General features: G+C 46.9%; 2 protein-coding genes and 1 long non-coding RNA gene across 4 annotated transcripts; 2 read left to right on the plus strand and 1 right to left on the minus strand.

Moving 5' to 3' along the window:
* The first annotated feature begins 17,156 nt into the window (after positions 1-17,156).
* Positions 17,157-30,359, plus strand: UNC93B1 (unc-93 homolog B1, TLR signaling regulator). Its single transcript, XM_082214834.1, has 12 exons — positions 17,157-17,239; positions 17,773-17,873; positions 19,731-19,872; positions 22,372-22,525; positions 22,935-23,096; positions 23,926-24,055; positions 24,240-24,333; positions 24,869-24,993; positions 26,131-26,313; positions 26,408-26,681; positions 27,861-27,979; positions 28,242-30,359. Exons 1-12 carry the CDS (start codon positions 17,230-17,232, stop codon positions 28,560-28,562), a joined length of 1,815 nt encoding a protein of 604 aa, XP_082070960.1. The 5' UTR covers positions 17,157-17,229; the 3' UTR covers positions 28,563-30,359.
* Positions 27,617-28,702, minus strand: LOC309527930. The gene is made up of 2 exons (XR_014217436.1): positions 28,581-28,702; positions 27,617-28,074 (listed from the first exon to the last, which is right to left on the minus strand). It is a non-coding gene; the product is annotated as an uncharacterized lncRNA (long non-coding RNA).
* A 10,830-nt stretch (positions 30,360-41,189) lies between the features above and the next one.
* Positions 41,190-60,706, plus strand: MAX (MYC associated factor X). Of its 2 annotated transcripts, none has more exons than XM_082214923.1 (4): positions 41,190-41,440; positions 52,166-52,272; positions 57,626-57,756; positions 59,440-60,706. In XM_082214923.1, the coding sequence occupies exons 1-4, from the start codon at positions 41,405-41,407 to the stop codon at positions 59,625-59,627; spliced, it is 462 nt and encodes a 153-aa protein (XP_082071049.1). In that variant the 5' UTR covers positions 41,190-41,404; the 3' UTR covers positions 59,628-60,706. The 2 variants fall into 2 exon arrangements, with proteins under 2 accessions (XP_082071049.1, XP_082071050.1); XM_082214924.1 differs by having other exon boundaries at positions 41,195-41,440; positions 52,166-52,273; positions 57,633-57,756.
* Positions 60,707-60,948: the final 242 nt, after the last annotated feature.

Consider the following 60,948-nt stretch of genomic DNA (forward strand, 5'->3'; position numbering starts at 1 on the left):
AAAATGCAGGTGCTGCTAACACAGTGGTTTGACTTAACCCCAGGAGGCGCACTTCATTGTCTCTCAAAACAGATGGATGCCAACAAGATGGCTGAAACGCAGAACAACTATTTTCTGTAACAGTGGCAGGCATACATTCTGCAAATATATTTTTAAAAGCACATGGGGCACAGAATGGGCTCGGAAATTGTTGCAGACATTTGCAAATCTGTCTAGACTTCAGTGGAAGCCCCAGTTGTGGAAAATTCAAGCATTTCCCTACTGTTAACATGTACAAATGAGTGACAAGTTTCTTTTTCTATGAATACCACAGCATTGATAATTTTAGAGATGACTTGTGTAACACCTCTTTTTGGATGGGTGGGAAGGATCTATACTACCCTTAGTTAGAGCAACTAGATAAATGTGCTGTGTTGTTTTAGCTTCTGCTATATTACTTTTGCTTTTATTGTGTTGCTTTGGTTTTGATTCTTTGTTTTAATATTGTGTGGCTATTTTTGTGGATGCTACCATGAAATCCGTGTGTGGATGAAGGTGTGGTCTAAAACATTTAAGATATACATACCTATATTAAAAAAAGGAGCAGCAGCTGACTCATGAGGTCTCACCCCAATTTTGGTTTAGGTAATTGCTGAGGCCATGGTGAGAGCCAATGGCCCCACACAGCATCTCTTAAAGGATTGTTCATGACCATATAGATGCTATCGAGCATGACTCAGTACATAACCTGAGAAACTAAGTCACCTGAAAGAAAGAAGCTACTGGTGTTTGGCTTAGCATAAACTTGGGTTTAGCCTCTACCCATGGATTAAAATCATTAATCCATTAATCATTGGCCAGCTTTGAATTGTTCAAAGTGTTTTCTGACTCTTATCGCTTCCAACCTCACAACAACAAGGCCATTATTATTATTATTGTTTTGCACCCTGTACATCATAGGTGGCCAGTGTGGGTGCACATGTGCCCACAGATGCCTTCCCTGAAACCCACAGGGACAATCTGTTGGCTGAAATTAGGCTTGGATAAACCCTCCTGTGGCCAAAGGAATATATATATATACCGTATTTTTTGCACCATAACACTCACTTTTTTCCTCCTAGAAAGTAAGGGGAAATGTCTGTGTGTGTTATGGAGGAAATGCCTATGGGTGGCATGCCTACAGATTTTCCTCCTCTAAAAACTATGTGCGTGTTATGGTCGGGTGCGTGTTATAGAGCGAAAAATAACAGGAGCAATTTCAGATTGGGAGGAAACATCTGGGGTGGGGATGCACATGACATTTTCTCTGGTTTGAGGTGGGTGACCCCTGCTGTATGTGAAACTCATTGGCATCAATCTTTGTTCTTGCTCCCCCCTGCTTTTGTAATCCAGTGCAGTGTGGGAAGAAACTGACATCTGTGAGAGCTTGCATGTGGGAAGAGGCACTTCCCTTTCCCTAGAGGGTGTTTTTTTCTGTCAAAATCAGACACTCCAACTAAGGGCCATCTGCTTATCCGGCATTCCTCCTGATTTTGTGTCACAAAGCTTATGGTTAGGCTATGTCCCGTCTTCATTGAGCTTTTGTTTTGATTTCTTTGTGGGGAGATAATATGACAATGAACATTCATTCTGAATTCATCCTTATTCGCTTGAGCATTGGTTCTGTTTTTATTTTGTTTGCTTGATACATCTTCCCACTATTCATTCACCCCATATTTTTCACCCCAACTGCAAAAAGTCTTCTTTTTCCACCCAGAAAAGATTTGCTGTGCTAAGGTGAAATAGTGTTTTAATTCACTTCTATTGCACCAGTGGCGTAGCTAGCTGCTCAGGCACCCAGGGGCGGGGCAAGCTGTCCATGGGGGGGGGGAGCTGGGCAGCTGAGAGGGAGGCAGTGGGCTGACAACAACCCCACACTGCCCAAAAAGGCAGTGCGGTGGCTGCAGGCACCCGAACCACTGTGTCACTCCCAGGAGAGACGTATGGCTTAGGTGCCCTTCAGGCCCTGCGGTAAGTGCCTCCCCCCCGGGTGAGTGGTGCCCAGTGTGCCCCCTGCCCAGCTACACTGCTTAATTGCAGAAACCTAAATGTGCACTCTGCATTTGAATCAACCCACAGAATGGTGACAGACTGGAGGCACTGTCAGTAGGAAAAGAAATATGCTCTCTTCCTCGTTTCTTCACAAGATACTAGACCAGCATTGAAACCTGTTTCTGGTGACCAGGCTGGCATCAAAATATTTGGAGGCAAAAAATGGGGGGAGGGACAAAATAGATGTGGCTGCTCCGTCAGAACCTAAGTGGAGGAGATTTAGAGCATTTGTATTCTTGTTTGACAGGGACGCGGGTGGCGCTGTGGGCTAAAGCCTCAGCGCCTAGGGCTTGCCGATCGGAAGGTCGGCGGTTCGAATCCCCGCAGCGGGGTGCGCTCCCGCTGCTTGGTCCCAGCGCCTGCCAACCTAGCAGTTCGAAAGCACCCCCGGGGGCAAGTAGATAAATAGGTACCGCTTACCAGCGGGAAGGTAAACGGCGTTCCGTGTGCGGCTCTGGCTCGCCAGAGCAGCGTTGTCACGCTGGCCACGTGACCCGGAAGTGTCTGCGGACAGCGCTGGCCCCCGGCCTATAGATGTGAGATGGGCGCACAAACCCCAGAGTCTGGCAAGACTGGCCCGTTCGGGCAGGGGTACCTTTACCTTTACCTTATTCTTGTTTGACAGCTGGAATTCCAGACATGGCCCCCTTGATAATGGAAGAATCTCTGCCCCCTCAGTAAGGATAGGGGAGAAATTCAGCTCAGATTGCATTTAAAGTCAAATCTATCAAATTCAAAATAGTATGGGAACTGAAACACAGGCACCTTTCGAAATTTAACTTTATCTGAATTTATAAAAATGCATATTTTATGAGAGTTTGCATAAAAATAATTTTATCATGAACATTGCTTGCAAGAATGCATTATGCTAGGGGAAATTGCTTACCAACCTGCACACATGATGTCAAAACTGCATATAAAAATCTATTTATTAGGATAATTTCACACTAAAATTATGATGAATTTTCATGAGGGTTTTTTTAAAAAAATGCAGAAACTTCAGAAATGTGAAGAACTGGATTTAAGATTGGGTGGGGGGACCCTGAAAGAATTTAAATTTACATATCCTTCACCCTTACCCTCGGTAGTGATTCCTGTATCCAGGGCTAAACTGTGGCAAGGTCTGGCTTGAATTAAATTTGCCTTGGTTGCAATAATGTAACTGTGTAGACTACATGAGGATATTTGGTTAGGTAGGGGTGATCAATGAATGAGCTCTCTCTTTCTGTGTGTGTGTGTGTGTGTGTGTGCACGCACATACACACACACACACACAAACACAGGCTTTTTTGTGCTTTGGTGAAATGAAGATGCAAATAAATATCCAGGGAGTTGGGTCCCACAGGGGCCAGGGAGTGAGAAGGAAGTTCTGGGTGCTGGAAAGCAGAGAAACTCAATAAGATCCTGTGCAGTTTAACATACCACATTCCTTTGCTAAAATTTGTCAGCTGGCTACACCACATTCTCTGAGCAGATGATGCACTACTCATGTGATGATTAATGCAAGTTATTCTGATGCTCTCCTTTGTCCTAGTTCTGAATAATTAAGTCTTTATATTTAATGCTTAGTCCTTATTCTCGCTGTGGACGTCTTACCGACGTCATGGAGCTTGCTACAGTTTAAGTGACATATGGGCCCTTGACCATCATTCTATTCTGAGGCAAATATCCCAAGTTCAGTTATCAGAGTGCTCTTGAAGATCCTTTAAAAAGCTCTGCTATGTTTGCTTTTCCATTCCATTTGGCACCTCTTTCATATATTTTCTATTTGTTATAATAATGAAAAGTAAATAATGATTCATTGTCCTTTCAGAACACTCAGAATCTGCTGCCTGGGGCAGCAAACTCACTTGATCTAAATGGTAGGGTCCCCTTTTCCTCCACGCTCCTCATTTTTCTCAACTTTTCCTTGCACACAGACCACCACCACCCCCGAATTTTATTCCACCTCTCTCCTATTCAGCAGCCCCCCTCTGCACAAACACACCATGCTGATATATCCTACTGTATCTTAAAGTTGAATAGAATCTTAAGGAGCAAGCCTGTCAACTTATTCAGTTAGAGAATGTTAAATTCAGTTGAGGGATGTTGTACGTACTTGAGTGTTCACTTGTTAAAGTATATTTTCTGAAGTACTACACTGAGTCTGGACCTTCATGTTGAAGACAACATATGGTACCAGGAGTGAAATACATGATTGTGGGATGGTACTATAGAATATTTGGGGTCTTGGCATGTTTTACCTCTCGCACATAAGGCAACTGAGGAATGGGAGAGGCAGAAGTTTAAAACATGCCAATTGTTTCCTTTCAGTATCACTCCCTTCTTGTTGTAATCAAATAACAGCAGAAGTTTGAGTAAAGCAGGGATGGAGGAGCACGGAAATGAAAACTGTGGTTTTTAAAAATGACAGAGCTTTGAAAAAAGCAGGGATGGAGGAACACCGAGTTGTTGTTGTTGTTGTTAAAAAACAAACAAACCAGTTTTAACAGGGAGAAATAGCAGAGGTGGATACAGTGCAGAAGCTAACATCAAAAAGCTAAAATCACACAGCCTTTCCAAACTCCCGTCTTACTGTACACAAATCTTGTTTTAAACTGCCACTCCCCACTTCAGTGTTTCCCACTGCTCACTCTGCACAAACCTGTTCTATTGTTTAAAATAACATTTTCCTGCGTTCCTCCATCCCCTGCTTTTTTATGTGCTTGTTATTTATTTTCAAATATAAAAATACAGATTTTAGAACCAAAGGTACAGCTATGCAGTCCCTTTAACCACAGTACAGTATGCACATATTTACTTGGAAAAGATGCCTTGGGGTGGGGGGCAATGCTAAATTCAAATCTGAGCTCTAATAGTTTGATGTTTCAGTTTCTGTGATGTCTGATCCTGGAATAAAATATGTTGAAATTTACTTCCATGCTTCTTAGTTCTTGTTATCGTATTCCCTTTGAACTCTTGTAGTTCACAGGATCTTCATTATTTCAAAACTAACATTCTGTAGATGACACATGCATCATGTGTTGATAAGTATTCCATGATATCACAGCTATTCAGCCCATGACAGGGGCCTTACAGGAGAGCTGAAACAGCTAAGTTTCAGCCATTAACCACTGTTGTTGTCACCACCATTGTTATCGTAGAACTGAGTAAAAATTGCCATCATACGAATTTCTGTTGGTTTGTAGCTTTTCAGCAGTCCTTCCACCTGGTGCCTAACCTATCCTAAAAAACTTTCACATTCAGTAGCAGTGGAAATGTAAACAGCTTCTGTTTCAAATAGCTGAGTAAGTGCTGGCTGCCAATTATAATAAACATTAAGATGTAGTAGTCATAGACTGAAGCATGTTAATCTACACCCACCTGAAGACATTACCATAATTCTGCACTTACAGGGCACTATTATCGGGTTGCTAATTCCGGCAATTGTATGAGTCATGACCAGAGAAGTTCTATTAGCACCTTTAAAATTCCTACCATTCCACCACCTGGAAAACTTTGAAGAGGTCAGTCTGAAGACTGAGCCATCAACAGACCACTTCAGCTACCAAGTCTGGGGTTTTCAGACTAACCATAAAAAGTAAATAAATAAGATGTATTTTTTTAATCCCCCCCCCCCAGTTTAAATTGAATTTAAATTAAATTTATGCAATCTCTTTTTCCCTGTCTTTTTGCTAACATGGAATAAACTTCCTATCCTTTCCCAATGCATGTAACCTTTCTGGTGATGAATGTACTTATCATTATTACCTTATGCTTTCTGTATGTTCTAATACTTTCTTACAACTATTTGTACCTTTTTGCTTGTTTTAGACAAGCGTCATTCAAACGCTGCCATAGATATTGTACCACTGTTACTATTCTGTAGATATCTCTTATACATATCCCATTTTTTAATAAATGATTGCCTAGTATTACCTCTTAAAGGTAAAGGTAAAGGTACCCCTGCCCGTACGGGCCAGTTGTGACCGACTCTGGGGTTGTGCACCCATCTCACTTAAGAGGCCGGGGGCCAGCGCTGTCCGAAGACACTTCCGGGTCACGTGGCCAGCGTGATGAAGCTGCTCTGGCGAGCCAGCACCAGCGCAGCACACGGAAACGCCGTTTACCTTCCCGCTATAAAGCGGTACCTATTTATCTAGTTGCACTTAAGGGTGCTTTCAAACTGCTAGGTGGGCAGGAGCTGGGACCGAATGACGGGAGCTTGCCCCGCCGCGGGGATTCGAACCGCCGACCATACGATTGGCAAGTCCTAGGCGCTGAGGTTTTACCCACAGCGCCACCCGCGCCCCTAGTATTACCTCTTAGTCTTAGTCAATTGCGCCATTTCCACATATTCCAGGAATTTGCACTTGCCAATACAAGATGTATTTTTTTATTCATTCAATTTCTATAATAGCCTTCATCCAAGGATTGTAGGGTGGTTTACAATATAAAAACACAAAAATACACAACATAGTAACAAACAAAATAGCAACACCCACCCAGCCCAGTTTCAAAGGTCATAAATTGTTCAATTAGCCAAAGGCCTGGGTGAAGAACAATGTTTTTGGAGGGCACCTAAAGATATGTAACAAGGGCATCAGGTGAGCCTCCATGGGGAGAGCATTCCACAGACAGGGAGCTACCACAGAAAAGGCCTTTTATTGTGTTGCCACCCTCTGAACCTCTCATGGAGGAGGCACAAAAAGAAGGGCCTTAGATGATGATCACAGGGGCTGGGCTGGGTCATATGGGGAGAAGCGGCCCTTTAGATATCGCAGTTGTGGGCCATTCAGGGCTTTATAGGTCAAAACCAGCACTTTGAATTGGGGCCATAAACTAATTGGCAGGCAGTGCAGTCAGGCCAGATCTGCTGGGCTTGATGTATTTCAGGATCAGGATGTAATCTGGCTCAGTAAGAGATCAGCTGGATCATAACTATACTCATCCTGGCAGTTCTAGGATTGTTTCCTTATTACTACAGTTATATACCATTTAATACAGTTTCTAAGCAGTTTACAAAATAACAATTACATAAGAAACAATGAAACTGATAAAATGCAATACAATGCAATAACCCCCTCTAAATAGCAGCACATTTTGAAACATTATTAAAGTCAGGGCTTAATTTCCTCTTCAGCCTCCCACTTGCCAAAGTGGTACATCCTCATTTAAAGCCCATCGCTGAGGCTTTGGTCGAAGAAAATAACATGAACTATACTGTAGATGCGAATCCTTTCCAAACTTATTTTTGTTATGCCTGAAAATTATTGCAAGGCTTGATAATGAGCTCCAACAAAACCTCTTTGTTCCAAAGGAAGCTTTGACACAAATCTCTGATAAATGCCACCCACCATTGCTGATTTATCCATTTAATAAATAAAATTGCAGGCTACATTCTTTAAGAAACTTCAATGGAACAATAAACACTTTGCAATACTTCAGAGTACGATTGTTGTTGTTGTTTAGTCGTTTAGTCGTGTCTGGCTCTTCATGACCCAATGAACCAGAGCACGCCAGGCACTCCTGTCTTCTCAGAGTACAATATACATGCTCAAACAAACACAGTAGAGGTAGATGAAGATCAAAAGGAGGCTACGTAATCTGTCCCAAGGTAAAGGTAAAGGACCCCTGGATCCTTTCAAGGTCAAAGTCAAAGGTGACTATGAGATTGCAGCACTCATCTCCAGTGGCGTAGCGTGGGGGGTGCAGGAGGGGCCGGCCGCACCGGGCGCAACATCTGGGGGTTAGGGTTAGGGGGCGCAAATCCACGGGTTAGGGAGCGCAAATTACTTGTCCTGCCCCGGGTGCTGACAACCCACGCTACGCCACTGCTCATCTCGCTTTCAGGCCAAAGGAGCCAGCATTTGTCCACAGACAGCTTTCCAAGTCATGTGGCCAGCATGACTAAACCGCTTCTGGTTCAATGGGATGCCGTGACTGAAGTCAGAATGCATGGAAACGCCGTTTACCTTCCCACCGGAGCGGTACCTATTTATCTATTTGCACTGGTGTGCTTTCAAACTGCTAGGTTGGCAGAAGCTGGGACAGAGCAACAGGAGCTCACCACCATCATGTGGATTCAAAATGCTGACCTTCTGATTGGCAAGCCACAGAGGCTGAGTGGTTAGACCATAGTGCCAGCCGCATCCCTATAGAGCTTGTTGGCGAACCTGCTAGTCACAGGAGCTATGACAAAGCACTAAGCACACCAGCGTTCTCTCTTTTCAGGGAACTGTGTGAGTGAGAAATTCAGTTTAGTTCGCATTTAAAAGTGAGCCTCTCCAATTTGCACTATCATAAATAATACTGGAACTGAAATACGGCCATTTTACAAAATTCACAATGCTTCTAATTTTACAGTGCAGTTCTCCAACCACATTACTTGTACAATAATGTGTGTGTGTGTGTGTGTGTGTGTGTGTGTGTGTGTATGAATGTGTGTGTGTGTATATACACACACACACACCTGTATCTTTCCATGTATAAGACTAGGGTTTTTTTACCAAAAAATTATGTTTAAAATTGGGGCTCATCTCATACACAGGTAGTGCTGAGGGGTGCTTTTTTAATTTGGAGTCCCCAAAAATAGGGGGTGTCTTATACATGGGGCCATCTGATACACGGAAAAATATGGTGTGTCTGTATATATGTATATTTGTGTGTGTGTGTGTGTGTGTTTGCAAGAGTAAAAGATGAATAAAAAACATATAATAATAGCATACAAAAATGCATTCTTTATGAGGAAATTGCTTTGCAAAATATGTGTGTATAGGGCAAAGGTGCATACAAAAATGTTGCATACAAAAATACTAAGAGAAGCTCACACTCATGAATTTTCATTAGAGCTTAAAAAGAAATGTGAATCATGGAGTACTGATTGGTTAAAAAGAGAAAATTCATATTGAAAAGTGCTGTTTAAATGGTATTTGTTTTCAAAAGACACCTGGAAGGTGGGGAGGATGGTTCCTTCTGAACCTCCACTGGTAGGGAGTTCCACAGGGCAAGGGATTGCCACATTAAAGGGGACAATGGATTTGTACTCTGCTGTAGGAATGGGGAACCCTTTCCAGGCCAAGGGCTTCACGCCCTTTGGGCAGCTGTCGAGGGACCACATGCCAGGGGTGGGCAGTGCAGAGACAAAAGGGGGCGGAGCAATGCATCCCAATGATATAGTAGGCTAGTTTCTACACACACACACCTCTCCTCCATTCAGGGAAGCAAGAGGCATGGTTAGAGTTCACAGACAAATTGCAGCCAGGCAAAAACATTCAAGGAAGACTGTTGGGAGGTCCAAGGAGAGAGGTGTGGCTAAGGAGGGGGCATTACCTGGGGATAATCCCAAGGGGGAGAGACTTGGAGGGTTACATTTGACCCCCAGGCCTGAGGTTTCCTAACCTGAGTCTACTAAATGTCAGCGAGCAAATATTTCCAATCCTACAACTTTATTTGTCAGTGAATGCCATGCATATTGTTGAGTTTATGGGGGAGGAAGTAGGATGTATGAAAGATCCTTCTTGCCCTTGAACCCAGCAAGTGTTTAAATATAAACCATTAATGGGAAAAGGGACAAAAGGACTGTGTGAGAAGACAAATGACTGGGGGCCCTCCCTCAACTCTGAGATACATAGAAGGAGAAAGCCTGAGTTTAGAGTTGAAAGTGGCAGTAATAAGACCTGGAGGTAAAGCAGCAAACTGGTGAGTCAGTCAGAACAACTTTTGAGAGCAATGTTTGATTTTGTTTGAATCCGTGGGAGAAACAAGATCCTTTTGGAGAGTGAATGCTGTGAACCTCTGCATCACAGAAGGCTCAGGTTGCAGATATGCGTGAATAAACCATATATCCTAAAGACACCACAGTCTCCACTGTCCTTCATTCCAAGAGGAAATACAAACTGAACCCTGGCTAAGCGCCTGAAACCCCTTGAATTTCACACTGTTCAGAGATTAGGGAGGCACACAACAAGTGCATATTTTGCACATTACCTTAGAACCCACATCTCTCTGGAGCAGGTCCTAACACCTTAATTGCTAAAGCGTAATCATAAAGCTTAGCCATATGTTTACAATGTGCCGGTGTTTAAGTGATGACGAACGACAAAGGATCCTATAAACTGCCGCTTTAAGGCAGGTACAGGAAATTCACAAACAGCCGCACAGAAGAAATGAACCAAGAACACCCACCGGTAGTGACCTGGCAATCCTCACATTCATGCAAGTGTTATCCAGTTTGTTTTTATGACGTGGAAGTCAAACGTGCGGACTTTTGCAGCAGGTGGCCCTCCCTCTGCTATATTGCCAATGCGATTTTTAATGCCAAGACAATTGTTCATCCTTTTTGCAACGTACTTAGGAGAGCTTCGGGGTGTAGGGACATAGGCGTATTTATGGAAGCAAAAATGTTTTGATCATCAGATTTTTTCTCTTTAATCTGCTCTATTCCCCAGGCTTCAATATAAGATAATCCTCTGAAGAGCCTTCAGACAAGTTCTGAGGCAATCAGAAGTGAAACTCTCCTGAAAGCACAAAATGTTCTTCCTACTCTACAGCTGCCTTTAAGCCGTAAATGTAGCCTGTAAAGGTTCAGAAATATAGATTGGACACTTACTCTGGAGCAGAGCCTGTAATTGTTTCCACATTTTCGGGGAGCCCTGAGTGAGACCACATCTTGTCACTGTGGTCTTTGCTGATCTGCCTGCATCTTCCTCTGGGCCCAGTCCAAATCCCCTGCCAGAGGAAAGGGACAAGGGGCATAGAGGTTACTGCTCCTTCCCCACACTGCTTACCTGCTCAGGTAGACCAGGTGAATTAGGCAACAGCATGGAGGAGAAGCAGCAGACCAGGAGACTCCCAGGATTGGCAGTGGGGTCTCTACTGGGATACAGGTTTTGGCAGGTGCCTCAGGTAAACCCTTATGCTAGATTTAGGTGGAGGGGGAGATATACAGTAGTACCTCGGGTTACAGACGCTTCAGGTTACAGACTCCGCTAACCCAGAAATAGTACCTCGGGTTAAGAACTATGCTTCAGGATGAGAACAGAAATCGTGCGGCGGCAGCAGGAGGCCCCATTAGCTAAAGTGGTACCTCAGGTTAAGAACAGTTTCAGGTTAAGAACGGACCTCCAGAACGAATTGAGTTCTTAACCCGAGGTACCACTGTACTGCGCTAGAAGCTAGGACTCATCACATGTCCTTTCTAAGAGCATGCATAAACAAGGCTAAAATTTATGTGGCACACCTACTCCCTCTAGTGGCTGATTTATATATGAATTTCTGCACCTGTGGAATCTCAAGCATGCTGTTACCAAAGCTAGGGGTGGAGGAAGCACAACAGTTGTGAAATGCTAAGTTCATTTTAATTATTTTAATTTAGGAGAAGCAAATTATATTAGCCTATAGCCTGATCAATGGTTTCCGGTAATATTTTTGGGTGATTATTTTCCTGCATCTTGTTGCACCAATATATAATAGAGTTGCTCCACTTGTCAATTAATGAATTGTCTGCCTATCTCCCTTATCTTACAATGATGCACTAGGTTTAAACAGGAAGTTAAGCCTAAAGAAGCCTACTTCTAAACAATTATGCAAAATTAGGATTCCTTTTTAATCAAGGATTAAATTTTAAGTTTTGCACTGGGGGAGCCACTTCCATGTGTCCTGCTCTATACTGTTCTGGTTACATATGAAAGCAGAGACATAGTTCCATAAGTAGGCACTTAATGAAGACCTGGGTGGGTGAGCTGGCAAAATCCCAGCTGAATTGCAAATTGCAAATTGCAAAAAATCCCAGCTGAATTGCAAATAAAACAGAGGTACCGTGAATAGGCAGTTCCTTCATCAAGGAATTGGAGAAACAGCCCATTTTGGATGGGGTGGCATTCCCTTGATGGAGCAGATTTGCAGCTTGGAGGTACTCCTTTATCCACAGTTGTCACTGGAGGCTCAGTGCCTTTTTCCAGCTATGTCTGGTTCACCAACTAGTCATTCCTGGACTGGGATAGCCTGCTGTCAATAACTCAAGTTCTAGTGATCTAGTGGTTGGATTTTTGCAATATGCTTGTCTATGTGGGACTGCCCTTGAAAATGGTCAGAGGCTTCAACTAGGGCAGAATGCAGGTGCCAGGTTATTAACAGGGGCAGTGGGATGGAATGGTACAACACTTTTTCTCAAAGCTTTGGATTGGCTACTGGGGATTCGTGATGCTTTACAAACCTTGGATCCTAAATACCTGCAGAATACCTCCTCCAAAAACCAGCGAATTTGATCTCAAGATCAGCAGGGAAGATAGAAACTCTGCTCACGGTCCCATCAGGATTTGAGGTGAGAGGATGCATAGAAGGTTCTTCTCCATGGTTTCCCCTTGGAGCAGAGGTTTTCAACCTTTTTGAGTCCACGGCACCCTTGACCAGCTACAGTCTTTCTGCGGCACCCCTGTGGGGCTCAGGAACCTAGTTATGTCACCCCTTACCTGCGGAGCTGGGAGCCTCTCACCCTTTTTCGAACACCCTCCCTTGTGGAATGTTCCCTCAGCCTTCTCTCCCGTCTCCTTGGGAGTTACAGGGGCAGCTGCTGCTGCTGCCTCTGGTCTCTGAGCTGCAACCCCCACTTCCCTAAAGAGAGGTGCCTCCTCACACTGCCCCACAGGGGCCTGGGAAGCACCCCCCAGCCAGAGGCACCATTTGCCTAAGGAGCTTGTAGCCAGGGCTGCTGCAACAAACAGCTGTGCAAGCCTTTGGGAGGCAGAGATGCAAGGAGGGAAGGAAAGAGGGGCAGAGGCCAGTGTTGCCCACAGCACCACTGACTATCATTCAAGGCACCCCAGGGTGCCACGGTGTGTCTGTCTTTCACATTGTTGGGTTTCAAACACCAACCATAATAATGCTTATTTGTCCAGGGTTTCACAAGTTGATAGCTAAGAGGTGCACTCATCATCTGCAATATGCACACTATGAATTGCTGTTTTAAATGATCTGCAACTTGTTTATGTTTGTGTGCTTAGCACTATTATATTCTATTGTATTTAGTTCATATGTTTGGTGTACATCACCCTGGTATCTTTCAGAGGAAGTGCAACTTACAAATAAAAAAAAATGTGTTGAAATAAAATGTGCACAAAAGCCTTTTATCACATTGCCTACAAAGTATACAGAACTGAAAACGAAAGTTTGAGAATGACTGTGCTTAAAAGCAGAAGTTAAAAGGGAACTTGGGGAGTGTGCAGCACACACGGGAGAAATGGAACTTGGAGGAAATGAAACCTAAATGATCCATTTCCACCTACTCACCCTTGCAGGTGGCTGAAGAGTCCGCAAAAAGCTGAGCTCCACTTGTGCAGAAGTGTCATTATTCACTCTTGTGAACTCACTCAGGATCCCTGTGAGATACATGCATCAGATAGCCGTTCTCTTTCCCTTGTTAAAAAAATCACATTTCATTCATATTATCCTGGGATTTATGATAGCTGAATGTAGGGGCAAATGGAATGCAGAAGAAATTTTAGCTGAATCCTTTGTGTCTAAGAAGAATCCTCTGTCTGTACTGTCTTTACTGGGGTGGGGAACACGCAGTGGGCTGGACGCTTAGGTCCCCTAACCCCCACGGGCCACTTTTGACAGATGGGCAGGGATGCCCATTTATCAACCACCTGACATCCCCATGATGTTTCCCTTTGCCTGTGTGACTTGAAATCAAACCACCCTCACAAAGGCACAGGGTTTTGCAAGCACTTATCATCTGATTGTTGGCAGGACTTTGCCAATACCAACAATCAGATGATCAGTAGTGCCTGGACACCTCCCTTTTCAGCAAGGAGCCATGTCTTTGCCTGCCCCACACATATATCATATATGATGTCTGATGTAGGTCAGGTGGGTGTGGCTTGACTGAAATGGCTCAGGGGCCAAGTAGGGAGGCCTGCTGCTAGGCCTTACTGGACCCGCTCACCCCACAACTGATATAATAAGACTGCAGCATCTTAAATAATGCCTCCCATCTCTGCAGGTTTCTTTCTCTACCTCCTCTTCTTCATCTTTTGCAGCTTTCTTTTGAAAACAGAAAGTTTGGGGAAGATAATAGACCATGTCATCAGCAGCCATTGCATCAGCACCCCTGTCCCCTTTCAGACCTATTTGCATGCCCAGCAAGGGAAAAGAGGAAGGAAGGAGCCATGATCAGGTGCCCATGGAGCAGAAGGCAGAAGCAAAGGTTTAGGGAAGAAGAGGAAGCTACAGCCTTTCTCTGTGGCAACAATCCTTATGTGTCACAGGCCAAGTGAAGAAGTGAGCATGCCAGATTAGGGGGCGCCTTTGCTTTCTGGCATGGACTCCCCATGCTTGAATATGATAGTGAGATACTCTATAGGCAAAACTTTCCTTTGGTATAAAGCAACACTGGAGAGAATTTAGCCAGTTGGATTTTTGCTTGTTAAAGCTACAATAACTCTTCTAGGAACCCCAGTGATGACGTTAAATTAGATTTGCCTGAAGGACGGGAAATGAATTCAGCAGAACACGTCCCGATTACTTGGGCTCCTGCATTACATGTTTACAAGGAATGAGAGATTTGGCTTTTTTGGGGGGTGAAGGGGGTAGGAATTGAGAGATGAAGGAGAAAACAAAGCTTTATTGCTGAGTCTCACTTTGAGAAAAATGATTGAGCCTTGCAGCATACATCTCTCTATTACAGAGAAAGCAAATGTTGTGCCTTTCTGATATTGCTAGACTCCAGATCCCATCATCCCTGGCCATTGGCCATACTGGCTGGTGCAGATGGGAGTTGGATCCCAACATCTGTAGGGCACCGTGTTGACAGCTGCCAGCCAGTTAGATGTCCTGCTTTAATATGTGCTCATCTCCACAGTAAACTGTTTGATATAGCAGTGTTTCCCAACCACTGTTCCGCGGCACACTGTTGCCTGGTGTGCCGCGGGAAAAATTAAAAAATTCGAAAGATTTTTTTTTTAAGTCAAATTTTTGATTGGGGCGCCATCACTAGATGACCCCTGGGGTTCCCTCCCTCCCTCCCGCTCTGCGCCTCCCTCCTCCTCCTCCTCCGGGGAGGCCCTTCCTGGCTCTCGGCCAAGGCTTGGCGGCTGCCACTCACTCACTCGCTCGCCCACCCGTCCCTCCATCCCTGCACCCGGCCTCTCCCCCTCTGTCCCCGGCGCGGGGGCTGCCGGGATCCGTAGTCCCCTCGCCCTTGGGCTCCGCGCCCGCGCGGGGTGCGCGAACTACGTTTCCCAGCGTGGCTTGGCGGGCCGGGCGTTTTGTTTGAAGCGCTCTTCTCCCGGCCATGGAATGAGCGCAGCGGTGGCGGCCGGGCGGGCAGGGGCTCTTCCGCGCAGACCCCGCGCAGCCTGCCTGCGCCCCCACGGAGATCAGGCGGCAGGATGGAGCCCGGGGATCCCCGCGGAGGCGGAGCGGCGGAGGCTGCCCCCCAGGTAGGGCTGCGTCGGGGTTTTTTTATTTTTGCAATGCTGCATCCGCGCCGGAGGGGATGCATCGGACCGCGGGGAGACCCCTTGGTGGGCGTGCAAGGCAATGCATGCGTGCAGGCGTTGCATGGAGTGCAGTGCAATGCAATGGGAACGCGGCGCCCTGCATGCATGCATGCAACTTCCACCGGCGCTCCGGACTTGGCAGGTGAGGGGGGTCCCCAGTGGGCGGCAGAGAGAGCCGGGAGGGTGAAGGGGAGCCGGGGGGGAGCAGCGCTGCTCCCCGAGCCGAGCCCGGGGGGAAACTTCGGCGTCGTTGCGCCGGGTGTTGGAAGCGGAGGCTTGCGGGGGCCCCTCACCTGCAAAACCTGGTCGCCTCTCATATATTTCGTGCATTGCATTCATCGCCCGCTTTCTCCTCCAAGGAGCTCCCGTGGTTCTCCCCGTGTTATCCTCACAACAACAGCCCTGCGAGGTGGGTCAGGCAAGTGGCCCAAGGGAGCACCCAGGGATTGTCCTGGCCAGGTGGGGTGATTTGAACCCTGCTCTTTGCCCGGTCTTCGTCCTCATTTAGCCCCCACATGTGCATGACTGTGCATGACTGAGGTTTTCCCCCCTCGTCTTGGCTATGGTGTGAGTCTGTGCTATTAATTAATGGGGTTCTGCCTTCGGAGAAGATGAGCCAGCCCTCAAGGAGGTGATTATGTAATTTGCTAGCAATTCATGTCCCTCCCAGCATGACGCTGCGCGCTGACGTCACGGGGCTGTAATGGTGGTGTGCCTCAAGATTTTTTTCATGAAACAAGTGTGCCTTTGCCCAAAAAAGGTTGGGAAACACTGTGATATAGGATGGGGTAGGAATTATCCTGCCCTGGGAGCTGTCCACACTGCTTTGCCTACTGCAGAAGAAAGTAGGGATGTTGGACTGTGAGCGAGGACCCTGGAACAGGGGAAGAGAATGGGTTAGAATCCAGCCTTTGAGTCCCCAGGTGTTGTTGAAATACAACTCCCATCATCCCTTGCTAGCAGGACCAGAGGTCAGGGATGATGGAAGTTGTAGTCCCACAATGTATAGGGACCCTAGGTTGAGAAAGGCTGGGTTACACTGTTCCTGAAGACTAGTGGGCCTGAGTTGCTGCAGTAGTCAAGGTACTGTGATAAAAGAGAGACAGAGATGCAGAGCTCTAGGGTGCAGCAACTGACTCCACTGCAACATCTTACTCTCCTCCCATTCTTCCTCCATCCCATGCCTCCTGCGTTGTTATTGTTTTAATTTTATGACCGTTCTAACCATATTTATATCATGTATCTGTATATCTATATATCCGCAAGGCACATCTAGGCTGCAGAAATGGATGGGAAAGAAGAGTAGGTGCCTTTTTAAAATCGGTTGTTATAAGTACCTGTATTAAAAGTAGTAGTAGTAGTAGTAGTAGTAGTAGTAGTAGTAGTAATAGCAATCTGCTCCCCGATTTATCAAGAGTATTTTGGGCGAACTATTTCAATGTTTTAATGCAGCCGTTTAAGTAGAGCAAGCACAGAAACCGCTTTGCACACGCACACACGCTTATTGTGTATAATATGACATACGTCTAGAATCCACTCCCCTAGCTTGCCTTTCTGATACTCCTACCTCTTTAAGAGCTCGCCCCCTCCCTTTCTCCACCCCGCCCACCCCAGTGGAGCCGGAAAAGCGCAGCGAACCCTCCACTTTTTGAGAAGCAGTGACGCCTCTGGAGCTGCCATGGAACCAGGTATACTGTAATTGATCCTTGCGTGGGAGGGGAAGCTGGATCAGGATCAGGATCCGGGATGGGTGGGGGTGGGGGTGGGGAAAACAACCTGGGAATTTGCGCCGCTTCCCCTTCGTGTGCTTTTAGAAGCGCCCTCTCTTTCCTAGAATCCCGTTTCATCCCAACACAACTTTCTGACGTTCCTTATCATAGCATCCTTTCTCCCAAAGTGGAGCGAGCGTGACCGCCACCTGTCCCGGCATGAAATCGGTGTCAGTACCGATGAAGGAAAGATTTAGTTATTGATTACTTCCGTTTGTATATTCGTGTATTTTTCTTTGCCCGGTAAGCCGTAAAACGGTGCAAGCAGAAAACCTGACGTGGTCTAGACGTGTGTGTGGGGGGGGGGTCTCTTTTTTACAAAGGGGAGCTGCTGGTCGAACTGCTCCTCCGGGACCCCCGAGCCTGCGGCGGAGTTTGCAGCCCCGAGGGAAGGGAGAGGCAGGCGCGGAGTGTTCAACTTTCGTTTCCTCCTCGCCGCGTGTTCCCTGCAGGTGGCAATGTGTACGAAGAGGCGCCGGGCCACGGGCCGCCCCCCGACGGCCAGGGGATCGACGTTATAAACGGCCCTATCCTGAATGGCCCTGAGGTTCAGGTAAGAAGCCCCTCCCACTCCCCGGCAAAGTATTCATAATGGATGGAAATTGTCTTTCAATGCGTTTCAGAATGCGATCAGTTCCGCACAGTGGTTAGAGAGTGTCAGACTAGGACCAGGTTTCGCATCCTCACTGGGCCATGGAGCTCGCTCACTCAGCCTAGCCTACTTCCCAGGGGTGTTGTGAGGATAACAGGGGCTTGCTTTCTTTGATGTGGCTCCAGTGGCGTAGCGTGGGGGTGCCAGGGGTGCCGGCCGCACCGGGCGCAACATCGGGGGGGGGGCGCTCGCTGCCTCCGGAGTCGCCGAAGAGCCTCGGGCGCAGGCTGTAGCGGAGCCGCGTGTCTCGCGGAACCGACGAGCTGTGCGCGCGCCCGGGCTGAAGGCGCCCGGCAGGCAGCGGCTCTCAGCGCTCGCCGCGGAGGACGCGCCAGGCAGCCCCTCCTCACAGCCCCGCCTCCGCCGGAGCTGCTGCAGCTGCTGGGCCGTTGCATTTTCCTCGCCTCTCTGCCCCCTCCTCCTCCGGGCAAGCAGCGTCGTTTGGGCGGCAGCGCCAGCGGCAACTCGCAGGTTAGGGGTTGGGGGGGGCGCAAATTACTTGCCTTGCCCCGGGTGCTGACAACTCACGCTACGCCGCTGTGTGGCTCTTCAACATGCGTGCAAGAACATGTGCATACCACTTATTCTCAGCAGCCTAATAATAATTCAGTGGTACCTCGGGTTAAGTACGTAATTTGTTTCGGAGTTCCGTTCTTAACCTGAAACTGTTCTTAACCTGAAGCACCACTTTAGCTAATGGGGCCTCCCGTTGCCGCTGCACAATTTCTGTTCTCATCCTGAAGCAAAGTTCTTAACCTGAAGCACTATTTCTGGGTTAGCGGAGTCTGTAACCTGAAGCGTCTGTAACCTGAAGGGTATGTAACCTGAGGTACCAATGTAATTAAAAAAAACAGCCTTGGAATGGAGAACAGCCCTCTCTAGCAGTGCCTTCCTCACCCTAAGTCATGGCCTTTTTATTTATTTTAATAATAATAATTTATTACTTATACCCAGACCATCTGGCCGGGCCTCCCCAGCCACCCTGGGCAGCTCCCAACAGAATATTACAAACACGTTAAAACATCAAACATTTAAAACTTCCCTAAACATATTTATTGCATTTATATCCTGCTTCCTTGTCCAGGGAGCTCAAGGTGGTGAACATGGTTGACGGCCTCCTCATTTAATCCCCAAAACCACCCTGTGAGGTTGGTTAGGCTGAGAGGCAGAGACTAACTCAAGGTCACTCAGTGAGCTTCATGGCCAAGTGGGGCTTTGAAACCTGGTCTCCCAGCTCCTAGCCTGGCACTCTATCCACTACCTCACAGTGGCCCTCATTTCTTTCTCTCTCTCTCTGAGATGGGACACGGGTGGCGCTGTGGGTTAAACCACAGAGCCTAGGACTTGCTGATCAGAAGGTCGGCAGTTCAAATCCCCGCGACGGGGTGAGCTCCCATTGCTTGGGCCCTCTCCTGCCAACCTAGCTGTTCGAAAGCACGTCAAAGTGCAAGTAGATAAATAGGTACTGCTCCAGCAGGAAGGTAAACGACGTTTCCGTGTGCTGCTCCGGTTCGCCAGAAGCGGCTTAGTCATGCTGGCCACATGACCCGGAAGCTGTACGCTGGCTCCCTCGGCCAATAAAGCGAGGTATGCGCCGCAACTCCAGAGTTGGCCACGACTGGACCTAATGGTCAGGGGTCCCTTTACCTTTACCTTTACCTCTCTGAGATATGTGGCATGCTGGCTCTCTGTCATGGGGGGGGGGGCGAGTTTACCAGGGTGTTTCTCTTAACCCCCATGTGATTCTTCTGTCTTTAGCTGGATGACTTTGTGGGTGCTCACGCCGAGTACGACGAAGAGAAGGAGGAGAGCAAGTACTTCCGCCGCAAGCGCTTTGGTGTGATCAAGAACCTCCTGGCGGCCAGCCTGGGGGGGATGCTGACCTACGGGGTCTTTCTAGGTATGCTACACTTTCATCGTCTTCATCTCCTGCTGCTACCCATAGCCTAGTCTCCATCAGATGTTCATCTACCTGCAAGTCCAGCCGTACCTCTAGGTCAGGTGTGGCTAACTTTTTTCTGGTCATATTGATCCATTGCCAAGATTCTGGGGCAAAGTGTAAAAGTGGGTGTCGTGAAAACTGCAGTTCCCAGGGCTGCCTTCCGAAAAGACTTTCCCACCAGCTATTTTATATTTATTTTTGAAATAATTTGATCCCTGAAATCCCTGCCTAATCACTGACGTGGAATGGACTCCCTTGGGAGGTTGTAGATTCTGTTTCATTGGAGATTTTTAAGCAGAGGTTGGATGGTTATCTGTCATGGATGGTTTAGCTGGGATTCCTGCATTGCAGGGGGTTGGACTAGATGACCGTTGGTGCCCCTTCCAACTCTACAATTTTATGATTCTATTATCTTCAAGGGGAGTAACTGTTAGTAATCCCCTGTGGTTCAGATGCATGGCTTGTATCCATTAGGAACTGTGCATCCAACATTGTGGACCTAATTTTGCAGAGTTGAGATCAGGCAGGATCCCGCCCTTTTGAATCTCCTGTGCCGACTGAAGACTTTTTTCAAAAATATATTGCATCAGGCATTTTAGCTGAATTCTGGTTTTATGATTTTAATGTTTGCATTATATTGCGCTTCTTGTACATCACTTAGAAGTCGTTGAAATTAAGTGGTATATAAATGGTTGAAATAACGATGTCTCAAGGCAACTTGCAGCTTCCAAACTTAGTGGTATAGTGAGGCATGGAAGGACCAGGCAGCTGGATGGGAAACTCCAGGATCTGTTGGCTAAAGTGGATGATTAGCAGGACTCCACCACCATAGGGAGGTTATAGCCTGCTGAGATGAAGAGCAGATACAGGTTGACAACCATTTGGAATGGACCGATGTTTCTGCATCTCTCAATGCTAGAAGCTGGAGCCATCCAATGAAGTTGAATATTGGAAGACAAAAGGAAGTACTTCCTCATACTGTGTATAATTAAACTCTGGAATTTTCTATCACAAGATGTAGTGATGGCCACCATGTTGGATGGCTTTCAAAGGAGATTAAACACATGAATGGAGGATAAATGTATCTGTGGCCACTAGCCATGATGGCTACATAACTACCTCCAGGACTAGAGGAAGCATGTTTCTGAATAGCGTTTCTGGGAAGGCGAGTAGCGAAGTGCTCTCGTGCTCATGTTCTGCTCATGGCCTTCCCAGAGGCCACTACAGGGAAGGGGATGCTGGTCTAGATGAGCCTTTGGTCTGATCCAGATGAGCTCTTTTTGTGTTCTTGCCTGTCTGTTTCTTGTGGTTCGGTTCCCTATCTTTGTTTTCAGTGGCTGATCCAGTCCTGTGACAGCTCAGTGCTTTTCCTGTGGTTCTGAACACAGCTATTTTATACCAGCTTAGGACATGATGCTGTGTGTTCCTTAGATACCGCCACAATTGTTACGATTGTAGTATTTCTGGTCTCTAAGCCAGGATTGCAACATCTGCTTGGGTGAAACCTTTATTTCCTCTTTCAATTGAAGCTGAAGTTGCAACCCAACAGAAAAGTGTTGGTTTGCTGTGATAAAATTAAATCCGAAATGGTGACCTGTTGCAAACTTAAATCTCTAGTGGTGATTCGTTGCATGGAGCACACCCGTTACTTCATAAAATGGAGGAAAGTGCTACTTTGTAGTTCATAAAGACCCTTTGGGATTACAGGTGTTGATTTGCTTGGTTTTTAGGGGCTCAGTCCACCAAACAACACTGTTTTGAAACTTGCCTTCACTTCCATGGTCCTTGTACATGGTAATTAATGGGAGGCAACACTGATGTTTAGGTAACTGCATGTGTATCTTTATGTGGGAGCACTAAAAAATATGCTGCCTTCCTCACAAGGGCATTCTGGTGGCAAAGTCCCAGAGGGAGCACTATCTGTTTTCATTTTCATTTTGCACATTTGATTCAGATCAAAAGGTTTTGGACCTTACCTTGTTGTGAAGGAGCAGGACGTGCAAGTTGCACCCTACTATTCCTCTGCAGCAGAATAAAAGAATAGTATCATCCTGCCAATCTAGAAGGAGCAGATCCAGTGGCAGGGAAGAGAAGCAGCTCATGATGCTTGACATCCTGATTAAACCTGGGCCTCTGCCTCAGCTTCCAAGAGTATATTAAAATGGGTGTCTTTTTAATGATTTCACCCACTTGGTCCTGTTGGATGGTGTGGGTCTCAGTGTGGTGTTGAACTCATTGAGGAAGCAAGCAGAGGGATCCTGGACAAGTCAGCTCTGTTTCTGAACATGACTGTATCTTGCAGCCCTGGTGCAATCTCTGAATATTCCCTGCCACTTGGAGAGAAGAGCCTTCATCAGCCACTGTTAGCTTTTCCCCCCTTGGAGCTAGTTTAGCAGTGTGGTACCCGTACTGAACAAGGTTGTGCCAACTCTTAAGTGCCCCTGTCATCTCCCCTAGGCTTGCTGCAGATGCAGCTCATCCTGCACTATGACGAGACGTACCGAGAGGTGAAATACAGCAACCTGGAACTACAGAACATTGATAGCAAGATGCTGATGGGCATCAATGTCACACCTATTGCTGCCCTGTTCTACACTCCGATGCTCATCAGGTATTCCTCTGCTCTGACTTCCTGATCACCCCCTCTGAATACTTTTCATGCTATTCATACTTTTTTTGTTGGGGGGGTGGAGCTGTGCCTGGAATACAAATTTTGGGTGCGCCCATGCTAGGGGTTTTCTCGTAGACTTCTCACACTTTACCCTGCCAAAAGTGGGCGAAAACATGACAAGAGATGGGGGGAATGCACCTTCTGAAGCATGGAAGATTATGTAGCTTATAGTACGAGAACAATCAGTGGGCAGTGCTAAAAACCCTCAGTGTGGACGCACCATTCTTTTGTAAGGGGTGAAAAAACCTGAATCCTGTGACCTGATGTAGCTAGAACACAAGTAATCTCACAGTTGTAAAAACATTTCACCCTGCCCAGAACACAGACCTCTTTTTTTCTGTCTTTCCAGATTCTTTGGCACCAAATGGATGCTGTTCTTGGCCGTGGGTGTCTACACACTCTTTGTCTCCACCAACTACTGGGAACGCTACTATACCTTGGTGCCATCGGCCGTGGCCATCGGGGCTGCCATTGTACCTCTCTGGGCCTCCATGGGCAATTATGTCACCCGGTGAGCCTGTTGCAGAAGGGAAAGACACTAGATTGAAAGACCTCCCCCGAGTGTCTTTGCATGGCCCTTACCATACATAAGTACCATTCTGGTCACTGAGCGACTCTCCTTAACAATATTGTGAATTCCCGACCAGTGTTGGCATTGAGATGTTTCATCGTCAGTGTGGTGAATGGGTTTTGGGTGTTCTGGTTGCACCAACCTGCAGAAGCATTTCTTGGCAGCTTCCATGGGAGGAGGAGTTTTACAGCAGGTATAAGGAGCATGTGGCCCTCCACATGTCCTTAGACTCTTGCTCCAATCGTCCACAGCCACCATAGGGGTGGTGGGAGCATCTCACAGCATACATAAACATACAGTCGTACCTCAGAAGTTAAACACCTTGCGAGACAAACGTTTTGGCTCCCCAATGCTGCAAACCTGGAAGTGATTGTTCCAGTTTGCGAATGTTCTTTGGAACCTGAATGTCCTTTGTAGTTTCTGCAGCTTCCAATTTGCTGCAGCTGATTGGAAGCCATGCCTTGGTTCATGAACGTTTTGAAAGTCGAACGGATTTCCGGAACGGATTCCATTCGACTTCTGAAGTATGGCTGTACTGACCTTCGTTTTTGACTTGTTATGCTTTTATTGTATGGCTTTCATTCGGCCGTGCTTTGATGTATTTTTGTGATGTATCAGTGTATACCTATTTCTTTTATAAATGAATAAAACAAATAAATCTGGAGTGCCACAGGCTCCCTACCCTTTCCCAGAGTGTGTCCTGGAGAGAGCAGGTGGGCAGCTGGTTTCACTCACCTGGTCATCTGATATGTTCGACTTGCCTCAACAGGATGGCACAGAAGTACTATGAATATGCGAACTACAAGTTGGAACATGTCCAGGAGCAGCAAAGGGCACCACGTGGGGCCTACAACTCCTACATTGTTGGCTTCCAGACTGTCTTTTATGCCATCTTCTATGTGAGAGCTCTATTTTCATGCACCTTTGGGGTGGAGTGGGATGTGTGTGTATTCCCCATTGTCTCTTCTTGTCTGTTGGGAAATGGCAGCCCTCAGTGATATAGTTCAGTGAGGGTGTTGGGTTTCTCTCTCTCTCCTGCCCACGGTTGGTTTATCTTGCATCCTCTCTCACCCTGTTTTCCAGCTGAGCTTTGTCTGTGCCCAGTTTCCCATGTTTTTCTTCATAAAGGGGCACCTCTCTGATTTGAACCACACACTCTTCGGCGTAAAGCACTGCGGTGAGTATCCTGGCTGAGGGGCTGTAGCTCAGTGGGTAGAGCATCTGTCTTGCATGCAGAAGAGGTCTTTTGCTGGCTGACTTGCTGTAAGGTACCCATTTACCTCCACCCCCCATTCCTTGAGCAAATGGCGCTTAATGTAAGTTGCCTCTCTGAGATCTTGGAGGTGGGGCAGATTGAAGGAGGAATTTGTTGTAAATTTACCTGTCTATGTATTGGGAGGAGGTTGGGTTACCAAACAAAATCACCTGTGCAGTTAATGAAAAAAATGAATGGGGAAAATAGGAGGATGGAGGGATTTGGAGAAACTTCTTTGGGAGTGTCTTGGAACAAGTGAGTCAGTGAATGGTCAGGCCTTCCCAACTGCTGGCTCCAGCCTCATCCATTGGCATGCAACTTCCTACTGTCCATACATGGCCACCTCTGGGCAATAAGTGTTCCCACCCCTGCCCTTTATACCCATGATCCTAATCTTTGGGGACCCTTTCCCAACTAGGCCTGTGGTCTCTGAAAGTGCTGGGTTTTTTCTTTGCAGGGACCAAGAGCCATGGGATTCTCACAGGGTTCAACACCACAGTTCTGCAGAAGCTGCCACACAGCAATGAGCTCATCACGGTGGAGAGTGTGCTCATGGGAGTGGCCTTCCTCTCCATGCTCCTGGTATGAAGCTAGGGACAAAAAAGCACAAGGGCAAAGGCATGGATTAACTCACCATGCTTGTGGTCATCATGAAATCAGTAGTAAAAGCAATACATTCTGCAACCCAGATTCCTCTGCCCCTAAAATGTGTACACAGTTGGCAGGTAAATCACATACAAAGCAAATGTGTTCATTGTGCACATGATAGGGCAATCCTCTTGAACCCCCTACGTGCATAAGAAGAGCCTTCTGGATCAGGCCAGTGGTCTATCTAGTCCAGCATCCTGTTCTCACACCAGAGGGCTATGGAAAGCCTGCAAGCAGGACATGAGCATAACAACACGGTCCCCTCCTTTCTAGCACCTGGTATTCAGAAGGATATTGTCTCTTGACTGTAAAGGTTATGTGGCTGCATATTGAGGAATATGCCCCAGCCAGAAACATAACTATGAATCAGTGCATTGACCTGTATATCTGCAGCAGCCACACACTAGGATTGCCTCTGTCTTTACCTAGCTAGGTATGGGTGCTCCACCTGTATGGGCTGGAGCATAGGGTAAGCGTTGTTGTTGCTGCTGCTGCTGTTGCCACATGGATTGTGGACCCAGGTAAGAGCTTTCAAGTGGTACTACGCAAAGATACAGCCATATCAAAACTGTCCCTTAACATAGGTGGAAATGAGGTTAAATGAGATGAATAAACAAAATCTCTGGTCTATGTAAATGTGATCCATTTCTTTATTTTACCGTGCAAGGGGCAGAATTAATATGGATACTGGCTTGCCATTGAAAACAGCAGCCCCATCCCATGTCGAGTTCTCTTTGCCCCATCTGTAATACTCAGACAGACTTCTGATGTCATCTTGTTTCATATTTCTCTGCCTCACATCATTGGCTGCTGCTGATGTGTATGTTTGGCAGGGGAGGTGATGGGACAATGCAGGAAATTATGCTTAAACATTCCCAGCAGAGATGGGGAATCTGTGGCCCTCCTTATAATTTGTGGACTGAAGCTTCCACCATCCCTGACCATTGGCCATGCTGGCTGGGGCTGAGTTCTGCCCCCATTCCTCCTTTTAACAAGGAGAGTACATGGAGAGCCCTGGTCATTTTTGCCCAGCTTCTGATATCTCAGTGCCACACCTTTCTGTTTCCACAGGTGTTGCTTCTGTGTGGCTCAGCCTATCGCCCCACAGAGGAGATAGATTTGCGCAGCATTGGCTGGGGCAACATCTTCCAGCTGCCTTTCAAGCACATGCGGGACTACCGCCTGCGCCACCTCATTGTCTTCTTCATCTACAGTGGATTTGAGGTGGTCTTCTTCTGCACTGGCTTCACCCTGGTAATGCGAAGTCCTCTCAGGTTTGGAGACAGGAAGGGCTGGGCACCCACGTACCTCTGTGCTAACCAAAAGGTCCTTCCTCTCCACTTCCCAGAACTATGGTGTCTGCTCCATTGGCCTGGAGCGCATGGCATACATCCTCACCGCTTATGGACTCTCCTCTGCTGTCTGCTCCACCCTGGGTCTCTCTATGTTGTGTCTGCCTCGCCAAGTTCCCCTGCTTGCCGGAGCATCGGTCCATGCCATCCTCTTGATCGGCCTCTTCTGCTGGGCACCTCAGGCCCGTAGCTTAGGCGAAGAAGCCCTGCTCTACCTGGTAGCTGCACTCTGGGGTCTTGGCAGTGCCCTCAACAAGACAGGCCTCAGCTGTGAGTAAAACAATACCCCTCTGGTGTCGGAGCCTTATACCAAGTCAGATCATTAGTCTGTCTACCTCACTATTGTCTATGGCAGTGTTTCCCCAACTTGGGAGTTGTAGTCCAAAAATAGCTGGAGACCCAAGTTTGGGAAACCCTGGTCTACAGTGACTGGCAGCAATTCCCGAGGCTTTCAGCCACAGTTCTCTCCCATCCTACCTGGAGATGCCTGGGATTGAACCTGGGACCTTCTGCATGCGAAGCAGAGGCTGCAAACAGTGCTTGCACTTGGTGTAGTAGCTGTTGTACCTTCCATAGACTAGGACAGGAGTAGCCAATGCTGTGCCCTGCTGTTGGACTCTCAACTCCCATCAGCCCCAGCTAGCATGGTCAATCATCAGGGATGATTGGAGTTGGGAGTCCAACAACATCTGGAGGACATCACCTTGGCTTCCTCTGGACTAGGAGGTACAGCAAGCTGAGCTGGACAATACCATGGTAACAACAACTCTCTGAAATAGTGTGATAGATGCTTGTTACCTGGAAGAGGCTCAATTCTAACTGCTTGAATGGCAGGTAGAACTTCAGTCTCCCTTGACGGTGTCATTGATCACTAGTCGAGCAAAATAATGGGCTTGTTCACACATGGCAATCAACACAGATGCAAGTGGTTTCTCCATCTGTACAAGTGTCTATGTGAAACACTGTATGCTTGTTGATCTATTGTGTGCACAGCTGAATATTACATGTCAACAACTGTGTGAGTGTACAGCTCCTTTGTTTACATGCATTATAGACTGGTCATGCGTGAGCACCCCTAGTAACTGCCCCCAAGATATTTTTCCATGGTTTGTTACACATTTTGGAGGGGAGCATTTTATAAGATGCATTGTTTTCCTAACCATTCATACTAGTCTGTACTGAGAACAGCGGAAATAATGCAGCGGTGTAGCACCTTAGAAGGCTTCACACATTTATTATGGCATAAGATTTATTGGATTACAGTCTGCTTCTTCAGAATCATGAAGGGTTATCAGGTCCGTGTGTGTGTGTGTGCGCGTGCGCGCACAGACATGCACATACACACACACACATATGGGTGAAGGGCGATTGTTAAGAATAAGATAGGCAATGAAAGCTAATAGTCTCTGAATCTAGTTGCTGCATCCCTGTCCCTCCCTTTCCCTACAGCACTCCTGGGGATACTTTATGAAGACAAGGAGCGTCAGGACTTCGTCTTCACCATATATCACTGGTGGCAAGCCATAGCCATCTTCGTTGTTTATCTCTGGTCTGGACTGCCCATGAAGGTGAGTGGGAAGTCTGGCACTGCATGAATTATTTGACCTCTCTGGCTCTTGGTGGCATATGAAGATGACTTTGAAAGGAAGAGAGTTCCTCTTGCCTGGGGATAATAAGAGAATAAATCTAAAGCCAGTAGTGTTGTGAAGGAACTTGAAGGAATGAGCAGAAAGGGTTCATGGAATGGCGCCTAGGTGATAGTTCTCCTTTGCCTAGGTCATATTTGCAGAACTGACCTTTGTGTTAACTGATGGAGTCTCTTCCTTCTAGGCCAAATTATCCATCGTGCTCGCTACTCTGGTAGCTGCAGTAATATCTTACCTGTGGATGGAGCGTAAAGTAGCCCAGATGATCCCTCATCGCCTCCCCAAAATTCCCAAGCCCCGTCACAAGGTGCGGGGCTACCGCTACATGGACGATGACAACTCTGACGAGACTGGCTCTGAGAAGGAAGAGGATAAGGAGAGTGACTCCTCTGAGGAAGAGGCAGAAGGGGAGGAACCCAGTGGCCTCCGTGATCGACCTCGCCGAAGGAACAGATGTTCCTATGAGCAGGCCTTGGGAGGGGAAGGGGGAGAGAATGTGGGCTAGTGCCTGCCCTTTTCTCACCTGTCTGGGTTGGGACATGACTCTCAGGTGCCTTTGGCATCAGCCTCTCTCCATCGCTTGAATCCTCTTTCTGCCATGTTTCAACTTTGTTGGGACCACAGGCTGTTTTTGAGCCATTTCCTTACCTCGCTCCTGACGCTTCAGCTACAGTCGGAAGAGAGTGAAGCTTCAAAGGCACACTTCCTGACAAAAGTTCTTCACGCCTCCCCTGCCTAATATGTGGCAGGAATCGTAATCTCCAGCTTCAGACTGTGGGTGGTACAATATATCCAGGCCTCTCCCCATGGAAAAGTTTAGGTGGATTGTGAGGAATAAGTACAAGGTACGAAATGTCAACGCTTTAGATGCGTAAGCCCCTGGAGGTTGGGAGAAGGGGGATTACGGTACATCGAACTTTTCTTAGTCTTTAGAAACAAATGGCAGTAAAGTCTTGGTACATTTTCATAAGTTCTTTTACTGTGTAGGTTGGCTCCTGAAGGTGTTTCTGTGGCCTATCACAGTTGGCCCTATTGCTGGTGGGTATTCTCTCTCTCTCTGATAATATGCAAGTTTACCCACTAAAGACCTTGCAATAAAATTGATCCTGCTCATTTGACACCCAGTGCTCACATGATAAACCAATAAAGAACCTTGCCTTGATAAATTGTACTCAGCATAAAAGTTGACTGGCAGCAGCTGTGTGTCAGCTGTCTTACTTAGCAGGAACTTCCAACTCCACAGTTCCTGAGCACTATGCATGCAGTGATTGCTCTCTGGTTGTAAGCCAGGGCCCAATTTTGCCCATGAGGTCTATTTCCCCCAAACTACACTCACCTGCCCCACACCTGATGTCAGCTGCAGGGCAGGTAAAGATGCAACATGATTGGGTGTATGACTTGGGTTCTCCATGAGGAACTTCTACAGTCACACGCTGCAGAGGGCAGCTTTTCCAGCTCTGTGTGTAGTGCTTGGGAAGTGCTGAGTGCAGGACATGGGAAGCACTTTGCACATCACTGACTGGCTGCCAGCTGCTTGGGAAGTGATGTGCAAGGAGGCTTTGACAGATGTCAGCCATCTGGAGATTTCAGGTTGCCTTGTGGGTTTGACAACCCTAGTAAGGAGAGAATCTTGCTTAGCTTCCTCAAGCTTAGACTTTGAATCCTGAACTGGGGGGCAGAGGGGAGCTTGGCAGGGCATTGTGGGCACCACGGCATCTGCAGGGACCATGTTGGCAAAGTCGGATGAAGGCAACACTGAGCTAGGTAGGGAATGCAACCTGAAGGGATGCAAGACAGCGTCCTGTCTTCTTGGTGCAAGGACCCAAGTTTAATCCTCGGCATAACACTGGCAGCCGAAAGGAAATCAGGCAATACTGTACATATTTGGGGCAGGGAAGAAGTAGGGGCACTGTGGAAAGAACATCCTCCCCAAGGCAATCTCTTGAGTTGGGTATGTGTGCAGAGGTGAGGTTCAAACACAAATCTTCATTGCTCATCGTGCCTCAGACAGTGAGCCACTGGGAGCACCAGGAATATTCTTGATTGTAAAGGATCCCCTCCCCCACTTTCTCTGATCCTTAAGATCAGACCCTATTTTTATATGCTCCAGTTCCCTCAAAACCTGTTTTTATCATTTTTAATATGCCTTTATACTACTGTTTTACTGGTTTTGTATTTTTGTTTTAGTTGTTTATAGTGTTTCTACATTGTATAATTCAACACTGTATATATTTTTAAATGGTGGAACTGTTTCTAAATGATTTTAAATAAAATACATTAGTAAAGGTTCGCTTGAAGCAAACACCTTAAGAGATGCAGCAAATATATTTCAATGAAAGGAGAATTTTTCCAAACCTAGGGATCCTTATAAAATTATTTGGGATTGAGGAATTCTCATTGAAAGGCACATCTATGTTTTACATCTGTGTAGGTGTGACAGACATGGGAATCCTGAGAGACCAAAAAGTTGGCAACTCAAGTAGACAGGAAGGAGCCAACCCTCATTTCTCTTCTGTGCCTCCAGCTGGTCCTACCCCAGCTTTCCTTCAGCCGCATTCTCTTGGAGTTCTTCCCTCCGCTCCCCTATTAACTGTCCCTTGTCCTTTTGTGACATCAGAGGCAGTCTGTAGATAACAGTATCAGCACAGCCTCCCTGAGCCTGAAAATTCTGGGGACACCTCAGCAGTAATTTTTTTTCAACTATTAAAAATATTTACAGCCCACTCTTCATGTTTTCTGATATGGGTGAGGCAGGTCTCATAATAAACTCAGGTATTTGATCTTCCATTATCTGTCTTTGAATAAAAAGATAGAATAGACACTACAGGTTGAGGTATATAGAAAACTATTTACCTGCTAACTTCCACAGGTTTCATCTGTTCATGAATATCCACCAGTTTCCTTTCACATGCATACACTCACATGACCATATTTGAAACCTTCCATACACACACACACACAGAGAGAGAGAGAGAGGCATAAGCTAACCAACATCCATGAATAATTCCAGCAGACACATTCACTCATATTTCACTCTGCATTCACGTTCAAGCAGAGTGGCCCAGCGGAAGCGTGCTGGGCCCATAACCTGTTGTTGGGATACTGCCAGGGAGACAAAGGCATCAGGCAGCCTACACGTCGTCTCCAGACAATCTCCCAATCTCCCATAGAACAGCATCAGTCAATTAGTGACACGAGCCTCAGACACATTCCAAGACTCATGCACGCCCTTTCTGCAGAGTTTCCATAACGGAAGATGCACCCAGAAGAGCATATTTACAGCTTTATTCAACATTGGTCAGAACAAAGGAAAAACATGACTGCTTACTTTCATGTCGAGGAAACAGCCAGAAGCAAAGGCTATATACAAAACGGAAACTCCCTGTGAGCAGGAGGTATGCAGGCTTGTGACACATAACAGCCTGTTCCCTTTTTAAGGAGGAACGGAAATATCCTAACAGCCTTTACTCCACAAACATCCACCAGGTTCAGTTGACCAGCTTCTGAAGGTGAATTTCAACCAACTTCCATTCCCAAATATCAGCCTGCTTCAGCCTTCCGACACCCATGGGCTTCTATGAGGAACGGCTAAGGGAGCTGGGCATGTTTAGCCTGGAGGAGGTTAAGGGGTGATATTATAGCCATGTTCAAATATATAAAAGGATGTCACATAGAGGAGGGAGAAAGGTTGTTTTCTGCTGCTCCAGAGAAGCGGACATGGAGCAATGGATCCAAACTACAAGAAAGAAGATTCCACCTAAACATTAGGAAGAACTTCCTGACAGTAAGAGCTGTTCGACAGTGGAATTTGCTGCCAAGGAGTGTGGTGGAGTCTCCTACTTTGGAGGTCTTTAAGCAGAGGCTTGACAACCATATGTCAGGAGTGCTCTGATGGTGTTTCCTGCTTGGCAGGGGGTTGGACTTGATGGCCCTTGTGGTCTCTTCCAACTCTATGATTCTATGATTCTAAATGTGAACTCCACCAGCTTACATCCACCAATATCTGCCAGCTTTTGCTACATAGATCACCAGACATCAGCCAGCTCCTTACCATGGATATCAGCCACTTTCAAGCTGTGATCCTGCTCATCAGGTAAGGTTGTCTTATCACTCCATAGCATCCCACAGCCAGATGATCACATTTGTCCATCTGCCAATTCACATCCTCCATGTGGAAAAAGACCAGGCAATGCTGAATGTCACAGCTGTTGCTTTCTGTATTCTGTTGGGAAAGAGTAAAAGGCCCACATTTATATTCACTAGGTTGCCATGTGCTTTTGTGATGTCACAGTCTGTAGCCAATGGCAACAGCTGAGGATGCTGCATCATAATCTCAGGCCTCACAATTATAAAGGCAGCTCAGCAGAGATTTATCTATGTGCTTGTTTATTGTTTAAAATATTTATAGACCAGCCTTCATTTGTACTGATACCATGTGGGAACAACCTTAAAATTGTTGTAGGGGATCTTTTTCAGCGCAGAGGCCACATCTCCCTGAAGAGTGTTGCATGGCAGTGGTGGTTAAGGGTCAGAGTGGAGAGGAGCAATGTGACTCATATTTTTGTGCAAAAGCCAACCCTAAATTTTCTATGACAGTTGGGAAGTCTGGTTATGAAGACTAACTTTATGAAAAACTTTTGTATTGTGTAAACAAAATCTGCCCTTTTCCCCTTATGAGGTATCCAAGAGCACATATAGAGTCCTTATGTAGGTTCCCTATTGGTAGGAGAAAATAGCAGAGGCCAACCAGAGAATATTGAGAAGCAAAGCAGCTAGTAAGCCTGATCTTTATTAATCTGTTGCAAGAGGGTGCTCCCCTCACATGCAGGAAAGGAGGAACCCAGAACAATGGCGCGCAAGGCCTTATATAGACATTTTAAATTCCCTGCCCTGGAGCTCAAGACCACCCCTCCATATATCATACATACATCACAGAAGGGGAGTAACCAAAGACCCCCCCCATACCTACATCACAGAAAAGGTGGTCTAAAACAGAAATCTGAATGACTTGTTTATCTCGTCCCTTGTTTATCTCTTTACCTGTTTAATGGTCACTTGATTGGATTGCCTGCTTACTTGATTAGATACCCTGGGGAGCCTGGCAATTCTTTTGTAATGATAAATACTTAGTAATGATAAATACTTAGTTCCTAAGTCAGGTCACAGGCTCACCCTGTTCAAACACAGATGTCAGGGTTGCTTCCAGATCCTAGCTCACAGAGGATCACGCCAGCCAGCGATCATTAAATAAAAGTCTTTATTGAGTTACAGTCTCCATTCTCAAGCTGCTGCGCACAACTCTACGTCTTATGCTTAGATCGGCGAAGCTCCGTCTGAGTCTCCGCCCCTTGTGCACCAACTTAATATCCTAGCCCTGCTCCACCTTTTCCGCCTGACAGTTCTCCTCTGGGTCCCTCTGCCCCCCGGGGTCTCTTCCTTCCGGGATTCCTCTGACGCTGACCCCCCGGACCCTTCTGTCTCCTTGCGCCGGGCTTTAGGACCTGGCTCCCTTTCCGGGCTGCCTACTGCGCCACCTTCCTGTGCATTTGAACTTGGCGCGCGCGCCCAACCTTCCACTTTCCGTCTAACCGTCTCTTCGCTCCCCGATGGAGGTGTGGCCACTCCTGACTCGTGCCCTCCCTCCTGTTGTGAGCTGCCAGCGCTTGCTCCCTGGCGCCCTTCCTCATCCCTGCTCTCTGGCGGTGACGCTGGTCCCGATTTCCAACTGCTCCCCTCTGAGTCCCCTCTGGCTCTATCTTCCTGGGGTGTCCCCCTAGTCTCCCCCCTTGCCCTGGCCACTGGTGCTCCTTTTTGTGAATCTTCTGATTCACTGGAAAGACTCGGAGATCTCGGGTCGTCGTCATCACTCATCTTTTCTTCTGCCTCCTCCCCCTCGCTCTCTGTTTCCTCCCTTGCCCTCGCCTCTGCTCCTGAACCCCTGACATCCATCCCCCCCTCGAAGCCCCCTCTTCCCCCCTCCCCGCCTTCCGGTGCGGGAGCTGGGTGCTGCCGTGTCAAGGGGACGAATGTCGGGTACAGTTCGCTTCCCGTGGCGGGCCTCCATCTGAAGTCTTCCGGTTCTTCCTCCCTGCTCTCGTCGACGACGGTCACCTCTGCTTCCATCTCCGTGCCGCCGTGCTCGAAACCCTGGTCGTCTCCGAAAACGTCCATGTCCGTCTCTCCCTCGCTTTCTTCTGGAGGCGTTGCTCGTCCTGGACCCTCCAGCCACTTTCTGCGCCACTGCTCCTCTGGTCGATCATCCCACCAATACGAGGGTTCTGAAGCAGATCCCGAGGGCGACCCCTCCGGGGAACTGGCGTCTCGTGTCGGTTCCTCATCCGAGTCGAACCCCCGGAACGTGCTGGCTGAAAGCGTGGGCGTGAAAAGCCAGTCGTCGAAAAAGTCCGCTGGCATTGGCCTATGTGGGAAGAGGGCATGAAACTCTTCCTTGAGCAGAGGTTCGTCTAAAGCGTAGCCCGGCACCCAGCTGTTGGCACTGGCCGGGGTGCCCTCCTTAGCGAGAAGGTATTCCACCCCCTCTTCCCCCCATCTGGAGTCCAAAATCTCCGTGACTTCGTTGATGCGCACCTCCTGTGCCACTCCCTGTTGCCCGGTTCCCTCTCGGAGCGGACTCGGCGCCGTTCCTGGTTCCTGAAACCTGTGCGGTGCCTTGTAGGGAGTGAGCACCGATCTGTGGAACACCGGATGCATCCTGGAACCCTCCGGAAGCGCCAGCCTGAAAGCCACCGGGTTGACCTGCTCTTCGACTTGGTAGGGCCCCAGTTGCTTATGCCCTAGTTTCTTCTTGGCCAACGACCTGGCCGGCACTGCGTGGGCTGCTAACCAGACCCAGTCTCCCACATGGATCTCTTCGCCAACCCTTCTGTGTTTGTCTGCCTGCACCTTGTATGCGTGTTTGGCCAGCTCCAGGTGCCGCCGCAGCTGATCGTGGACCTCCTGCAACTCCGACGCGAACGCATCTGCTGTCTGCGGCTCCCCCTCCACCATTCTTTCCAGTCCCGGGAAGGTTCTGGGGTGCCTCCCGTTGTTGGCGAAGAACGGCGTGACCCCCGTGGACACGTGCTTCGTGTTGTTGTAGGCGAACTCGGCGAGCGGCAGGTAATCCACCCACGTCGCAGGCTGTTGATTCGCATAGCATCTCAGGTACTGCTGCATGATGGCATTGACCCGCTCCGCTTGCCCGTTGGTCTGCGGGTGTCTTGCCGACGCCAGGTTGATCTTGACGTTTAGGAAGCCCATCAGCTTCTGCCAGAAATTCGAGATGAACTGCCGCCCGCGGTCAGACAGAATAGACCGTGGCAGACCGTGAACCTTGAACACGTGGTCTATGAACAGTTTGGCGGTTTGTTCCGCCGTGGCCACCTTCGCACACGGGATGAAATGCGCCATCTTGGAGAACAAGTCCACCACCACCAGTACGGCCGTCTTGCCCCTCGAGCTGGGCAGATCCATGACGAAATCCAGGGCGACTCTCTCCCATGGTGCGACCGGAGTCTGCAGCGGTTCCAACAGTCCGGCCGGCGGTCTGTGCACTGGTTTGGCCCTCTGGCAGGTGTCGCACCTCGCCACGTAGTCCGCGACCTCCCCTCTCATTCCGGGCCACCAGAAATCCCTGGCGACTAATTCCACCGTCTTCTCCTTGCCAAAGTGCCCGGCAGTGGGCGCGTCGTGCAGCTGATGCAGTACCTTGGCGCGAAGTTCGTCTCCCGGCACGTAGATGGCCCCTTTACGGATGAGCAATCCATCTCTCAGCTGGAACCCATCGGTCGCTGCCGTGCCCCTTTGCATCTCTGCCATCTTTGCTTGCGCGAAGGAGTCAGTCTGCAACGCTCGTCGCACCGCCTCCAGGTCCACTGTCGCCGCAGCGCACGCCCACACTGTTGGTGCGAAGATGTGCATGGCGGCCGCTGGCGTGGCGTCCTCCAGATACTGTGGCTTACGGGAGAGCGCGTCCGCCATGATGTTGGTGTCCCCCGGGACATACTCTATTCGGAAGTCGAAGTTCGCAAAGAACTCAGCCCAACGTATCTGCCTCTGGTTCAGGAACTGTGCCGTGCGCCAGTGCTCCAGATTCTTGTGGTCCGTGCAGACCTGCACCGTGTGCTTGGCGCCGATCAGGAAGTGCCTCCACGCTTTGAATGCTGCATGAATGGCCAGCAACTCCCTGTCCCAGATAGTGTAGTTCTGTTCGGACTTGCTGAGCTTCCTGGAGTAAAACGCCCCCGGCCGCCAAACCCCCTGCGGGTCTTTCTGCAGCAGGACTGCTCCCACGGCTCTGTCCGAGGCGTCTGTCTCGACCCTCATCGGCCTGCTGGGGTCGACATGCAGCAGCTGCTCTTCCGACGCGAAGAGACGTTTGAGTGCCTGAAAGGACCGCTCCGCCTGCTCCGTCCAGATGAACTTCTTTTTCTTGGAGCTAAGCGTGTCCGTGATGGCCGCTGTCTGCATAGCGAAGCCTTTGATGAACTTGCGATAGAAATTCGCGAAGCCGACAAATCGTTGGACCTCCTTCCGGTTGCGTGGGCTTTTCCAATCCAACACCGCTCGAACCTTGGCGCTGTCCATGGCGAGCCCCTTGTCAGACAACTTGTAGCCCAGGAAATCCACCTCCGTTACGTCGAATTGGCACTTCTCCAGCTTGGCGTAGAGCCTATGTTGCTGTAGCCTGCTCAGCACTTCCCTGACGTGTCTGTCATGCTCCTGCTGCGATTCCGAAAAGATCAGGATGTCATCCAAGAAACAGACGCACGTTTTGTAGAGGAGCCCCGCCAGCACGTGATGCATGAAAGCTTGAAAAACGTGGGAGCCATTTTGCAATCCAAAAGGCATAACTCTATATTCGTAGGTGCCCAGGGGCGTGAACATGGCTGTCTTCCACTCATCTCCTTCCCGCATGCGAATGAGGTTGTACGCCCCTCGCAGGTCCAACTTGGTGAACACGCTGCCCTTGCGTACTTTTGCGAGTAGGTCGTCGATTCGGGGCATGGGGAAGTCCGATGGCTTGGTCACACTGTTCAAAACGCGGTAGTCCACCACGAGTCTTTTTTGGGGCGTGTCTCGCTTCTTAACAAAGAATACCGGACTGCCCCCCGCTGCCCTGGACTCTCGGATGAAACCGCGCTCCAAATTATGATCTATGAACTCTTTGAGTTCCTGCAGTTCGTCCTCAGACATGGAATACAGCTTCCCTTTGGGCAGCACCGCCCCCGGCAGCAGGTCAATCTTGCAGTCATATGGTCTGTGGGGGGGTAGCCTGTCTGCCTCCTTCTCGCAGAAAACCTCCAAAAATTCTGCGTACTTGTGGGGAATCGCTTGCAGCGTGCCTAGCAGCAGCTGTGACTCCTCTTGCTCCCCTTCCTGCCGGGGCATGATGCAGTGTTCAGCACAAAAGGAAGAGCCGAAGGTCAGCTGCCTCTGGTACCAAGCCAGCGTCGGGCTGTGCTTGTCCAGCCAACTCATGCCCAATACAATAGGCGTGTCCGACAGTTGAGTGACGTTGAAGCTGATGATTTCCTTGTGATTTCCAAGCCGCAGCACCATAGGTGGCGTCTGCTTCACCACTTGCCCCCCTAGCAGCTCCCTGCCATCCACCGTGACAACCTGCAGGGGCAGTGTGGCAGGCAGCAACTGTATAGCGTGCCGGTCGACAAAGTCCTGCCCTATGAAGTCTGCATTGCTTCCCGAGTCGACGGTGATTGGCACGTCCATGGTGATTCCATTGGGTAGCTGGAGCGATGCGGTGAGCCTCACTACTGGCTTGGGCGGGAGGGGGTCCATGGGCGGTAAATTCCCTGGGGACTGCTTCACTGACACGTCTGGCTGGGCCCCAGTGCCTCTTCCTCCAGCCAGACATCGTCGTTTCCCTGCTGCGGTTCTCCTTGCTGTGTTGCTGCAGTCACCATTGCCGAAGCTGCAGTGTGCTTGTGGAGCCTCCGGGGACACTCTTTCGCCATATGCCCTGTATCCTCGCAGATATAACACTTCCTGTTCCCTCTAGGAGGCTTCGCTTTCACTGCTGCCAGTGCTAGGGCTCTGGCTGCTGACTGAGCCCTTGCACTCCCCACCTCCATCGGTTCCACCCCTCCCCCTGTTGGAGGCGTGGATTGCGCACGCGCTGCTTCTCTGGGAAGGAAGGAGGAGCCCCTGGCTGGTTCGCGCCCGCTGCGCCCTTCTTCCCTGCTCCACGGACGTTCTTCCAGCCGCACCCCCACCGCCAGCGCCCTCTGAACGATCTCCTGCATGGTCCGGGGTCTCTCCCCCCTCGCAATCTCATCTTTAACCGAGCTGTGCAAGCCCTCCCAAAAAAGGTCTCTGACAGGAGCCGAATCTCTGTCCCATTCCAGGGCACTGACCAAAGCGAAAAAGCGGGCATGGTACTGCCTTACGCTGGCCCTCCCTTGCCTTAGTCCATGCACCTCCTTCCGGGCAAGATCCACGTCAATGCTTGATAAAAAACACCCATCCATCGCTTTAACAAAGGCGTCCGCATTTTGGAGCGCAGGATCCTTATCTCTCCACAAATTGCGCAGCCATGCCTTTGCGTCTCCATGCAAATGGGACATGATGAACCCCACTTTCTCTTGTTCATCTCTAAAGTCTTTGTGCAGTAGTTGCAGTGCACACATTACGTCTGCTCTAAAGTTGGGGTACTGTTGCAAATTCCCATCGAAGTGAGAGACCAGACCGCCTGTGCGTCTCCCCAACCCAATCCCCTCCGGTTTGGGTGTCTGTTGCCCTTGCTTCGTAAGCACGTCCAACCTGACCTGGAGATCCCTGTAGGCGGCAGCTGCGTCCTCCTCTCTCTTCCGGGATGCCAGCGCCTCGGCATTCAGTCGTGACACTGCTTCTCTGAGTTCCGCTATTTGCTGTTCAGCCGTCATATTGTCTGCCGTTCGTGAGCTCGCTTGTAGGCACCCACTTTCTCTCCTCTCCGCGAGGCCGTGGATGCCCACAATTTGAAGAGACGGAGCTTACTGTCAGGGTTGCTTCCAGATCCTAGCTCACAGAGGATCACGCCAGCCAGCGATCATTAAATAAAAGTCTTTATTGAGTTACAGTCTCCATTCTCAAGCTGCTGCGCGCAACTCTACGTCTTATGCTTAGATCGGCGAAGCTCCGTCTGAGTCTCCGCCCCTTGTGCACCAACTTAATATCCTAGCCCTGCTCCACCTTTTCCGCCTGACAGTTCTCCTCTGGGTCCCTCTGCCCCCCGGGGTCTCTTCCTTCCGGGATTCCTCTGACGCTGACCCCCCGGACCCTTCTGTCTCCTTGCGCCGGGCTTTAGGACCTGGCTCCCTTTCCGGGCTGCCTACTGCGCCACCTTCCTGTGCATTTGAACTTGGCGCGCGCGCCCAACCTTCCACTTTCCGTCTAACCGTCTCTTCGCTCCCCGATGGAGGTGTGGCCACTCCTGACTCGTGCCCTCCCTCCTGTTGTGAGCTGCCAGCGCTTGCTCCCTGGCGCCCTTCCTCATCCCTGCTCTCTGGCGGTGACGCTGGTCCCGATTTCCAACTGCTCCCCTCTGAGTCCCCTCTGGCTCTATCTTCCTGGGGTGTCCCCCTAGTCTCCCCCCTTGCCCTGGCCACTGGTGCTCCTTTTTGTGAATCTTCTGATTCACTGGAAAGACTCGGAGATCTCGGGTCGTCGTCATCACTCATCTTTTCTTCTGCCTCCTCCCCCTCGCTCTCTGTTTCCTCCCTTGCCCTCGCCTCTGCTCCTGAACCCCTGACAACAGACATACCCTTAAGACAGGATTTGTGAAGGAAAAGACAATGGGGAGGCTTTTCCATTTTCCTTTGACCTTACAGAGAAAACATTTGGTCAGTTTGGGACAGTTTGGGATCAAAAATGGTTCCAGGTCTGTCTTCCTGTGCTGATCTATGTACGTGCATGGTTGGTACACATATGAACATTTAACATATATCTAAGACCTCAAAATTCTTATCACAGAATGGCAGTTTAGGGTTTGCCAACAAATGTCCGAGTGTACATTTGTCTACTATGTTTTGTGTGAGGATTCTAGTACTACAGGTAACATTCTACATCTGGGCAGCCCAGATCCTGCTAATGTAGTAATCTCAGCTACACAAATGTAATCGAGTAGAAGAGCCTTCCTAAAAAATATGGGGGAAAACCAAAACACACAACTGAAAGCAAAAATCATAAACACTTAGAAACAGCAGCAACTTTTGGCAATGAAATGGCCATTCTTAGTCGATTGGACTGGAGTGTCAGACCGGAAATGAATTCAAACTCAGCCATTCTGTTAGAATCTCCTTTTTGAAGTAAAACAACTTTCCAGTTTAAATAAAAAAATTCCTTCCTGTAGCACCTTAAAGACCAACTAAGTTAGTTCTTGGTATAAGCTTTCGTGTGCATGCACACTTGTATCTGAAGAAGTGTGCATGCACACGAAAGCTTATACCAAGAACTAACTTAGTTGGTCTTTAAGGTGCTACAGGAAGGAATTTTTTTATTTTGACTATGGCAGACCAACACGGCTACCCATCTGTAACTGGAACTTTCCAGTTTGTTACAGAATATCCAGGGAGACCAAAATTCTCCCATCGGTGGTTTCTGAGTGTCACCATTTTTTTAACGTTTGGTTCGTTTCCTTCCATGTATTGACTGATATCTTGCATTGAAACAACCCAGTTTGGCTTATGTAGATAACTGCCAGAAGTGGCCTTCTGCTGTGTTTCCTCTTCCTAAGAATAACAACGCTATTCGCTCTTTAAAGGAAAAAAAAAAGTCAATAGGAGGCGGGGGGAGGGAGGAGACAGATGATGCTTAAATAGACCGTGCTCGCTTTCCTCCCATCCACGTGTCCCCTCCTTAGGCTGCCGGGAAGCAGAGTCCTTCCTCTTTTGCTGAGGACTACGACCCCCACAATGCACTTCGGCAGGCACTGCGCAAGCGCATGAGGTGACCTCAAAGGCCCTCCGCTGCCTAGAGGCTTCCGGGAAGTATAGTTCGGAGCTGCGCAGCGTCTGTGGCGCAGTACGCCGCGGCGGACTCCATCCCCCAGCATGCTTTGTGGGGAGGAAGCGACGGCGTGAGGGCAAGCCGACGGCGCGGGGTCAGCCAGTCACGTGCAGTACGAGGTGCGTGTGCCGTTGATACTAGAGGAGGAGGAGACGACGACGAAGAAGACGACGACGGTGGAGGCTGAGGCTGCCGCTGCTGCTGCCGCCGCCGTTTCCGCCGCTGTTGCTCTGGCTGCGCTGCGCGGGGGCTGTTTTCGTCGCTCTACGCGGCTGGGCCCGCAGCGCGCGCCAGGGAAGCCCCCGAGCCGCTCGGCCGGGCGACGGCAGCACCATCGGCAGCATGAGCGACAACGATGACATCGAGGTGGAGAGCGACGTGAGTCTTTCGCGGCGCTTCCTTCCCGGCCTTTGCTCGGAGTCGGTGCGCCGACAGGGTCTCGCTCTCTCTCTCTCTCTGCCCGTCTGTGTGTGTCTCATTGCAGGGAGAGAAGCCCCCGGTGCTTATCTCTTCACAGGCCTCGCTTCCCGGCCCCCACCCGGCTCCTCAGGCAGAGAGAGAGGCCCGGCGGCCGGAGCCCCTGCCCGGGTTGGCGGGGAGGGGGAGGAGCAGCAGCGGGGGGGGGGCGGTGTTTGTGTGTGTTGTTGGCAGGCGCCTCGTCCTGGCCCGCAGTCTCGCCTGAAGGGGGAGGAAGAGGGGCGGGGGGCGGCTGCGTCTGGGGTCGGAGAGACAGACAGACACCTGTTTGGGAGAGATTGTGGCGGTGGCGAGGCTGGAGCTGCTCCCGGGCTGGGCTCCAGGGGAGGAGACTTTTATCTAGGCCTCGTGCAGCTTGGCTGGGTAGTGATGGTGGTGCTTGGAGGTGGGGGGAGGCGAAGGGATTAGAGGGGGAAGCAAAGGACGAGGTGCTCAGAGGGGTTTTTTTTGGGGGGGGGCGACTGTGGGCTGAAGGCCAAGAGTGGAGAGTCGAAAATCTGGGACAGGGAGCAGCCATTGTCGTGTTGAATATAGATGGCCAAAACCACAATTTTGCAGTGGGGTGAGGAGGGTTGGCTGTGATGGGAGCCCTGGCAGTTTCACCCTTGAGCTGCATCCTGCCTCCCAGGCCAGGCATGTGATGGAATCATATACTGCAGAGGGGAATTGCCTACATTGGCAGAAAGCATATAGCACTATTTATTTCTTTGGGAGTCAGGAAGAGAGGAAGACGCACTGTCTGGAGGAGCAGGGGATTTAGAGAAAAGACATCCACAATCGGGGGTGGGTGTTTTAAAATGTATATCCCTGGTCTGTAGCCTTATCTTTCAGGGCAGCAAAGTGCACTGTCTTTGAAAGGCCTCTTTGGGGCTTCGAAGGGTTTTCTGCTTGCAGGATGCTGCATGCTGAAGGTTCCAAGAGGGTTGTGGAAGAGCCCCCTCCTGCTGTTGCTGCCAGGGGATTTAATGAGCGAGAAGCTGGGAATTCTCTTATTTTGGTGTTTAATCTCCTTAGTGGATTATAGTGGAAATGCTGGCCTCTACAGAAAACTTCCACAAAGCAGCTTACTCTGACTCAGTTGCTGAATATTTAATTTTTATATGTGTGTGTGTATGCTACTTGGATGTGCTTTCTAGCATCCCTAGCAATTTATAGTAAAAGCGAATTTCAGGTTTAAAGCCTTCTTATTCTTGAAATCTACACTATGATGCACAGCTTTGTTTGTGACCATGCAGAAACAGCCAGTGATAGGGTTTTTCTGCGTTGCCTTTGCCTATTGGAAAGTTTTTTTGTAGTGTATTGTAGCACTAGAAACTTGTGGATGCTGGTATACTACAGCCTCTATAGGAATTTAATTAAGTAACTTTGCTTGTTGAGTGTGGATAAAAGTGCAAAGGAGAGTAGTGTTTAATGGATAGTCAACATTTTAGAAAAAGGGTGGATTGATTTCTAATTAAATTGTAAAGAAAAAATGTCAAACTTAAGTCAAGTTTCCTATTTGAAATCCACATGTCTACTGTACATACATGCATACTGACTAGTTTCTATAGCAAAGCATATTGACTTGCAGCTAAACACAGCTTTTATACAAACCAGCAGTATAATCCAAAACCTTCAGCCATTCAGTGCAGGTTGGCTGCAAATTTGCACCTGCTCCATTAAACATTAGTTATTGGGCAAAAAGGAAACTTCACTATGTCCATGCTGATTGTCAAAAATATCAATAATTTGAAAACTCCCATTAGAAGAAGGATGGGGAGGCTCTTACTTCCTGCAACTTCCTCTTTTCCCCTGAAAAGCTCCTCCAGAGGATTGGTGGGATGGGGCTTTGTGACCCCACCTTCCAGCAGGAGCATCCAGTAAATCTCAGTTCCTTCCACAAACAGGAGTAACTCCTATGCTGGAACCATACAAACCTGTGCCCCTTAGGATGCAACAAAAAAGTCATGTATTTATATTGATTGGTATCAGGTTTCCTTGTTTGTTTTTTGCCAAAATACGTATTCCCCCTTATATGTATTCTTCTATGCATCTTTAAATAGAAAGGCATCCTTTTTAACAGTAAATGTGTTTAATAGATTGCCATGATTTAGTTTTAAGAGATTGTAAGTGTAGAGCTTAACATTTGTATTAAATTAGGATTCCATTTTAAAGGATGTTATATAAAATCTGGTTTTTAATAATGAATACTGATCCACCTTGAGAAAAACTAACATAGTTGCTGTTGTACATGCCTGTCCAGTTCAAATTGCCTGGCTTTAGAGAATGTACAGAGGTCCAGCTTAATATTTACTCAGTTTAACAAATCAAGGAGTAAGATGCTTTTCCTCCTTGTTGTGCTAAACAGGAAAACATACCTTAGAAAAAGAATTCTGTTTCCATGGTGAAATATGCAACCACTGAAATTCATGTTGCTAAAGAAAAGAAGCAAAATTATTTCTACTTACTTTCTGGGGGATATTCCTAGGAACAGTAGGTCTACAGAAGAATTTTAAGCTATTGAAATTTTATTTAAAATATGACTGGGTTGAAGGCCAGTGGGTGATGTTTCACAGAGAGCTGCTAGGGAGTTGACTAAAGCTGAATGGGTGAGAAAAATCAGCATTATGTTTTCCAAATTTTGTATGAATGGCTACATTAAATTTATTGATCATTAATGAAAATGTCTATTTTGTTTTATTCTGGCAAATTCATGTTCACAATGTGCAGTTGCAGGTGTTGAGAAACCAGTTGTGTTGGGGGGGGAGCAACTAACAGGTAGCACTTCACTTGCATTAAAAGAACTTCATATACCTCAAGGATGTGTGTTGCGTTTATAGTGTGGTGTGTGTGCTGGAACCCTTCCAGCTACCTGTAGTTGGATTGTTTTGTTTCAAGTCCTCCCATTTTTGAAAACTGACTTTCTAACTGTGGTGCACTTTTTGAGGGGAAAGGGGCTGTAGCTTAGGAGTAGAGAATGTGCTTTACATGCAGAGTGTTCCAGGTTCAGTCCCCAGCATCTCCATGTAGGGATGAGATAGACCCCTCTCTGTGAAATACTGGGGAGCCACTGCCAGTCAGTATAGACAATATTGAGTTAGATGGAACAATGGTCTAATTTGGTATTTTGCAGCAATGTTCATGTGAGATACTGAACCTCCTTTTGATTCTTATGGTGGGTGAGCACCATGATTTAATTCACTCAGTGTACTTGGACTACTCATTATATTTTAGGAGAACTTTTATTTGAGTTTTGTAACATAGCTACATAATTTAATTTGCGATGACTACGAATTCAGAGGCACTTCTCTGTTGTATTGGTGAATGCCAGTATGTGAAGAAGAGTACTAAATATTTGCCAATTGCATGAGATGAGCATAGGCTTGTGGCTGCCATTCCATATAGAAATTTGGGAATATTGTCCCAAAAAGTCATGTTTCTGAGAAACATCATGCTTTCAGTAGCTAGTAGGGCTGAGCGATGTCTGAAATAAGGACTGAACTATTGTAGAGGTGAACGGGTTAATGCTTTGGCAACTGCTACTACTCAGGAGTCTAAAACAGATACATTTTTATTTACTTTTAACATTGTTACAACTGTTATTTTATAGTACAGTTGTACCTTGGATCCCAAACACCCTGGGACTCAGACATTTTGGCTCCCAAGCGCCGCAAACCTGAAAGTGATTGTTCCGGTTTGCGAACGTTCTTTTGGAACTCGGACATCTGGCGGGGCTTACGCGGCTTCTGATTGGCTGCAGGAGCACATGCACACATCATAATACGTGATATATCACCATGCCGAATATTATGAAACTGTTACCACAATGTGGACTTCCAACCAATTTTGGACAATTTACTGATGCATCGCCTAGCCCTAATGATAAACTTAGGCCAATTAATTTCAGTGGGGCTACTCTAAGTAAAAGTTAAGTTGGATACAACAGTGAAATAATAAAATACCATAAAAACTGACTATACCACAGCATTCATAAAAACCTGAGTTCTGGCAGCTTTGCCTGCATTTTCTGAGTACTTTGAACTGATTTTCGACCATGTATTGATACATCGCCCAGCCCTAGTGGCTACCTATATTGCCTCTAGCATTTTATATTTTATGGGGGCAATTGGGGCACTAGAAAGCAGAAGTAGACCTCCAGTGTTGTTGCATGGTATCTCCCATTATTCCTGAGCATTGGTTATGCTTGCTCTGGCTGATGTGGGTTGGACTTAAACAACATCTCAAAGGCCATAGGCTAGCCCACCTTTGTAAAGACCAAAGAGTTCTGTTTTAGGGCAATATGGAATACAAACTGAAGTCACTTTCTGCTTGCTATGTTAATCTCTAAGTTTTTGGATGGGTGACTGTTTGATGCAGGGGTCAACAAACTTTTTCAGCAGGAGACCGGTCCACTGTCCCTCAGACCTTGTGGGGAGCCGGACTATATCTTGGAAAAAAAAATATGAATGAATTCCTATACCTCACAAATAACACAGAGCTGCAATTTTAAATACAAGGACACATTCTACTCATGTAAAAACACGCTGATTCCTGGACCGTCTGCAGGCCGGATTTAGAAGGCGATTGGGCCGAATCCGGCCCCCGGGCCTTAGTTTGCCTACCCAAGGTTTGAGTCTTGTCTACTTAGAAGACTAGGGTAAAATTACTGTGTGCCACAATTGTCATATGTGGTTCAAAGCCTATTGTGCTGCTGTGGATGCCTGTAAGAGTTGCTTCTTTTGAGAACTGTCTCTTCAGGTTGAGATAAAGCATAATGTTGCGAGGCTACCAAATGCCCATTGTGATATGATACATACCTATTTTCAGCTGCCAAAGACGGAGCCTTCAATGTGCAGCATTAGGGCTAGATTTCAAAGGACTTTCCCCAGCATTTGGTTCAATGTGGGCCTAGTTGCTGTCAAACTCATGATACGTCTTAACATACCTACCTGAATAAAAGACTAAGAAGATCCCTCTTTTATATTCAGCTGCCTGACTCCTGGCAAGTTATAAAACCAAGATTGGGTTTCAGAGCTAAATTCCACTGTTTCCTTTCTGGTTTGAATGGGTTCATATCCATGAGTTCATGTACATTACACACAGTTCTAACTGTCAGACTCTATTAAGACAGAAGAATATTGGTTTCCTCCCTCTTCTCAGCCCTCTTTCCTTGCCAGGAGCTGATATTTTCCTGGACAGTCCAATGGTTTTGAAAGTAGCTGATGAGGTAGTAATGGAGAGTGGCATGGCAGTGGGCCACCGTACTCTGATGAATGGAGGCTAGTGTTTTCTTGCTATCCTTATTCGGCATTTAGTCTGGCATGTGCCAACCAGAACTCATTGGATTAGATTTGGCAGTCTTTCCTAAATGCAATTCACTTGCTTTGAATTATTGCCAGTAGTACATCACAGTAGGGCCAGGTGCTATATCCACTGTTAACTGGGCCTGTTGTTACGAAGTGATTTGAGGAAACGTGATGTTTAGCATACCACAACCAATGGTATCTGTGTCACCTTGGCCGTAGTTGTGCTATTGGGCTTCTCTTAAGAGAAAAAGGATAGCTCACCTGCATCACCTTGGTTTTCTAGGTTCCTGAGAATTCCCTAGAACTACCAATGAAATGTACCAGCTATGAAATGGGGAGCAGGGTTATATTTTCAGTGGTCGATGTTTTTATAGTTTGCCTTTAAATTATTATAACACTCTTAAATATGGCAATACATACCTGCTTGGTGAAATTAGCTAGTTGAACTGGCTTTTGAGATCAGCATCAGTGTTAGAAACTCACATATATAAGCCAGATGGCACATTAAACCTACCGTATTTTTTGCACCATAACACTCACTTTTTTCCTCCTAAAAAGTAAGGGGAAATGTCTGTGCGTGTTATGGAGGGAATGCCGGTGGGTGGCATGCCTACGGATTTTCCTGCGAGTTATAGAGCGAAAAATACGGTTACAGTCGCCACAACTCAATGTCTCGGCACCATTTCCCCCTGCCCCGCCCCCGGGAATTTCTTCTTCTTCATTTCATTTCTATACCGCTTTGTATTTTCAAGAAAAAAACTCAAAGCAGTTTACAGCACACTAAAACATCAAATACAACAATCCAGAATAAAACAAATTCAAGCTTCAATAAAAATATTTCGGATCCTTCTCTGAGTGACATTTTGCTTTCTGAATATTTCTTTACCTACTTAATTTATATAGCTGCTCCATAGTAGAAGTACCCTAGGTGTAATGGTTGGAATGTTGGACTAGGACCTGGGAGATCAGGGTTCAAATCGCCACTCAATCGGACCACCCGCTAGACAAAAGGGTTTTCCGTTTTTCAATGCGCTTCGCAGGACGAATTTCCCTATGGGCTTGCTTCGCAAGACGAAAATGTCTTGCGAGTCTTCAGGGTTTTTTCGCTCCCCCCCTTTTTTCTAAGCCGCTAAGCCTTTAATAGCCTTTTAGCCGCTAAGCCTTTAATAGCCTTTTAGCCGCTAAGCCTTTAATAGCCTTTTAGCCACTAAGCCTTTAATAGCCGCTAAGCCTTTAATAGCCGCTAAACCGCTAATAGCGCTAAGCCGCTAATAGGGTTGCTTCGCAAGACGAAAAAAACCGCTAGACAAAGAGACTCGTGGAACGGATTAATTTCGTCTTGCGAGGCACCACTGTACTCCTTGGAGAAAATGGTGGGATATAAGTGCAATAAATAAGCTCTTTTGCTTACCTGCTTGAGAAAGCTGGAGAGGCCAACCTGATGGCGATGTCAGTCACCAACCTGGCATCTGGAGATCTCCGCATGGTCACAATTGGACCTGCACCAGTAGCAAAATGCACCTGCCTAATTTCTAACACTGCTCAGCATGCAATAAAATTGCCTGAATGGACATGTGATAACATAAATTTTAGAGTATCTCAGCGCTGCTGTGACTGGCATTAACATTTGTTAGTGGCACTAATAATTTTAGCAGTACTACCCCATGAACTGTGGACAATTAAGCAGTGGCCTTCTATCATATTTGTTTATGACTATGTGTTGGGCACTCTCCAGCTATTTTGCAACCTTTTTATGTCTATTCATTTAGGCTTCTATAAAATTCTTAAAAATAAATAAAATCCTAGTTATTTCACTGAAGTAGATTCTTGTTATAAGCACACACATGGTCAAGTATTAAAGGGTGACTGGAAATAGTTACAACTACTGTGGTCCATGGGAAGATTCTGTGGCTATTTGCTGAACTGGTTGTAAGAAAGTGGTGTTATAGATGCAACCAGTAATCATTATCACACTACCTCAGAATTAACTCCTGCATGGGAAAGTGTCTGCAACTAGCACTTTGGTCATTCTGTGGTAACTTGACTACAGTGCAGTGTGTCAGGTAGCGTTATACCTTCTCTATTTTATTTCTCTGGATGCAGATAATATCACCAGTATATTTTTCTTTACCCTATTTTTACCATGGTCATTCATGGCTTCTTATGTAATCTTAGAGACCAGTGCAGCCACTTGGCAACTGTAGATGGGCTGACAACAGATATCATCGGTATCCCTCGAACTTGTTCTTCCTTTCCTTTCCTTTTTAAAGTAGTAACTGTCTGGCAGATCCAAGTGACCTGTGTGTCTCCTACTTTGCTACCACAAAGTTCTGAACCTTCTTGTGACCTGTGTCGGAGGAAAAGATTGGACCACTCCTTGACAGTCAAGCTCTTCCTCTAACAAGGTGACCTAAAGGGAACTATGACAGACAGAAATAAGTTCTTTGTGCTTTGGATTTGGGGTCCAGCCACACCCAGAGTGCCTGTTTACATCTGGCAGACAATTTCTGCGTCTGGAGCTGGGTGTGGGATCATTGCCAAACCTGTGTGACTGGAGACTGCCTTGACATTTGAAAGGTGGGGTTCCATTAATCATAGTTTGAGTTCAGTGTGCCACCGGAATTGCCTTTAAAAGGCATTGAGAACAAAAGGTATCAGTCAGTCCAGAAAAGAGGAAGAGGAAGCCAGAGATGGCGTAAATGTGATGTGCTTCAGAAATACTTTAAATGTATTCTAAAGCTGCTTCAAAAAGCTATCCGAAAAGCACACTGTGAAAACACTGCATTTCCCGACACACCATATTTTTCCATGATCAGTCTTCATAATTAGTCTTTTTCCTGAAGGAAAAAAATGACTTAAAAGTGTGAGATTTTAATGATAAATTCAGGTGTGACACTTAAAGCAGCATCTTCTGTTGCACTATATTTGACTTTAAATGGCATAGACCATTAGTGGTGTGGTGTCCATTCTGGTGAGGGATAGGAAATAAAGGTGGGGTTTGGGGGTGGTTTTTTTGACAAACAGTTCACTTCAAAGGGCCTAATGACAATGATCTTCTATTTTATGGTAGAGAATGGCTATTGGGAATTATTGGATCTGGGTTGTAATAAGTGAGTCCTAGGTACATGGTGGGAGTTGAGGACTAGGGTAGCTGATCTTGCATGTGTCAGTAGATGGTGGTGATACTCTGGAAATATATTTTCTCCCATAAATTCTCTGAGCAGTCTTTGATAGAGTTGCAGCTGTGTTCACATCCTTCAGCTGCTTCTACTATGAAATTTGAATGGCATTCTATCACCATGGAGCTCCTACATATAAATAATCCAGGTGTTGAAGTCAGTTTCTTCAATCAAGGACCTAGCTTTGGATTTTGAATGGCATTGAATTTTAAATGTTCAGCTGCGGTGCTATAGTGCAGTGTTTCCCAACCTTTTTTGGGCAAAGGCACACTTGTTTCATGAAAAAATCTCGAGGCACACCACCATTACAGCCCCGTGACGTCAGCGCGCAGCGTCACGCCGGGAGGGACATGAATTGCTAGCAAATTACATAATCACCTCCTTGAGGGCTGGCTCATCTTCTCCGAAGGCAGAACTCCATTAATTAACAGCACAGACTCACACCATAGCCAAGACGAGGGGGGGAAACCTCAGTCATGCACAGTCATGCACATGTGGGGGCTAAATGAGGACGAAGACCGGGCAGAGAGCAGGGTTCAAATCACCCCACCTGGCCAGGACAATCCCTGGGTGCTCCCTTGGGCCACTCGCCTGACCCACCTCGCAGGGCTGTTGTTGTGAGGATAACACGGGGAGAACCACGCGCGCCCCCGGGAGCTCCTTGGAGGAGAAAGCGGGCGATGAATGCAATGCACGAAATATATGAGAGGCGACCAGGTTTTGCAGGTGAGGTGCCCCCGCCAGCCTCCGCTTCCAACACCCGGCGCAACGACGCCGAAGTTTCCCCTCGGGCTCAGCTCGGGGAGCAGCGCTGCTCCCCCCCGGCTCCCCTTCGCCCTCCCGGCTCTCTCTGCCGCCCACTGGGGACCCCCCTCACCTGCCAAGTCCGGAGCGCCGGTGGAAGTTGCATGCATGCATGCAGGGCGCCGCGTTGCCATTGCATTGCACTGCACTCCATGCAACGCCTGCACGCATGCATTGCCTTGCACGCCCGCCAAGGGGTCTCCCCGCGGTCCGATGCGTCCCCTCCGGCGCGGATGCAGCATTGCAAAAATAACACACCCCCCCCGACGCAGCCCTACCTGGGGGGCAGCCTCCGCCGCTCCGCCTCCTTGGGGATCCCCGGGCTCCATCCTGCCGCCCGATCTCCGCGGGGGTGCAGGCAGGCTGCGCGGGGTCTGCGCGGAAGAGCCCCTGCCCGCCCGGCCGCCGCCGCTGCGCTCATTCCATGGCCGGGAGAAGAGCGCTTCAAACAAAACGCCTGGCCCGCCAGGCCACGCTGGGAAACGTAGTTCGTGCACCCCGTGCGGGCGCGGAGCCCAAGGGCGAGGGGACTACGGATCCCGGCAGCCCCTGCGCCGGGGACGGAGGGGGAGAGGCCGGGTGCAGGGATGGAGGGACGGGTGGGCGAGCGAGTGAGTGGCAGCCGCCAAGCCTTGGCCGAGAGCCAGGAAGGGCCTCCCCGGAGGAGGAGGAGGAGGGAGGGAGGGAACCCCAATCGAAAATTTGACTTAAAAAAAAAATCTTTCGAATTTTTTAATTTTTCCCACGGCACACCAGGCAACATCTCGCGGCACACTAGTGTCCCGCGGAACAGTGGTTGGGAAACACTGCTATAGTGAAACAAAGTAGTCCTATCTTTTCTTTTTTATTATGAACAGATAAGGTGATATTCCATGTTTCCTGCAGTGCTTTGGCAGTTGCACTTGAACTGTCTCTGTAGTGCAGTCCCCAGAAATTCTTGGTACTGGGAACGGTTTTCTAACTCCCATCCTTAGCGAATCATGGAGCATATTTTGAAATCTTAGTGCTCTCTTTGGGGACAAATAATCTCTAGTCGAGGAGGCGTCACAAAGGTCTTTCTGAACAATTATGTGCAGATAAGTTTGATCAAGGAGCTTGCTGCAGGGCAAAAGCCCACCCTCCTCTTTACTAATCATACTTGTTTTGTGTGCTTGCTCTGGACTTGAACAGCCTTGAATGCTTCTTTTGCTGACCCTTTGTTTCTTTCCCTCTCTTAGCAGAGTTTTGATTCAAAAGAGCATTCCTTTTTGTTCTGTGCACCGTAATCTAGGGGGCCGTGATCAGCGGCAGCCACATGCCTTGTTGCCCACTGGGACAGTGATGATTCTAATACTTGTTCTCTGTTTTGTCTGTCTTAGGCTGACAAACGTGCTCACCACAATGCACTGGAGCGCAAACGTAGGGACCACATTAAGGACAGTTTCCACAGCCTGCGGGACTCTGTGCCATCACTTCAGGGAGAGAAGGTGAGTTTATTGAGAGAAGTGATGATCTTCCCCTGGGTTCTGTCTGTTAATCACAAAAGAATTGCATCCCAGTCCCATTTTGCCTTAAGTTTCTGAGCAGGAAGGAGCCAGTGCCAATACAGCTTAGAAGGTACTTCTGCGAAGGTCCCAAAGAGTTTGTATATAGAAATGTTTCTGCTGCTTCAGAAAGCTAATAGTAAAATGAAGATGAAATATTGTTGTGAGAAGTAATTTACCCTTCCATCAAGCATTTCTAAATAATGGAAAGTCTTTTACCACGTGGCTTCACAGGCCTGAAGAGATGGTGCTTCTTCCTGATCCATCTACCTCTTCCTTTATGAGGGTGATATAGGACCATTTCATTGGATCTCAGCTTGTGATTAGTCATCTGTGTTTGCCTTACCCACATTTAAATTTGCTTTTGTTGTAGGGGTGTTTTCAGTTATTTGCCATGAGCACATGACCGCCCCTCAATCTGCGCTTAGAAATATTGGCATGTAGAATTTCAGTTTAGGCTTGTGGCAAACAGTTGATACGGGCGTCCTTCAGTCTTGAGAACGAGCAAGCACCCATGAGTAGAGAGATTGTATGAATTAGCCCTAGGTGTGCAGAGAATGTGTGAAGGTTGACGACTTCCTTGCCTTTCTTCTCTATACTTGCAGGTAATGAATAAATAATGCTAGCAGGTAACTTTTAGCTTTCCTTAGTGGTAAAGTGGCTGTTCTAAAAAGGAATGAGGAAATTGTGCTCTGTTAATCACCAGTGGTTACAATACCTATAGGGTTTTCTGCAGAAGCTCAGTACAAGGTACTGAGCTTGATAGGCAACATTTTTTATGTGCAGTCACCTCTGATGACACTGTCCTAGACATTGTCAAGACACACCCACTTAATACTCAGGTCATGTAGGCAAAGCTGCCAGAACTCAGGTTTTTATTAATGTTGTGGTATAGTTGTTTTTATGGTATTTTATTATTTTACCGTAGTATCCAACTTAACTTTTACTTGGAGGAGACCCACTGAAATTAATTGCTCTACATTGGTTGTTAGGGCTGGGCGATTTATCGATACGTTGTCCAAAATTGGTTGGAAGTCCACATTATGTTAAAAGTTTCATAATATTGGACTTGGCGATATATCACAAATCATGATGCGTGTGTGTGCTATGTAAAAAATTGTGATGTGGGGAAAATTGTGAAGCCTGTCATTGCTTCTCTCATGAGGTCTGCCGCCCCTTGTTGCTTTGTACTATAAAATAACAGTTGCAACAGTATGTTAAAGGTAACTAAATGTATCCGTTACCCCATTCACTTCTACATAGTTCCAGCCTTATTTCAGACATTGTTATATATCGGTGTATCACAGGGGTCAGCAAACCTTTTCAGCAGACCTTCCCTCAGACTTTGTGGGGGGCCGGTCTATTTTTTTTTTTGGGGGGGGGGGAAATGAACTAATTCCTATGCCCCACAAATAACCCAGAGATGCATTTTAAATAAAAGCACACATTATACTCATGTAAAACCATGCTGATTCCCGGACCATCCACAGGCCGGATTTAGAAGGTGATTGGGCTGGATCTGGACCCCGGGCCTTAGTTTGCCTACCCATGGTGTATCGTAATGCTTATCTGGTGATATGTCATTTTGAAAAACAGACATCTCTCAGCCCTATTGGTCATGTTCATGAATTTCATTGGGTTTACTCTTACGTATGACTAATATTGGATACATTTCTGTATTTAATGTGTTACTTTATAACACACAGTAAATTTAATGTGTTACTATGTACACACAGTAAATTTAAAGTACAGGATTCCCCACCCAGTTGCTGGGAACTGTAGCTTATCTCTCCCAGAGTTACAATTCCCAGTACCCTTAACAAACTACAGTTGCCAACATTCTTTGGGGATTCAAAGTCATGTGCTTCAAATGTATGGCATGTACACAGCCTAAATTGTTGTGACTTTGACTCATAAAGGTGGCCTATAAATGTTTCTAAATAATAAATAAATGAATGTTAGTTAAAATATGTGGCCTGCTTTTCTGCTTTTTGAATTCCCCTTTGAGGTTAGTGTAAGCTTCTGAGTAAAGCGCCTGGAATTTTATGGCCTGTTTGGGGAGATTGATTGGCAGGGTTTCTTTATGGTGATGTCAACTCCATTGGAGTTCAAAATATTTGAAAGCCATGTTGCTTGTATTGTTCTGCATATCTGGGATGCAGTGACAGCATGGGGTCAACACCAGTTTCTGTTTAATACATAAAAATGACATAAGCCTATTGTTGAACCCTAGCAGTGGTATTTTACCACTTAAACACTTTAGTTACAATTTATTTGATGAACATCTGACTGAATTTTCTAATGCACATCCACATTCTAGTACAAAGCCTACTAAACATTTGGGGTTTGGGTTTATTTGCAAATCCGATAAACTTTTGAAGGGAATATCTCACACACTGTACATATGTTGGAACCTATACAGTGGTACCTCAGGTTACATACGCTAACAATCAAATAAACAATAATGGGAGCTTATTGTCTCCCAGGTTAGAATTCATAAACACCTCTAGCAGAATATGCTTTTATTGCTGACAACAGGAGTTCATTAGAAAGAAATGAGAAAATGGCGCATGCAGTGTTCCCCCCCCCAAATGTTGAGAATTAAAAAGTAAATTGAATTAAAATTTGTACTATGTAGCAATAATAATAAATAACATTTACATATTGCTTTCAAGTGTTTAAAGCACTTCATATGCATTATAAAAAATTCATATTTACAACAGTTGGTATATCCCCCACCACCCAACCCCACCTCTGCAAAATGGGGGATGAAACAGAGCCACATAGTGAAAGTCAAACCAAGATCTTCTGACTGGCTTGGAGAGTGGCATTTTTGCAAGCAAAATTAACTTAGTAGGGTAGGCTGGACAATGAAGAAATGTTTCATTATACTGGGACCATGAACCATAAAGTACCATGTTGATGCATGCAGGTGCTGGGGGAAGTAGAGTCACTTGGATTAATTACTAAAAGTGACATATTTGCTGCTGTTTCTCATTTGCTAATTGTAGAGACTGTCTTGCCCAACCTTAATTGCATTCTGAAGAAATGCTGCAGCCATCAGTAGAAGAAGAAATGGGCAAATTCCAGTAAAAAAAGGTATTTCTAAGTCCCATTAACTTTAATGAGAGGGTTAAGGACACACTTAACTTGTCCACCAAACTCAGTGGGACATATAACTTTTGCCAGGTTATACACAGTGCCAGGAAATATTAAGAAAGAACATGATAGATGTGGGTCAATATATATGCTGCACATTTTATGATACATTCATGTACGACCAAATGTTCCTGGAGCACTGGTAGAGAGGGACAATACATTTAGTGGCAGGACAAGACTGAGAAAGAATGTTGGCATTGTTGCCACATCAGAAATGAAACCTTTTTAAAAAAACCAACCACAGAGCTTATGCCTGCCTAACTATGTTTCTCTGTGATTGCATTATTCTTTAGCTTAGAGCTGTGTGTTCCTGTTATAAAAACCAGAAGAAAATGTTAAAAACGGGAATATCTGTTGGCAAATACAAATGTGACTATTCAAAAATTAAATACAAATATGTGTATTATTGCCTCTTGTCTGCCATCTTATTGCACCACCATAAATATCCTCCTTCTTTAAATGTTTGCAATTTGAAAATGAAACTAAAACTTAACTGCATATCAGCATTGTTTTTGTGTTATGCAGCTGTTTAGCTAACAATGATACCTTAAAATAGGCCTGCTTTTTGTTTTCTTTCTTTAATAAACAGTTTTTTACAGGTGATGGGGGTGTGCTTTGCCAGCCTTGCTGCTTCCATTCAGGAACAGTGTGAAGCTACTGAATACATAACCGAGCTCAAGTATTGCTGTCCAAATCTGTAGACCACTTAGAGGTTATTACAATTAAGCAGTATACAAATCTCGTAAAATAGATGCAACTTTCTATGCAAGGGACCCTGGCCCTCTAAAATCTGCCATAGCTGCTTATTCAGGTTTGAGCTTCACATATTTTAATGAGAGCCAGGATGTCTTTCATAAAACATCTTCAGATAAAGCGCACATGATATAATTTTAGTCCTGCTTACAAGGGGAAATTGAAGCCCATCAAAACAAAGCAGTTCCAACCAGTCCTTTGGACAGTGCAGCCTGCCTCCTTGACCTTCCATAGGGCAGGTTTGTCTGATCCAGCAGCATCCAGTAATGGAGAGAGCCTTCCCTCAAAAATGCCTTCAGACTAGGTTCTCCTTCCTTTTCTTTCCAGTCTGCAGTTGAAGCCATCAGCAGCCCTTTTTCTTATTTCTCATCCCACTTGAGTCTTCCAATCAGTAACTTCAGTATAAATATGAGTACTGCATTAAAAATATACATGCATATATAGTCTACAAGCAGCTTTGAAAAACTTTCCAAGAACATTTTACAAACCTGAGTTCTTATGAGAGCAGGTAAGCAATTACCTTGTATAGCTTCAGGCTGCTGCTGAGTTAGATGGCCAGCATTTTGCAGTCCCAGTTGCTGAGCGAAAACGTAAGCCAGGAGAAGTATAGGTGCAGCAGAGCACTGCATTATTGTTTTAGGATGGTATCCAGTGGTGTCCATACAAGAGTAGAGAGGACTTTTGCTCATGCCATGGGCCTTCCTATTCCTGTCCCCCTCCTTCCACCTACATGCCCCAAAATCTTCTTTGGGGGCTGGGGGAGGACCCTCTGGATCCATTCAGAGGATGGAGGACAAGGGGTCCCACAATGTGAGCAAAGATTTGGTAGCACAGTGTTGAATTTTGCTGTGAAGTGATCTGAGTGTCTGTTTTGATGGTCAGGGAACATTATGCTCAGATGCCAATAATGTGGGAATAATTTGCATTTTGCTTTATCTCTATGGAGGAAAACAGCAGATTGTTCTGTGGGTACTGAATAGCAGTTGGAAGACTCTACTTTGCTGAAAGAGTTCTTGTGAGCAGAAGGATTTGTTTGCAGAATTGCTGGCATGGGGAATGATCCAAGTCTATAGCTCCCTGTAGGACTTTCATTGGTTGCTCCATCTGCTGTTGCTTTAGTACTGGGAACAGGTGTCATTAGTACAATTGATTCAGGAGCTCAGTATAGTGGGATTGGAAAACAGTTAACATATTCTGAGTCTCAAAGCTGCTTTCTCTAGTGCTGAATTTTTTGCAAGTATTACATGGACTTCAAGATTGAACCTAAGTCAAATGTGGACTGGGTTGAGGAATCAGTTCTCTAGCCTCCCTGCAGAAGGGAATATCAGACTTGCTGCCTACGTGAACTAGGACTTTATCTGGTGTGTGTTTTTTCCTACTATTGCAACAGGCATCCCGGGCCCAAATCCTAGATAAAGCCACAGAGTACATCCAGTACATGCGTCGGAAAAACCACACACACCAGCAGGACATTGATGACTTAAAGCGCCAGAACGCCCTGCTGGAGCAGCAAGGTGAGTGAGGCTGCGTTAGGGCACTCCATATGCCATCTTATGGATAAGGATACTGTGCCACCTCTCAACAAAACCCTCTGCTATCCGTGTTTCTCTGCCAGGGAAGCTTCCCCAACCTGGTGCCTTCAAGATGTCTTGGTCTACAACTCCCAGCCTGCATATCTTTGCTGGCTGGGGCTGATGGGAGTTAGTCCAAGAAGTTGGGGTGACTGCTGTAAGGTGTCCATTGATCAGGAACCCATGAAGTAAGGCTGTGGTTGGAGTGAGAAGATCCAAAGTTTTGCACATTGGCAATGAAGCCATTGAATACTGTCATTCAAAACAGCCCAAGGATTGGGGTTTGTTCTGAGGAGACTTTCTCCCTTGCCTAAGATGTACAGTTTATGCCAGGATGGTGATTATGGTGGGATCTTTTGATGGAACATTGTGAGTGGCATGTTCCTGTTTTGAAGCATACAAAGTTTTCTCAAGCCAAATAATTACGACATATTTAAAGCAGACGGATAAGTTGCTGCTCACAAGGGAGGACTAATGGTTGCCACTAGGCAGAAGTATAAGTAGCAAGTTTCACAGTGCTGGGGTGTGTGTGTGTGCGCGCACGCATGCGTATGTACACACACACACATAGAGGATTTATCAAACCTTAAAGCCCAACTTCCCTGCCCCTCTGTTTCTGACACTGGGAACTGGGGGCATAAAACAACCCAATAATAGTTAATTGCAAAGGTGTATTGATGGAAGATTCATAGTCTAGCACTGAACTACACTGGTTCATTTCAGAGTGCAGCAGGCATTTGTTAGATTTTTTTTTACTCCACTTCTCCTGTTCCAAAAGGAAACACAAGGCAGCTTACATAACTAAAACTAAATATACAATCAAAATTCAGTTATGGAAACAGTTGAGTAAAAGAGCAAGAGACAAACAATTAAAGAGCCAGTGAACCAACAGCCATTGCTAATTTGCAGGCAAGTTGAAAGCTTGCTAAAAAAATGAATGCTTTGATGGGCAGCAGAATATTTTTAAAAATGGAACCAAACTTCCCAAGACAGAGAGTTCTACATTCTGTGTGTAACCAGAAGGCTCTCTCTTGTGCACTGATGACTTAAAGTGCCAGAATGTCCTGGCTAGGACACACATATGGGCCATGGGCTGAGCTGTCAACAGTATGGCAAAAACTGGAATTACTGTACATGGCTAACTTAGGTCCATTAATTTCAGTGGGTTTACTCTGAGTAGAACTTAGTTGGGTTCAGTCCTATGATAGAAACAGAAAAGAGAGGGATGAATTTCCCCATAACATACTTTCACTAATCTTTCTGAAAAAATATAATTTATTTCACGTAATATTCCCCAAACGTATGACTGTTTTTTTATCAGACCTTAGGAGAAAGTGGTATATTTCCAAAACTTTCTCAATCTTCCCCCAGTTTGGGCCTTAACATCTTTAGAGGTACCAATCTTAGTTATAGAACTGAAAAATACTTGGGAATCTTCTTAATTTTGATTTTTAAAATTGTATTTATACTACCTTAACTACATTTAGTTTTTAAAAAGTAGGGTATGCCAATCAATAACATTCTGTCAGCCAAGTGTTAAGATCACCAACATGAGAGCATGTTCATGTTATGTGCAACGCCTACTTTTCCCCAGCCTATTTCCATATGCTTGTTCTTGCCTTTTAGTTCGTGCCCTGGAGAAGGCAAGGTCAAGTGCTCAGCTGCAGGCCAACTATTCCTCTTCAGACAACAGCCTCTACACCAATCCCAAGGGCAGTACCATCTCCGCCTTTGATGGAGGCTCCGACTCCAGTTCGGAGTCTGAGCTGGAAGAGCCACAGAGCCGGAAGAAGCTTCGTATGGAGGCCAGCTAGAAGAGGCCCCTGTTCCCGCTGCCATTAGACACTCGCTGGCTGCTTAAGGACTTTCCTTTTTTTTCTTTAGTAGAGGCTCTCGGACTGCAGCTTCCCCGTTCCTTGCCCCTATGTGGCCCCTTTTGAGTTAACCCAACCCCTTGGCTTGGCAGCTTACCTTCTGGAAGACACTGGCCATAGCTTGGAGCAGGATGTAGTTTTGTCTTGTCCTGCCTCATGGCTGCAAGTTCTAGTGTCAGGAATGCCCAGGCCATTCGATGAACTCATGAGTCTATGGTTGCCTGGACTCTGTGGTGACAATGACCCCTCCATCCTTTCACTAGAGCCGCACCAGTCACTGTCTCATCAAAATATGTTTATTTATGACAACAAAGCCAAATGTCCCCTGAAGGATCTTGGTGGGGGAAGGGAATCATGCAGATCCATGCGAGTGCATGTCCCTAGTTTCCTGAAGGGATGGTGCAGGATTCAGGGTGAAGCAGGGAGATGGATTTCCTTTTTGTACTTTGGCAAGTGATTAATTGGTATTTATTTCCTTCTATGGAAACTCAATCCGATCATATTCCTCTTCTTGCTGCGGACATTGGTGACGTGAAGCTACAGATTCATACCGTGATCAGTTCTTCCCTCTTAATGAATTTCTCAGAATTAGAGCCAGCTTTTATAATGTAAATACACACCACAAGCTTTGTTACTTGGTACTAATAACTGCATCAAAGCGTGGACCTCCTGCCCTCTGGCAAATGGGCCAGTTACCCCATAACGACTTAAATGGGCACAGGCTGTGAGTGAGCAAAGGCCACTGTGTGTATGTGTGCATGTGCACGCACATGTGCATGAGTGTGCATATGCGTGTGTGTGTGTGTGTGTCGGTGTGTGTGACCTTATATTTTTGTCTTCTTCCCACTCTTGTTTGTGACATTTTCTGAATTTAGTGTATACAAGTGTAGCTTGGTCTCTGTCCAGGTGTGAGTCTATTCCATGAACTGAAGTATGTTGTACATACTGCCCAAGAATTGTCTTGCAAGTTAAGGCTTCCCTTTACTATAAGACTATAAATAAAAAAGTATTTTATCCTTTTGAGTGGTACTGGTGTCTTTGTGGAAACCGATAGGGGCGGGTATGCCTCTTGGCAGTTTTGCTTCCACTTTTCTGACGTTAGAGACAGAAGAATTTCTATTCCCACGTGAGAAAAGGCTTAACCTGTTGAAATAGAATTATGAGCAAGGCTTCACAGGCAAACTCAACATTTATTTAAGATCTCCAAATCTTGCACTTCTCCAAAATGCTGCTACAGGGGAGTTACCGTAAAGTGCTTCTG

The sequence above is a fragment of the Podarcis vaucheri genome (assembly GCF_965113315.1).
Source record: "Podarcis vaucheri genome assembly, chromosome: 1".
In the NCBI taxonomy this organism is placed as follows: Eukaryota; Metazoa; Chordata; class Lepidosauria; order Squamata; family Lacertidae; genus Podarcis; species Podarcis vaucheri.

Excerpts from the sequence above, each read along its gene's own strand:
- MAX (XM_082214923.1), top strand. The coding sequence starts at position 41,405 with ATGAGCGACAACGATGACATCGAGGTGGAGAGCGAC. Across the intron at positions 41,441-52,165 it reads ACATCGAGGTGGAGAGCGAC|GCTGACAAACGTGCTCACCA; the intron begins GTGAGTCTTTCG and ends TGTCTGTCTTAG. Across the intron at positions 52,273-57,625 it reads CCATCACTTCAGGGAGAGAA|GCAACAGGCATCCCGGGCCC; the intron begins GGTGAGTTTATT and ends TTTCCTACTATT.
- UNC93B1 (XM_082214834.1), top strand. Across the intron at positions 24,056-24,239 it reads TCTTTTATGCCATCTTCTAT|CTGAGCTTTGTCTGTGCCCA; the intron begins GTGAGAGCTCTA and ends CCTGTTTTCCAG. Across the intron at positions 24,334-24,868 it reads CTTCGGCGTAAAGCACTGCG|GGACCAAGAGCCATGGGATT; the intron begins GTGAGTATCCTG and ends TTTTCTTTGCAG.